At 37.4% G+C, this 72,089-nt stretch overlaps 1 protein-coding gene and 1 pseudogene across 1 annotated transcript; one reads left to right on the top strand and one right to left on the bottom strand.

Annotated features, from left to right (window-relative positions):
• Positions 1-32,996: 32,996 nt before the first annotated feature.
• On the bottom strand, positions 32,997-34,224 carry LOC104863709 (kita-kyushu lung cancer antigen 1 homolog). Its single transcript, XM_010626290.1, has 2 exons — positions 34,027-34,224; positions 32,997-33,312 (listed from the first exon to the last, which is right to left on the bottom strand). Exons 1-2 carry the CDS (start codon positions 34,105-34,107, stop codon positions 33,010-33,012), a joined length of 384 nt encoding a protein of 127 aa, XP_010624592.1. The 5' UTR covers positions 34,108-34,224; the 3' UTR covers positions 32,997-33,009.
• Positions 34,225-37,584: 3,360 nt separating this feature from the next.
• Positions 37,585-39,112, top strand: LOC104863715 (annotated as a pseudogene).
• The last annotated feature ends 32,977 nt before the right edge of the window (positions 39,113-72,089 follow it).

The following is a 72,089-nucleotide window of genomic DNA, read 5'->3' as shown; positions in this document are numbered from 1 at the left end:
ACAAAAGCCCCAAAGAAGACCTAAGTACAGTAATTTTTTAACATTGTGAGTCTCCTATTTTCCAGCTCAAATTATATCCCCCTTTGCTATTCCAGCTGTTTCCAGGTTTAAAGCAAGTGCAGTTTTGTTTCATTTTGTTTTGTTGGTACCACTGAGTGAACTTGAAACCTTGTGCTTGAGAGGCAAGCAGCAGCACCACTGAGCTAAATCCCCGGACAAAGTGTGAAATTTTAAGGCAGTGATTCTTAAACTTCATCATACATTAGAATCTCCTGGAGGTCTTGTTAAACACCTATGCTGGGCCCACCACAGTTTCTAATTCGGTAGGCTTAAAGGGGGCAGGGTGCTGAAAGTTCAACTGTCAGACAAGTTCTCAGGCCACGGTGATGCTGGTGGTCTGGAAACCACACTTTGAGAACCACTGTTGACACAACCAGTATTTGGCTCGGACTTTGACACCAAATTTCAAAATTAGCAAGAGAGAAAGAGAAGATATTTGTTCACATGTGCTCATCTGAGTAAAAGAACTGCACAGCTTCATCCTATTCCTTTCCCAAAAATATGCAAGTTTGCACAGGATAAGGCAACACATACCTGTGGTAAGAAAGAGCAGGGAGGAATATGGAGTTGCATATGCTAGCTTGTTCATGTCTGCTGGACATTGATCTTCACACTGAAAAATAAAGAGCAAAATGAGTTTACCAATTACTCCCCACCCCGCTGCCCCAGGAAACTGAATGCTGCAGGTCTCAAATTTTAATGTGAAAGTTCAGATTATAGGGCTCTCAAGATGTGAATGTTGGGACACTGGCCCAGAAATTTACATTTTAACAAGTGATTCTGTGGCAAGTGATGCAAGGATCACATTTTCAGAAGCATCATTCAAAGGCTAAAAAGGCAAAACACATGGAGAGAGACCAGAATATCGCTTACAAGAAAACCTAGTGGCTAGTGTCACTTCATATAATGCTGGCAACATACTTTGGCCTAGTACACTAATGAAGTGATCACGATGAAATTTGGTCCAACAAATGGCATTTAAGGATTTTTAGAAATGTTGTAGAAAGTACTGAAAGATACTGTATCTGAGTTGTACAATGATTTTATGGAAAGATTTATAGATTTTCTCCAAAGCACTTGTATCAACTATCTGTATACTCAGCAGTAATTTTGTGAACTCACCTGGTCCCCATTTACCAAGTGAATCTATTTAATGTATTAAACGAATCCATAGAAACAAAGACTGCTTTGCCCCAGACCCCCAAGTTAAATGACTAAGCTAAGAATAGAATTCAAGTCTCAGGACCACTCTCCAGAGACCATTCCCTGTGCCAGCTCAAAGTCACAGAGATATTTGAAAAGTACACTGCATAGTCTACCAGGTTGACATCATTTTAGGTGCTGTAGCACATTTTTGTACTGGAAGATCATAAAACATGTTGCTAGTTAACAGGAACAAAAATAAACAAGCAGATTGTTGCCTCTATTTAGGTATGTATTGCCTTCTGGGCTAATTTGCAAAATTCTCCAAGACTACAGTCATAGAGAGGGGTAGGGAAGGGAAAATGGCAAAGGCTCTGCCTGGACCCACTGCTCTTGCTTTTCATTGCTTCAGGAACACAACAGAAGAATTTCCTTTGCTACAAGCTGATTTAAAACAGTTATTTTGTGAAAATTAGCATAACTAGATGTTCCTCCACTATCTGAAAACTGTATTTGCCTGAGCAGCTGTCCCTTATTATTTGACAGCCTCATGTATTTTGTATGGCCTATCTGTCTATATAGTGAACAGCTTTTGCTAAAAGAAAAACCAAGGAGGAAAGCGATCAATCAGGGCCATAATTAAAAAGCCAGGATGGAGTTGTTTGGTTCTGGTTGGAACATGCATCCCTCACTAAATTTAAAGATTGTGACAGAAAACTAAACTCCAAAAACACCCAAGCACAGCAATTAGAGTACCTACTGACTCTCGCTAGAAGAATAGACGTTTAAGTAACAGGTGGAGCCTCTAAATCTAACTGAATCTCCTCTGCCCTTCTGATTAGGACAAAAGCCATGTACGTCATCCTTGCCTACCCTCCTAAATTCTAAACTTCATTAGATATGAACTGAACCTCAATTTTGCCATTACCTCCCTAATTATTGGGAAAATATTGACATTTTAGAGTTTTATTAATGTGCTTTTTCTGTAACCATTAGAATTCCAACTTATCAGATTACTGTTGTTCTGTAGAGTTTGGGGGGGGGAAGCTACAAATAAATAGAGCTGGAGAGTACAGCACACTGTCAGCGTGGCTTGCAAACTATCCCCTCATAACAACACACTCCCGTGTTTGGCTTATTACCACCCATATTTACTAGCTAGAGTCTGCCAAAGTTTAGACTGGAATACCTTAGATGCTTGACATTTCACCTTCAACTCTTTTTTTTTTTTCCTGCTTCTACTGCATAGAGCAGATGAGATGAGCCTCACTTCACAAGATCCAGAGAAAATATCAATGAAAATACAGATGCTAGATGCAAGCAAAAAGAAAAAATTACCCAGCCAGTAAGGAGTGATATTGACACTGAAACCAACTATGTATGACTCCAAAGCTTATGCTTTTAATCGCTGTATTTTACTGCCCCCTATAGCCAAATCAGCTCTGACAAGAAGCTAAAAAACTCATGGAAAAATGACTGAATTTGAAAATTATTTCACTTTTCTCTATTTCTTTTTTAGTATTTCACTTATACCTTATTTTGCTTGAGGCAGCCATTTGTAGAGGAGGTGGGAATAGGAAGCAAAGCACTTAGCATTTATGACAAAAGGAAAAGAAAGGGAAAGAGAGGGAAATATTCACCTTTATATATACTAAAGTGTCATGCAGTAGGGCAATAGCTTTATAAGCCAGGCTACTGCCTAAAGAAAATATAAATACTGAACTAGTAAAAAGATTTGTTACTGCCTAAAATATCTCCATTCTTCCCCATTTCTTCTAAATACAAGATAAAAGACACAAATTAGATCTATTTCTATGTAAAAAGTACATGTATGTATTACACACACGGTATGTATAATTATGGGTCAATTAAAAACTAACAACAAATATATATTTCTATATCTAAATTCTTTGTAAATATACATGGTATCTATTACACTTTGCCCAGAAACACTTGAATATATAATTATGTGTCTGTTACCAAATAATAACAAATATATATAGTGAGAGAACTTTTAAATTGGAAGCGGACAAACTATGTTCTGTGGAACAAATCTGAAAACTGTTTTTGTAAATAAAGTTTTACAAGGACTTTCCACTCCCATTTATATACTGTCTAGGACTTCTGGAGCTCTGAATCAAATACTTGCAATAGAGACTATGTGGCTCCAACAGAGACGTAGTTTTGTACAGAAAAAGTTTTGTTAATCTTTGGTTTCAACTACCAAATCAGGATATTTGCAATTTTAATACAGTTACTTTCCCACTCACTGCCAAGTGAATAGGTTGAGTTCAAGAGAAAAAGCCAGATTAGATACAGACACAATTATAAGAGTTAATTTGCTTCGTGTGCCCAAGATATCTCGTGCATTTTATCTGCAATCCTACTACAATCACCTCAGATAATTACAATAACAACCTTTTTTAATCACATAGAGCTTTAAAGCTTATAAAATACATTCACATCCACTGACTTATCGAATCTACACAAAAATCCTCGTAAGAAATGTGTGCTTAGCCCCATTTCATAGATGAGAGTGTAGCTGAATCCCAGGGAAATTAAATAACTTGCTCAAGGCTACAAATCTAGAGATTAAAAAAGCCAGAATGTGAGTTCAGGTGTTCTGATAACAGTTTAATGTGTTTCCCACCCTACCTTAGGCAAACCCCAGAAGTATAAATTTCAATTCACCGGAAAAAGAATCAGTATTTTCTGAGAAATTTAGGGACTCAGATTTTCAGCATTATCAAAGTAGGATTTCTAAGCCTGAATGTCAAACCAATACCTTCTAAGAAGTTTGCTGTATATTTATTTCCTATATAACATATCGAAAAGCTTGCCATCTGCTTTACTTGGAGCACTTTTCCAAAAAAGTAGGTAGGACAGTATCATTGTTAAGAGTACATACATTTTCTGGAATCAGAACCACATTCACTCAAGTTCCGCTCTGCCATTTCTCAGGTGTATAAGATTAAAACTTATTATTGTACAAACTTTAAAACGTAATTTCTCTGGGTCTCACTTTTTTCATGGTTCAAAAAGAGATTTTTATTTTTGGATTAAATTAGATGATGCATTTGAAGTAATTAAAAGGATCTCAAATATGATTAGAATAAAACAAATAATGTCCGTAGCCAGGGATTTAGCTCAGTTGTGCTGCAACCTTCCTTACAAGAGAAAGGTCCTGATTCTATCCCTGGTACAAAAAATAAAAACAAAAATAAATAAATAAAAACAAATAAATAATGCCACAATAAAAGAATGTTTTAAAGCAGATTTACAGCTACTCTGTAAAAGTGCATGACGAAGTCTTGCAAAATTGGAAGAATTATGATCCAGTGGTGAGCAGCAGCAAAATTCAACCTCTCCAAACTCTGGAATCCAGATATCAAAATATAACAAGTTTAGAAAGAAAAAAGGGAAAGGAAGGAGCTAACAGAAAAATTAAAAGCTACAGAGAAATTTGATAGATCACAACACAGAGAAGAGGAAAAAAGAAAGAAAGAAAAAGAAAAAGAAAGAAAGAGAAAGAGAAAGGAAGGAAGGAAGGGAGAGAGGGAGGGAGGGAGGAAGGAAGGAAGGAAGGGAGGGAGGAAGGGAGGGAGGGAGGAAGGAAGGAAGGAAGGAAGAAAGGACAGTCAGGACTCTCTCCCCAGTTCCTGGCTTGTGGTTCACAGCGAGAGGAGCTTGGTTTTGCAGAAGCAAAATGAGTCTTTGGGGCTCCAAGGAGAAACAAGAAACAGCAGTGGTGGACTGGGCCAGCAGCTTGGGCTTCAGGAGGTGGCTTTGGTTGTTATGGTCTGTAAGTACAGTGGAGGGTTTTACTCTGAGGGGACTCCCTCTACGCAGTAGGCACCAGCCAGATAAGTATCCCAATGCAGGCAGGCACCTGCCATATTGCTGAAGAGTGCTTGAATGGTGCCATTCCAGGAAGGGGTTGATTGTTTGAATCTAGGGCTCAGAATACCTGGAGAACTGAGGCACGAGATTAGGGCATGGCAAACTGGCTTGAGCAAGTGGTGTGGCCTGTCAATGACAGAGATCTAGACAATGCACAGAAAAGCAGTTTTAAAATCCTGCACTTGGGACCAATCAGAGAACACTATCTTCAATTCTTCTTGTGAGAATTCAAGAAGGTTTTGAGGGGACAGCCTACACTTAACATTAGCCTGAGGAGTGGGAGATACTAAAAATAGTCACCATTAACTTTGTGGTCACTATGCTCTCTTTTTTACAGTGGGCCACTCTCACCCTGTACAGTGCACTTCTCTGACTTTTAATTGGCCTGAACTCACTCTGCAGACCATGTTTCTTTTTTTACCTTTAATAAATGTAAAACCTTGATACCTTTTGCACTTGTTTTGTCCAGTTCTTTGTTCAGGACAAGGATCCAGAAAAAATCTCTATAAGGAGTCCCCAGAACCGCAGAACATGTTAACATATTTTGGCAAAGCCAGCAAGGAAAAGGTAGGGAGGTAGGGTCTATTGGGCATAGTTTTGTCTCTACCACTCTCTAAAATCTATGGATGAGAAGGAATGATTTAGGGTTTTTTTTTTCTTTCCTTCTCTCTCTCCCCTAGAGCTCTAACTGCTTTCCTATCCCTTCACTCTCAGGACAAGCTTCCATCTGCGAGAGGGTTTGAATCCATTTTGATTATTGGGGATTAAGCAGAAAACTGTGGGGGCCTGGACAAGACCACTCAACATGAAGATTGGAGCAAAAAGTAGCCTTTAATGTTGGTGGCTCATGTCAGTTTCAAGAGCTCTTCTTCATATACCTCTTTTTACATCTATGAAGCTTAATTCCATTGGCTTTTCTCTGGGAATATAGCAAGAACCTACAAAAAGCAGAGCAGTGGAGGGGGAAAGAGCAAAGAGTTTGGGCAGGACTTTCTGAGTCAATTCGGATCCTTTGGTTACAGATTATAGTTGTCATGGCTATTCATGGTTACATTCTACAAAGAGCATAGTTAATTACTTAACCTATAGTTGCACAGTTAACCGATAGGTGCTGAATTCCATAGGGAGGGGTGGTCTCCTCTCTCAGGGAGAGTCAGGGAATTAGAGGACAGTAAAAATTAAATGAAGCTGAAGAAATCAGGAAGCTTTCTCATGGCTTCAGGAAGTTTCTTAGTGTTTGCCACCATATTGGATGGGGGAGAGTTAGCACTTGGCCTCTGTGTTTTTCCCAGCCAGTAAGAGGCTCATAGGTCTGCCTCAAGTTTTTCTCTCCTTTTCTTTCTTCTCTTTCTAGTTTTTGTTCACTGACTGTGGGTTAGTCACAGAACAAATTGATCAGGATCCATGTGTCCAACCTAGAGTTTAGTATGTCTTTTTGTCCTCATTTTTCTGTTCTGTGCGACTCTTTGTGCAGCTTTTTCATTCTTTTGGGATCCTGCTTGTGCTCAAAAGCTCATCTGCAATTTTCCCTTGGATGGCCTTTTCATCTCTGGATATCCTTAGCAAGTCACCTCAGGGCCTTGTTTCATCCCACTCACATAGTTCCATCCTGTTTGTCGGATATTTTGTTTGGTCATGTTGATAGATAGGTCCTTGCCTTGCCTCCTTGTTTTCCCACACACAGAATATTTTGTTCCAGAAATGTAATAGTTTGTGCTGCTAGGCAAAATGTTTTGTATCAGATGTATCAAAATGTTTTGTAATTGTTTGAACTTCATGCCCTCCCAGGAATGTTCTGTTACTCCGCCCCCTTGCTTTCATGATCATGCTCTCCCATTATGCATTTCAAGAAGGTTCTTTTAACTCCACCTCTCTGCTTCAGTGAGCATGCTCTCCTATCCTGCAGCTCCCTATTTTAGGAGCCTCTCATTTCTGGTGAGGCTCTCAGACTTCAGTACGAACTCCTCTAACCCCTCTGGCATAATAAAGGTTTTCTCCACCTCTTCAAGTGACCATCAAATTCTTAAATCTTCAAATTGCAATAGCTGTACCACTGACTGTAACACTTGGCTATGGCACTGAGCTGTTCCGCTTTGCCATAACATTGTGGGTTAATCTCATGGTTCTGCCATGTCTGCTCCATTTTCCTTTTCTTATCTGACCTCAGGGACACCAGTTAATATCACCCTTATAGATAAGAGCTAAACCTCTCCTTTTAGGAAACATATGGGTCTCCTCCACTCTTCTCTTCTGAATTGGGTTAGTTAGATCCTCTCCTTGCTTTTTTCTAACAAATTCAGCTAATTTAGAAATGTGCCTGAAAGCCTGAGTGAAACAAGGGAAACTGCCAGTAAAGGTCAATGCAAGTAGCTAGGAGGAAAGGTAGTTATCCTTGTACTTAGAACTTCTGCTCTTAAATGCTAAAAAAGAGGTTTCCGTCTCTATTGCCTTTAAAAAAAAGTACCAAAATTTTGGTTACTGGAATAAATGTAAGAGATATTGTTTCTCAGGTGGCTAAGGGAGCCCACCCTGGGGTGAAGGAGGCTCCACTCAGATCTAAGGGAGTCCCTGGGGCCCTTTGCTCAAATCTCTTAAGAATTTACTGTATAAGGAAGCTCCCTCAAGGGGCTCTACCCTAACTTCTTAAGAATTTATTATTTTTTTTCTCATTGAGTTTAGTGGTACTTTTTAGATATACAGTACAGTTACATTCAGCACTGGGATCTTGTACCTTTACATGACAGGTATTATTTAAGAGTTCGATGTACAGGGAATCCCTGGGGTGGGGCTCCACCCTTCTCCCTAAGGAGTCCTTGGGCCACAGGTTATGGAGAGTTCTAAGGAATGGATGACACTTCAGCTAGAGGCATCTGGCTAGTACTACTTGAGTCTCACAGGGGACACCCTGTGAACTCAATGGGTCTGTATCCTTCTGTATGGAACACCATCTGAAGGAACCCAGACTTAGTTTTCTCTGTCCATATTCCCCATTATGAACTATCAGAAACACCCTGAAGATCACAGCCACCTCACACTAGGTTGTATCCTTAAATATTGGAGCCAATGACCAGCCCCAGCGAGGAAGGTGAGATTTGGAAGGCTGCTCTGAGGTCTGCCCTCCCTCCAGCCTGCTTGGGCCCATTTGGCTGGACCAGGTAGACACGCCCTCCCTTGGCTGCTCCACCACCAGCTCCAGCAAGGAAGGTAGAAACGCCCCTCCCCGCTGCTCTCAGACCTCCTGATTGGGCCAGTCCTTGGACTTACTCTTCAGAGGCAGAGGTGGTCATAAAGGGTATTTTTCTGAGCTCCCAACTCTGAACATCTTTAAAGAAAGGGCAGGGAAAACCTGTAATAGAACTGTGTGGAGTTCAACTCTGCAGGTCAGGGAACTCAATCTGGGCCTTGCAGCCTGAGGTCAGTCTGAGTCACGGGGATCTGCCATTGGCTCGCTGAGATTGGGGGACTTGGTTCTGCACATGGCTGTGCAGGTGGTATATTATGACAGCAGAGACATAGTCTGAAAGAGGCGCTTCAAATTTATTTTTTTCTTTCTTTTCTTCATTCCACTCTGCAAATTCTTTCTTTATTCTGTCCTCTTTTTCTAACTCAGTCTCTTGCTCCACCATATTATCCCTCATCTCCCTTTCTGTTCCTGCTCCTGCCTTAACTCAGACTTCTTTATCATTTTTTCCTTTTTCTTTATGTTCTTTTCTTCTGTCATTTTACCTCACTCATGGGTCAATACTTTCAAGGGAAAGTGAGCCCCTTTTATTGTTAAGGGAATATATTCTTGTCCTTATTCTTGCACTCTGTCTATTCCTTTTGAAATTAATAGTTTTGTAAAAATTGTATGGTCATTCTATGTCCTCTGGATTCACTTGAATCCTTTTCCAATTCTTTCACTTATCTACTCCTCTCATCCTAACTCTATCTAAGCCCCCATCCTAAATGGTAAAGTTGCTATACTGAAAAGTGTATTTATTGCAAACATGCCTTGGGCTGATTTCTGATTTTAATTTAATTCACATGGTTTAAAGCTGATAGATTAATGACTACCACAAGTGGTCAATTTGTAAGTTGTACTTAATCCTATTGTGCAGCCGATTGTATCAATTGGGATAAAGGACTTTGACTGATTTCATGAGTTGTTTTTTTCTGATATTATGAAAAAGAGAATGTCTATGAGTCATTAGAGACTCAAAAACTAAAGCACAACGATATCAGGAAGATTTAAGAAATAACACAGAAATTAAATCAAGGACAACCCAACAACAAAAATAAAAATGAGAAAACACTTAAGCAAGACACAAAAACAGACTTCCAGTTCACCAATGGCAAATGGTAGGGCAAAGGAGGATGAAAATTCTGAAGTGAACCAGCAGGGCACCCTGAACCCAGAGTGCAGGAAGTAACAAAACAGATCAATCAGGCTCTAGAAAAATTCAAAACAGAAATAATTTCCCAGATAACCATAGAGATGGCAAAGTGGTGTAAAATTTCTTATGTTCATGTTTTATGGCTCTTTATATCTTGAAAGGTCCAAGTATATCATTGATGATCTTGTTCTCAGAAGCACACGTCTTTAAGGATGATTTGGGTCTCTCCAACCTGTTTCTACCAGAGGATAGCACCCCAGAGAGACTTAATATTTTAAAATATGACTGAATTACTAGATATGCCCCTTTTAATATTCAGCAATCAGGATCTAGATGAGGATTAAACGAGAAGGGCTGAGAAAAAAGTAACCAAAATTCCAGCTGCTTCACTTGGCAATGCTTTAAGAATACCCATGTCTCCCTAGGGAAAATCTGAGGCCAATTAATGGCTGCTTTAAATGCATGAAAACTGGACACTGGGCAAGTGACTGCACCAAGCCACTGTGCAAGCTCTGCTTCATGTGTTAAGTGGCCAATGTGCCTGACTCATGGCACTGGAGGATTGACTGTTCCCACTCGCAGAGAGGGGCTAGGTGAGTCAAAATATTTACTGCCAGCTCTGATGAAGAAGGTTGAAAAGGGCTGGGGCAATCTGCATTGTCCCTGTCCATAAATGTCTTTGTCTTCTAAAAGAAAAGCTGGGTGGCCCTGGATATTATGGGTAAACAATATCAATTATTTTGGCTTCTGTTTTAACTTCCTTCTCTGGAAAACTATCCTCCAGATTTATGGTTATACTTGGGGTCAAGGGGAGCCCTAATCAACACTGCTTTACTCCTGTTTTGACATGTCAATTTGAGAGGCTGATGTTCAACTATGAGTTTTTCACTGTTTCACGATGTCCTGTTCACTTACTAGGAAAATATTTAGTAGCAAAATTAGGGGAGTTTCTCCAATTCTGTCAAAGCAGATTTTGACTGTTTGGATTACACCAGGCCATGCTTCTACACATCCCCTAAGGTTACCACTCTACTCTTCTAGGGGATTTCCAAGACCTATGCAAGCAAGTAGGAAGGACATCGGTGATCTGCCACTCTAAGATCCTGAGGTGGGTGTGGTTCACTGATAGAAGAAGCTTTGTCCAAGAAGGACATCAACATGCAAATTATATGGTTGTCAGTTCACAATAGGTCATTGAGGCCAAACCTCTTCTTTCAGGGACCTGTACTCAAAAAGCAGAGCTCATGGCTCTTACTCAGATATTGACAGGCACATACAGTAATTTGGAGAGAAAGGGCTTTGTTAAGTAATAAAATAAAGCACAATTAGAAAATTCTACAACTCATAACTCCCCAAGAAAGTCACTGTCATTCATTGTAATGAACACTAAAGGGACGTGTCTAAAGTTTTCTTGGGACATCAAAAGTCTGATACAGAGGAATAAAGGGAAGCCTTTCAGCCCCTGAAGACTTTAGCCTTGTTCCGTGCTCTTGAGGAGCCATTTAAACTGTTCCTTCTTCAAGGGATGTATCAGATAGCTATAAAAATCCCACATGGGAAATGTGCACTAAATTTTTCATAGGATTAAGAAAGAATGCAATTCTTGTGAACCTCTGGAAAACCTAAGGCTCCTCTTCAAAAACAAGACTCTAGAACTGCTCTGGATACAGATAAGTATAGTCACCACAGCTTAGAGGAGCACCCATATTGAGACTCCTGGCTTTTGTTTTGTTTTGTTTTGTTTTGGGGGGTACCAGGGATCAAACTTGGAACCTTTTGCTTGTGAGGCAGGCAGCACCAGTACTGAGCTAAATCCCCAGCCCCAATGAGACTCCTGTTTTTATTTAGACCTATAATGTGGGTAATTTTGCTAAAGCTATGACTCTAAGGTTCTTGGTAGTTTATCTAACATCCATCTTTGCCATACATTCTCCTCTTCAGGAAGCATAAAATCCTGACTTGCTCCTTTTCATATTTAGGCTCCATAACCGCAAACTTAATAGTTATTCACCAAGATTTGTCCCATAAAATGGGCAGCCCAACAGTCCTTTACATATAGATACAAACTCTTTCCTCATTGTGTTGTGATAGGTTATTTATTATTTTTTTTCTTTTCAACCCAGCCAGTAAGCCACCATATACCAAGGTAGTTCCAGAGGACATAATCCCTAGTAGGTAAGGTCAACAACTCCTTTCATCAGGAAGTAGCCATATGAAGACAGACTACCAAACCCTAAAAAGTCCATAATGAATTATGGGAATCTATATCTCTCAAGGGGAAATGAGGCAGAAGATGAGTGTGGCAAACTGGCTGAGCAAGAGGGCATGAACTGTCAGTAACAGAGATCCAGGAAATACACAGAAAAACAGTTTCCAAAGTCCTGCTACAGAGACCAATTAGAGAATGCTATCTTCAATTCTCATGAGAACTCAAGCAAATTTTGCCTGATATCAGCATGAGGAATGGGAGAAACCAAAGAAAGCAACCATTAAGTTCATGGCCACTGCGATCTCTCTTTCATGGTTGGCTGCTTTCACTCTGTACAGTGTACTTCTCCAGCTTATAACTGACCTGCCTTTACACTGCACATAATACTTATATTCCAACCTTTTATGAGTACAAAACCTCATTACTTTTTGGACTTATTTTGACCAATTCTGAGTTCAGTACAAGAAGAACTTAGGAGAAAGAATCTCTAGAAAAAGTCCCCAGAACCCCAGAATCCAGTAATAGAATGGTCTTACTTCAAAGTTACCGGAGTAACCCTACCACAGTGACAGGGGGAAAGACAGTTGAAGGAGATAGCTGTGGACAGGGAACAGGCCAAAAAGAGACTCTCTGAAGAGTTGGAGTTTAAGGCAGATTAGTACAAGGAAAGAAATTATAAATATCAGAAAAGAAATCAATGAAATTGAGAATTAGCAAGCAATACAAAGAATCAATTAATTAAAGAGCTGGTTCTTTAAAAGAATAAACCAAACAGTCTGGACTCTACATCATAATCAAGTAGGATTTATACCTAGGATTCAGGGTGGTTCAACATACCCATATCAATTAGTGTAAGTAATACCACACAAACAAAAGCAATGACCAAAAATATGATCATTTTAATTGAGGCAGAAAAAAACTTTCACGAAATCCAACATCAATTCATGATAAAAACACTGAAGAAAATAGGTATAAAGGGTCTTATCTCAATCTGATATAAATCACTTATAACAAACCAATGGCCACCATCATATTAAATGGACAGAAGCTAAAAACTTCTCTCTAAAATCAGAAACAAGACGAGATATTCATTATCACCACTCCTGTTTAATATCCTTCTTGGAAGGTTAGCCAAAGCAATCAGGAAAGAGAAAGTAATGAAAGGAATATGGATAAGAAAGAAGTCAAACTATTATTATTTGTAGATAATATGATTCTCAACGTAGAAGACCCCCCCCCAAAAGTTCACCAAAAGACTGCTAAAATTAATAACCAAATTTAGTAGCATAGCAGGAGACAAAGTCAACATAGAAAAATCAATATAGCATTCCTGTACACCAATAATAATCTCATTGATAAATAAAATATGGAAAAATGTTTTTCATTTTGTATGGTATTTATGCTACTGTATACAGAAAAATTAAATAATTAGGAATTAACCTAACCAAGGAAGTGAAAAAGCTCTACAATGAAAACTACTGTATTCTGACAAAAGAAGATTGCAGAGGATAAAAGAAAATTGAAAGTATCCCTTGTTCCTGGCTAGCCAGAACCAATATAGTTAAAAATGTCCATATCTCCACATCTGCCTCACAAATGCAAAGTCCTGAGCTTGATCCTGGGTACAAAAAAGAGCCGTATCTCCAAAATTGATACTTATAATTAATGCAATCCTGATTAGAATAACAGCAGCATTTCCAAAAGAACTATAGAAATATTCTAAAAGTCATATGAAAAAAGAAGAGAACTAGAGTACCTAAAGCAATTCTGGGCAACAAGAGCAAGGCAGAAGTATCAGAATCCTGGACCTCAAGTTATACTACAAAACTACAGTGATAAAAGCTACAGGGTATTCACGAAAAAAGAGACATGTGGCTCAGTGGAACAGAATAGAGGATGCTGGAACATCTGTAGGCATATTCTGCTATCTGATCACTGAAAATAGGCCAAAAACTTATGCTAATGGTAAGATAGCCTCTTTAATAAATGTTTCAAGGAAACTGGCTATTCACTTGGCATTAGAATGAAACTAGACCCCTATTTCTCACAATGTAGTAAACTAAAATAAAAATGGATGAAATATCCAAATTTTAAGACAGATCAAAGATAAAATAGGTAAGACTCTTGAAGTCATAGACATAGGCAAGAACTTTGAGTAGAAGCCCAATTATACAAGAAATAATACCAAGAATCAACAAATGGGATTACGCCAAATCTAAAATCTGCAAAGGTAGTAGCCAACAGAATGAAGAGCAACCTATAGAATGACAAAAAACATTTTGCAAGCTATTCATTTGAGAAGACTGATATCTACAATATATAAAGAATTATTAAGAGGCCACCCCAAACAAAAGACCCAAACAAAACACATATAACTGAAATGAATAGATACTTTTCAGAAGAAGTACAAATGGCCGATAAATACATGAAAAAAAAAAGTTCAACATTGCAGACCAGTAGAAAAATGTAAACTGAAACATCTTACCCCAGGAAACATGCAATCATCAATCATGATATCATCAAGAAATCAAATAATGGAGCGATTAAATTAACTAAGCCTAACCCTAACACTAACAGCAACTCTTCTTCACTGTTGGTGGTAGGTAAACTAGTATAACTTCTAGTTTGAAAATGATCATTAATATTATTCTGAAATACAAATAGTCCAATATAAACCACTGCTATATATAACAAGTCTACTTCTGCATGTGGTCACCCATTTTTTTTCAATAAACAAAGGAAACTTTTAAAATATTTTCTTGAGACTCTGTATTTAATTGCTTACATTTCATATATCAATTGGGGGAAGAGGTTTACCACCACAAATTTAACATAAGGATCTCTCAAGGAAAGATTATTAACCATTATACCATTCACATATCAGCAAAAATGGCTGCCACAGAATTGGGGGTGCTCAAGCAGTCAGAACTTGATTTGATTTCTTGCTCTGCAATCTCAGTTACTAGCTTGTGATCATAATCAAATCCTTATATCTGGGTAGTTTTTAGTTTGGAATGAAGGCATTGGTGGAAATCCATTGAGCACATTCGGTGGCAAGTGTATTTCTTCTATTATCCCCTTCACACACACTGAGCCCTGAAGCAGTTAACGTTCATACAACTATGGTTTAATCATGTAAATTTGGAAAAGCAAAGAGAACATTATTCAAGACTTTACACTTTTCAAGGGAAATATTTATTTTATTTAAAAATAAATGCTGTGTAAATTTCCTGGTTGTGATATTGTACTAATAGCTGGCCCATATGAAAACACTGGGGAAAACTGAATGAATAGTATATAAAATTTCCCCAGTACATTGGGTTTTTTATAATACTCTGAGAACCTGTAATTATTTCAGAACAAACAAACAAACAAAAATAACAGAACAGAGTCATGATTCTGAGATTCTTAATATTTCACATTTGTAACCTCCTAAAACTAAAAGTTTTATTATTACCCTCTCTATACCAATACCCTGAAATGTTAAAGACTCTCAGAGCTGAATGAGATTTTAGAAGACATCTATATTAGCTGATATATAAACCCCTTTCATAATATTCTTAATGTGTTTTTTACAGTTTAAATATCATCTTTTGGTAGGAAACTCACTCCTTACCAAAGGAACCCTGTCTATGTAAAGGTAAAATTAATGCTTTAAAAACCTTTCCTTATGCTGATCTGAAATCTTTCTCCCTACACAATTTTCACTCATGGTTCATATTTTTCCTAACTCCTCATTCCCAAAGATGTAAGAAATAACTTTTAGTGGGTATATTCAAACAGATCATCCTTTGTCCATGTGGAGTAGGAAATAAGATAGGCAACAGATAATCTTCCTCTTTCATCCCTACAAGCATAAACGAGCCGTAATTTCCTGTAGAACAATAAGACCAATAATCAGTATAATTTAACAAATTAAACCAAATGTAGTAAAAACAGAAAATGCTAAGACAGTACTTTGAATTTACATAACACCTTTTCTCTAAACAGTAGCCAAGAACAAGGCTGGTGCTAGTGCCTTGTCTTAGAAATAAGGAGATTCTTGTAAACACCTTGATTTGTTTTACCTCACATCATTTTGATTTAAAATTTCCAAATCTGTACTTTTTAATGTCTATTACATTATGAAAAGCTAAGTAAGGTAGGGGAAAGGATTGCTCAGAGCACCATCCAGGTGTAAGGAATTAACAGCTCTTTGGATTTTCTTGGAATTTACATGTGAAATCCTCATTAATGCTAATGTAAGTTCTGGAACTGTGTAAACTCTCCATCGGAAGGAAACAAAACACACAATCTGGACCACTTCAACTGACATATTCTATTAACTCTTAGAGCGTCCTAAATAATTGATTTGTCTTTCATTCACTAACATACTGCTTTCTGTCCTGATGCCCCCAAATGGAAAAAAATGTATTTTTCATTATGAAAGTCAAGGCAACTGTATTTCTCCTTGACCAAGATCAGATTGGGAAGTGTAAATTTAACATGACCCTTTAAAATATTTCTCAGTCAAATCCTCTGCTCTCTCCCTCTGGCTCCTATATTACAGCAAGGGTTTCTGGCCCCTGGGGCACTAAGCACTCATAAAAATCACTTCTTAATAATTATTGTTATTATTTCTCATTTGATGAGTGGCAATATTATTCATCTAGGCTAAGAGGCCACATCCTATGTCCTCCCAACAACTCACAGCATGATGCTGATGCTGCTTTAAAATATAATCTTCTGTCCTTGGTTGTTGTTGGCAGTGGCAGGGAGGTGGGGAACGCTCCTAGATTGCCATTTTTGAGGAACAGACATGGCAGTGGGTAGAGAGTACAAAAGTAAAGACCTGACCTGAGTCTGGGATGTGGGAAAAGGAATGAGCAAAAAGGGAGGCAGTCCTAGGGAAGGACGTAGGACCAATAGGCTAGAGCAGCCGGGTGTGGTGGCGCATGCCTGTAATCCCAGCACTTGGGAGGCTGAGGCAGGAGGATCGCTGTGAGTTCGAGACCAGCCCGGGCTACACAGTGAGTTCCAGGTCAGTCTCAACTACAGAGTGAGATCCTGTCTCAAAAAACAAAACAAACAAACACAACAGAAAGAAAAATAGGCTACAGCAGAGGCTGATGGAGCATTCCACAATTGCAGTGAAGGGAGAAGCCAGAAGACAAACACGAGAGACAAGAAATAACTCAGAACCAGCTAATCATGCTAGTGTCCAGGCACAGAGGCAATATACGGCACAGAGGGTTCAAGGAGTAAGAAATTCAGTTAGTAGTTTAGCATAAGGCAGTCATAGCCATCAGTGGGACAATATGGCGGAAAAAATAAAAATTCATACCATTAGGTAGACTCTAAAAGGAATACAGGAAGAGAAAAAGGGGAGCGTGAAAGCAACATCCATGAAAAGGACCTGAATATGGTATATTTCAATGTCCTCAGTGATCAAAAAATGAGAACAAAGCTGACAAATTTTTCAATAGCACAAATTAATAAACAGAATTGTACATTGAAGCATTTTCTTTACTTATTTTCTGCAAATACCACTGAATCAGTAATCTTCAACTCGAATGCATAAAGTCCAATCAGGTTTCCATCACTGAGTGAGTTTAAGAGCAATATCAGAAACATCCAAGAGGCAAAGATATACTAAGTGACTCTTATATCCCAAGTCCCAGGATGAGTACTACAATAGGAAAATGCATTCAAGATGTTCCAATTTCTCAAAGTGCTTTCAAACAATAAAGACAGAAAAGTAAATTAATAATCATCAGCCATTTCTAATAGAGCCAGTCACACAAAAGCCATATGGCAGAAAGTGCCATAATAGGATTCAATACCCAGTCTGCTTTAACCTACACATATCAGTCTCTGTATTTCTGAACACTCTCTACAGAGAGATAAAAACCCTGCCACAGCATTTTTCTGTATAAAATTGGGTTAAAAAAATTGGTAAAACTGAATTTAAACCCATGTGGCTAAGAACTTTTGTACAAGGTGGAGGAAGAAAAGAGACATTACATAAGTAGAATATGAATGTGCTATATCACGTTTCTGTTACATATGATTAAGAAACATTAGTGTGGCTGGGCATGGTGGCGCACGCCTGTAATCCCAGCACTTGGGAGGCTGAGGCTGGAGGATCACTGCAAGTTCGAGACCAGCCTGGGCTACATAGTGCGTTCCAGGTCAGTCTCAACTATATAGTGAGACCCTGTCTCAAAAAAAAAGAAAAAAAGAAAAAGAAACATTTGTGTAAGTTACGTTGCACTCTTCAAAATGATTATCAAATTTGATGGATGCAATTGTTAGAAATTCTTCTCCATTGACATCTTGTTCAGCAAATGACATTTTTCAGTTTATATTTCAATTAAATGTTAATCATTCTCCAGGAAAGGTGAGCTTAAGAGACTTTTCTATTGTTAAGAATAATAAACAAAAGCCTATCGTGGTGGCACACACATGTAATCCCAGTATTGGGGAGACTGAGGCAGCCTAGGCTACATGGTGAATTCAAAGCCAGCCAGAATTTCACAGCAAGAACATGTCTCAAACACCTGAATAACAATAATAACAGATAAAATTCCCAAAGAGTTCAAATTTCCTTTGCTGTAGTTTATATGTAGTTTATTATTAATCTTTTAACTTTTCATTTATTATACACCTAGTCCTGGGAGGAATTTTTCTTAGAGGAAATAATGTTTCACCTTGGATTTTTAGTCAAATTAAGTCAAGAAGAAAAGTCTGCCAATAATTTGCTCTTCAAGCATGGGTAAAAACAGATGTGTAACCTTTCATATTTTAATCCTATTAAATACCCAGTCCTATATTTTATAAATATATAGAAATAGACATAGATATATAGAGAAAGCTGCAACATGGGGTAGTCATAAGATCAAAGGTTTCAGGGGTGCTTATATGTGGGACTGAATTCCAGCTTCATCATTTTTTCATTCACTCAAGAATTAGGAACTGCAAATACCTACTACTATAGGCCTGGGACTGTTCCAAATCCAAACATATACTAATGAATTTTTAAACACCTCTCAGCATTTCCAGAGAAAGAGAACTAATAAAGAAACAAATACGTAAAGAATTTAATCTCAGGTACTTAGTAGCAATGACTGTACGGAGAAAGGAAACAAGGTCAGGGAATAGAAGTTGGTGAGAGGTTCTCTTTGGATGGGAAGCCTCTGAGAAAGTTTGTGGCTAGGGTCAAGTCATTAATCTTGGGTCAAGTCATCTACAAGATGAGAATAATAATTTTTCTGACCTCCCAGGATTGTTGTGAAAGTTAGAAATAGCACCTATAAAGCTTCTAGCACCTCCCCTGTCATATTATGAAGATAAAATGATTGATAAACATTATTAAATGTTTTTGGTATTATTATGAAAATATAATAAACATAGTGGATACCAAATGCTCCAATGAGGTGGAGAACAGTTTTTCCTGAAATGAATATTGAGCTTCTTATTTTAAAAGAAGCACTGGTTTGAGGAGTGGCACCCCACGCACCACAACATGAGAGAACAGAACCAGAGTAGAACCCGCCTAACACTTGAAAAAGTACACCCAGAGTGGTGCCCCCACCCAATATGACAGTGCAGACTTGAAGTGATGGCCAACCTCATGTGCGAGAGAGCATCCCCCGAGCAATGTCACCTGAGAGAGCAGACCCATGCCAGAGAAGCAGGTCTGGATCCCACCTGAAAGACAGGATCCAAGAGGGAGGAGTAGTTCCCAGATCCCAGGGGAACAAGGCATGGTATAGCAGAGGCAAAGATGAACCAACTAACACGATCATGAATGAAGACAACACCCAGGGAGAAAAAGGGACAAACCATACCCCATCAGGTCCAACAGCACATTTGAACCTCCACATTGCTGCCCATAGCCAGCAAAGAACAGAACGTTGATTGGGTTCTGTTAGGTAAAAGAGCTGAAAAACCAGGACCAGACCAGGACTACAACAAGCCTTTATTATGGAGAGGATCTGTAGGGCTGTCTCCTAACAAAGGAAAAGCAGCATGGAGGAACAAGGAGTATCTTTTATAGGAGTAGGGCGGGGTTAACCTGAGCTGGGATGGAGTTGAGTGAGGTAGCATTAAAGGATTGGTGGAGCCTATGACATCACTAAGAGGGGCTTGTGACATTATGGTTACTCAGGTTACTCTTTTGGTGGGAAAAGAGGCATGATGGGAGGAAGCCTGTCCCTTGGTAGAAGAAGCCATATTTAGCATGGAAGCTGCTATTTCATGTGGCAGCCATTTTAAGGTACAGAGCATTATGGGAAGGAGGCTGCTGTTTTATGTAGCAGCCATCTTGAGGCAAGGGAAATCTAACAAGTTCACCATTACCAGCAAGAGCAAGGGCATACAGTGGCTTCAATGATCACCACAGCCATGGGGAGGCGGAATGAACAGAGGGGCTCTAGTGCAAGGAAGACAACTCAAAGACTCGTAGGCCCTAAAGCTAGGTATACAAAATTGCATCTGTTTTGATCCCAAGAATGCAGATTATGGAAATAAACTACTCATTAAATAACACATAAATTTTTTCTTAGACTCAAATTATACTACTTTTCCTATTTTGTATTATTTTTATCTTTCCATCATTAGGTATTTTCAGGATTTGGAGTTTTTCTCCCACTGTAATTTTTCTCTCAGATTTTTTTCCTTTTATCTTTTCCACTTGCAAATTATTTTCTCTCCCTTCTTCTTTTAGCTCCTGTTTTTGCTGTTTATATTTTTTCTTCTTATTCTTAGTTTTTAGTGACTCTGTTTTATCACTATTATTATTATTTTTTTTTTTTTGGTACCAGGGATTGAACTTAGGCCCTTGTGCTTGCGAGTCAAGCAGTGGAACCACTGAGACAAATCCCCAGCCCAGCCCTTCACTATTAATTTTCTTTTACTCAATAATAGGAACCTCACCTTACTTTCCTATCCTCTTTCTCATATATCCCTAATTAATCCTTCAAATTTTGCTATTGTTGTTTTAGCTCTCCAGTTCCCCACCCCTCCACTTTTAATAATATAACTACTAAGCTTTATAAATCTCATGATAAGTAAAGTTACATTATTGCTGTTTAATACTGTGCTAAAATTGTTGCATTTTGTAGACAGTTATTGTATATCAATAGTAGGTTAACATTTGGTTTATCTTAATGTTCAAACTATAATTATATATCTAATTTTTATGGACAAGGATGGTACTTTATGGGTCCTTAGGGTTTTTCAACATTCAGTTTGTGTAGAATGCAGAGTACATCACTGAGAAGTAGACATTAACTAAAAAGGACTCTGTAATAGAAATATAACTTTTCACTACAATAAACTGACAAGCTTTAACACAAAACAAACAAAAATAGAAATATGAGAAGACAGGCTGATAGAATGCCTCCAAAACCACCCAACTCCTCCAAAGCTGATCCATGGAACATTAAAGCCAAGGAAATAAAAACCTCACACCCAAATTATTCAAAATCCATCAGGGGAGATAACAAAACAGTTCTCTAATGCAGTTGCCAAGATTACAGAAGGTCTAAGTAACAAGATGTTGGCCCAATTATACAAAAAATCATCATGGGAGCTAAAGAAGACACTAATAAAAAGATAAAAGATCTGAACAAAATTATGCGAAGTTTGCATGTCCAGCATAGAAGAGAATTAGAGTCAATAAAAGTGCTCCAAATTGAAATTCAAGAGATTAAAAGTTCAATTGAAAGTATGAGGAGCAGAAGTGACCAAAGTGAGGATAGAGGCTCAGAACTAGAAGACAGGGGCATTGTAAGTGACCAACTGAAACACATCTTAAAAATAACAAGAAAATACAAATGAAATCAACAGCTCCTAGATGATGCAAAGAGATGAATCTAAGATTAATTGGAATTTGTGAAAATTCGTAAGATAACACAGATGATATTTTAAAAAAACCTGTTTTCTGAAATGAAAGCTAAAAACTTTCCAAACAAGGTTAACAATTTTTAACATACAGATAAGTGAGGCACATAGAATCCCAAAATAGCCATGAGCAAAAAAGAACTTTCCCATAACACATCATAGTCATAATCCCAGAAGTCCAACACAATAGCAGAATCTTAAAAATGGTAGAAAAAAGCAACAAATCACTTATAAAGCAAAAAACCCAGTAGAATTACTACAGACATCTCAACACAAATCTTAAAGGCCAGAACAGCTAAGAGTGAAATATTTCAAGCCTCAACAGAAAAGAAAATAATTTCTAACCCAGGCTGACATTTCCTACAAAACTATCTTTCATAACTGATGGAGAAACAAGATATTTTCATGATAATAAGCACCTTGAAATTTTTTTGACCACTAAACCAATACTCTAAAAAATTCATAAGGATAGCTTAGAAAGATGGTGACACTAATAATAACAAAAAGTCTAATAGAATGAATATACCAGGTCGGAGCACACTTAAATAGAAGGGAAAGTTAAGGAATCAACAACAACAACAAAACAAGGCAATAACAGAAATAAATTAATACCTGTCAGTAAGAGCTGTAAATATAATCAAAATCCTATTTTAGCAGCATTCTTCACAGAACTGGACAAAAAATTCTAAAATTCACAAGAAATTAGAGTAGACACAAAATAGCAAAAGAAATCTTAGGCAACAAGAGAAAAGTGGGAAACATCATAATCCTGGATTTGAAATTATATTACAAAGCTACTATGACTAAAAAAAACCCCAGCAGGATACTGGCATAAGAACAGACATGAGGTGTGTGGTAGATTGATTAATGGTCAACTTGCAATGCCCAGCTGAACTGAATCAGTAAGGTCTGGGCATGGGATCTACCTGAAGATTGTTACCAACAGCCACAAAAAGAGAACTGGAGGGCACGATTTTGGCCTGTTGATTTTCTAGGAGAAGCTTGCTGCGGATGGTTTTCCTGATGCGAACTAGGCTGTTCTCGTCAGAGGAGGAGCTCGGGACCTCGCTGTCACTGGGAATAGCTGCTGCTTTCATCAGGGGAGCTCTGATCTTTACCATGAGCATCACTTCCTGGCTTCAATGTAGATCCCTTAGCTTGGTGGCACAAATCCTTTATTGCACCACTGTAGATTTTCTGGCTTCCACTACTGGCCTTTGGGCCTTCCAGATGCAGATCCTCAATACTGAAAAGCGTGAGTCATTGTCTTGGGCTCTAGGCTTCTGGCTGGACTCTTGGAGGACATTGCTTTGGACTCTAAGTCATTAGCTGGACTTGTGTGAGAAACTGCTGGGATCTAGGCCCTCAGTTGAATGTTTTGGGCTTCTAGTGTGTGGTTAATCTCTTGCACTCTTTTGTACTGACTCTTTGGGTAATTATCAGAAAATAACCTTATAAGTCATGTGTCCTGTATTTAATATATTCCCTTGCTCAATCATGCTTACTACAACAAAGGTCAGTGGGACAGAACTGAGGATGAAAAAAAATTACAAGTATACTGAACTATTTGATCTTTGACAAAGGGGTAAGAAACACACACTGGAGGAAAGATAGCCTCTTTAATAATTGCTGCTGGAACAAAATGGCTATCCATATGCAGAAGATTGAATCTAGACCCATGTCTCTTGCCATGTACCAAAGTAAAATTTAAATGGATCAAAGAACTAAATGTTAAACTAGAAACATAAAACCTTCTGAAAGACAAGATAGGTAAGAAGTATTCAAACCATAGGGGTAGGCAAGTACTTTAAACAGAACTCTAGTTGCACAGGAAATAGTACTGCTAATCAACACAGATCAAGAGATAGGTGGAGGCAAGGAGGGAAAGTAAAGGGGATTATGAAAAAAGTTAAAATGTGTTATGTGTATGTGCCAACTTCCCACAAGAGATGTAAACATTATGTTCCATATACATGTACTAGTACACTAAAATTCAAATAACACGATTTCAGAACACTGGATATAATGTGATTTTATATAGGACTAAACATCTTTTATGTAGTTCATTCTTTTAATTCCCTGATGGCTCTATGAGGTACTGGGTGACGAGTCCTTTTCTATAGCACAAATACCAGAAGCATTCTCTGAGTAAGAAAATTCTGAACTCAAGGGCTAATTTCATCTTTGTGCACTGTCTTAGAATGGGAACTCCTCTGAACTTCCACAGCTTTCTGAGTGGTGAGTGCTGTGTCCTTTCACAGACTCATGATACACTCTGATTTCCACCTCTATTCCTTCTCATTTCAAAGGCTGTTACTGTGTCAGGAAAAGGCAAACCACCAAGAAGAAAAAGAAAACAGCCAGTTCACTCGCAATCCTGCCCTTTCTTTTTGTTCCTTGAACCCTGACCTGTAAATTTGCTTTCTACTTTAACTCCCCTTGGTTTGTGCAGAGTTCAGCTGCCTTACTTTTTCCATAGACTGCACTTGAATTAATTTTCTCTTTCTTTTAACTTGCAGCTTGTGCTGTGTTTTGCCTCCACTATTGCTTAATATTTGAACTGCTTTAACCCTAAGACAAAGAAATTTCAATAGAAACAGGTTTTAAATGAAAAACTACTTTAAAAAATCTACTTCACATCTTCTTAGCTGTAACTCGGGAAGATGGTTAGGACAAATGTTATTAGTCAATTTCAGATGTAGAAACATAGTCTTGTGAAGTGAAATGAACTGTAAAGATTGCATAGCAAGTCAGTGGTGGAACTCATCACTGGCTCTAAATTCTCTGAAGAAATTCTGAACACAAATTTATTTCTATATAGGTAAAATGATTCTTACTTTCCTCACACCTAGCAAACAGGCAGTAAATGAAGTGGTTAAGACCTTTAACATCCACACCAGATTCCCAAGGTGCAAAATCATAGCACTGCTATTTTACCAGCCATGTGAACATAGCAAATAACTTCACATCTCTATACTTGGGCATTTTCTTCTACAAAGTGGGGGAAATAATAGTCTATCTCAGTGCACTCTGGTGAGAATTACATCAGTAATGTTTACTTGTTTATACAATGCTTGACACATAATGCTATTTATTTTTGTTGTGGGAGGTCTAAGGCCGTACTATTTTCACAGATGATTCAATTCTATCAAGGAAAATTCCACAATGCAGAGGTCACTTGTGGTCCTTGGTTCAGTTCAGCTTAGTTCACAAGTTGGCAACTACAGTTAAGAGTCTTTATTCTTTGGTAACCTCTCCACTGGTGGTTCTGGGCATATCAATAAATGTATATAAAAGAGCTAGCAACTTACAGTGACATCATGTGTGAACAACATAGAAAAACAAAATAAAGAAGAAATGCTAGTGACCTATCAACAACTCCTTAGTGAATGCTGAATTTTGAAGACTCTGAGATGATGGTCACTAAGTCAAATCATGGAGCAGATCTTTTAAGAAATAGTAGGCAGGTGACAACCTACCTACTAGGTGGAAAAACACCCTACATTCTATTGGGCACCAGTACATCTGCTTTGATGCTACATGTATCTTGAACATCGGAAGACTCACAAGAAAGGTAATAAACCTTAGTTTTAAATATATCACAGGTCAAATCATGTTCTCTAAAACATGCCAACTCCACTCAAAACTTCCTATGACCATCTTAGAGTCCAATTAGAATATTGATCCTACCCTTCAACTGCAGTATTATGAAAGTGGCCCCTGCTGAAGTGAAAGGCCAGGACCGTGCAAGTAAAACTTCAGTGCTTCACACTGCTCCAGGAACATACTCTTACACAATAGGAAGGCATTCCATATTCATTTCAGGGGAAATTATTTGCAATATTTTACAATGATGGGAATGTGCCTCCATGGTGCATTTATGCCAGGTGAACTTCCAAAGGGAACTGCAGCTGCTGTACCCAGAAAGACACATCTGCAGGAAATTTACTAGGGAGGATGAAAAAGTCTTCATGGTATTTTCCCCAAAGGAAAATTTCTGTAACCTTTCTCTGACAAGCAAGTAGTAAGTACTCACACAGGAGCATATTGCTTATATTCCCCTGACAGACAAGAACTTTTTTTTTAGCCTGAAAAATAATGTGGAGGATAAACTGCAGGCATAATTCTTGTGCTAATCCAGGTGCAAGATTTCACTGCTTGACTAGAGCCAAAGGCAAAGAGTCAATAAAGTACTCAAAAACTATAATAGAAGAAAGAAAGTATATGGTAAAGTGAAGATAAAAGACAAGTCTTCAGAGATTCTGGCTGCTTCTGTTGGTTTCTTTCTAGAAAAGAGACAAACCTTTTGAGTAATTCTGCTTGTATCTAAATAGGTTAAATGTGTCTATTAAGAATGGCAGTATATTGTATACAGGTAAAAATTCCCTAGATGAATGTGACCATTATGTATATGTAAATAATACCAATAAACTTAATTTTTTTAAAAAAAAAAGCAAAAAAGGGGGGATATCCTAAAGTATAAAAACTTGACACTCTGTAGATCATGGTTACCATCCATCTATGGTAAGCAGTATTATGTTGGCATCCTTTTCTTGTAGTCATATTCTATTTTTACTTAAATGTATTACTGTTATTATTGTTATATTTGTAGTAGTATTAATATTGCTGTTGTATATGTATGGATATGTATATGTCAGTCTTGAGAACTCAGAATGAAACACAACCAGTTTATTTGTGAGGCTCGGTAAACATTAAGGCGAATTTCCAACATTCATTAACATGTTAACAAAAGAAACTCTAGAGAGAAGAGAAATTTCATGCCATATGCCAGGGGATATACTTTTATATTTGACCACATATGATAGTGTCTATAGTCTTAGATAGTTATTAAAGGATGCATTGGATACATCTGAATTACCTATCTAGGCACTGCCATGCCTTGCTTTGTGAAGTTATTGGTATGAACATTACCATTAATGGCAGTCCAGCTAGTTTCATTATGGTTTCTGCAGATTCAACACATATACTAAGAATATAATCGATGACTAGCATTAAATATTAGATGATGTGTGGGTCAAAGAAGAACTGGATTAGTGAGGCTATGAGGACTTGATGGTAAGGAGCAGGAATATGTCTTTATTCTCTGGTGATGTGACTTGGACTATTGTGTTATTCACTCCAGTGATTCACTCCAGGAATATGAATTAAACTGTCCAACATTTCAGTTTTCAAATATTTACTCTTGATCTCCTTTTTAATTTTCTCACTCTTTCCCCAGTCTCTGTTGTTTCCTGTGCCTTTCTTAATTCTATTATTTAATTGCTATGACTCTATCATTTGTGGTTCTCTGTAGCATAGACTCTTTCTAGAACTTCTCAAGGCAAGATACTATGTGCACTTTCCCATGTTGTCAGTAGTTTCACTTTGTTCCAGAGATTCTAAAGAAATTATTTTCCTCTACTAAGAGGTTCCATTTAGATAAATAAGTAATGCTCAATTTACTCCTGTTTTCCAACCCTGAATGCCAGACATCCTGTTGTTTATGCAATGCCAAGAAGCTAATGTAGGGTAATACTTAATGGATTACTCTGACCCTTCTGGTTTATTGTATTTTTACTGAATATAGTGTCTTGGTCCTCAAATAGTTACTCCAATAATAAAAATCATGGGCATCTTGTCAGAACAAGGAGAGCTGTCTCATTAAGGGAAAACTCTTGAGGTTAGACAGTGGCCTCCAGATCACACTTTGTCTGGTATCCGATAATAAGACAGGTCCAGATCACAAGCCTTCTGCACCTTAGCATCAGTAAAATTTGGATGTATCCATTCCTGAAAAGTATGTGACAGAATGCCAGAGGATACTGCCAGACAAGTGAATTATGAAGTATACAAAGCCAGGTGACAATAGTCCCAGTGACAGTGGTCACTCTTTTATACTAAAATGACTAATAAATATTGTTTGTGAAAAATATTCACAAGACACTAATTACCAAGAAAAATTAAGTGATGAAGTAATTATAATAATTCAAATGATTAAACCTTTGCAAGTTTTTAAGTAAATTGCTAATGTCTTTTCAGCTCTCTTTGTGTCTTTCTATGGAATAAGATCAGGAGCATAATTATCTGAAGGCTGTTTTTTTTAACTAAATGTGTGAGGAGGTGCTTGAGTTTAATTTCAGCCAACCAACCTCTTTCCCAGGAGCTATTAGGCAGGTGTGGAGAAGAGGAATGGCAGGATGTGGGCAGGAGTTGAATTAACTTCTTCCTGATGCATGCTAATGTGCGTTCAGCTTTGCATGATTCAAAAAAGCTTAAAAAGGTCCAGAGTAACTAAACTCCTCCACTGCATTGAAATGTCTGCTTTAAGATTCTTTATTCTTGGCAAAGGGATTTATGGGTAAAGGAATGTCCAGCTGGGAGAACTGATCATTAAATATCACATAAAAACATACACAAAGCACCTTCAAAATGTTGATATGATTCATGAAATAACTTACAAGGAATCTTGCATATAGATTGGATACCTGTCCATTAATTCTGGGTTGTGATGAGCTTGAAAAAATTCAAAGATGGACAGTCATGGATTATATCAGAAATTCTGCTTTGGTCAACATAGCCCTCTCAATGTTTAGATTATACTAGAAGCTGTAACATAAAACCCCTGAAATTTCCACATCTTAACACGATAGAAATTCCACTCAAGCAAAAAAGCCCAATATGGATGTTCCTGTGAGTGAGGGGGTGTCACAGTCAATCAGGCAGCACACTGGTAGATGCTCTGTAAGTTTCACCATGCTGATTCCAAGGTCACTCCAAACATCAACATCTAGCCAGCACGCAGATGGGTAAAGAGAAACTATGAACGATCACATGATAGACTATATTAAACAGACCTAAAAATATTCCACTGGCCATCACCCAAATGAGTGTGTTTTACTCTGTGGGATCTAGGACACGCCATTTGTATGTGTAGGAGTAAAATAAAACAGATTTGGCTAATAGCCAGCTTCTGTAGCATATCCCATTCTCCTTCCTATCTCTAGTCACCTCTAAATCTCTTCCAACTATCTCTTCTCCAAATTCTTTTGACCATGCCACTATCCAATCAAATCTCCCCTAGTCAACCCTGTCATTATGTGTCTCCCCATCCTCATCGATATTTTCAGCTTACTAATTTCCAAAATATAGTTTGGGAACCCCCAAGCAGCAGATTCCCTTATCAAGTGTGATAAAAATGTGTATTCCCAGTCACCACTGACAACTTGCAGAATCAGGCTCTTTGAAGCTCAGGAGTTTGTATGTTTAATAGGATTATTCTGAATTGGATTATTCTGAAGCACACTAATGTATAAAATCACTGACTTGGAAGCCTTACTGAGCACACACTTGATTATTATGTCAGGATTTACAACATTTCTATAAATGTTTCCTACTTCAAACCATTTTCTACAAAATCTTAGGCTTTCTGTAGGGTGAAGTAATATTTTTCCCCCATCTCTCATTTCTCCTATAAGGTCTAATGCTACACTGGGCACGTGACAGAAGCTCAAGATGTACTGCTAGTTAATTGTGGATTGAACAATGGAATGGGCAACTGCCAAAATGAAATGTACTAAAAAGGATTTTTCAAGCTGGAAAGACTGAGAAAGGACAGGATGAGAGCCGAGAAATCATAAAAGGAAGAGTTAGAAAGAATTAGAACTAGGCCATTTCTGTCTAGCAAAACTAAAATTGTCTCCCCTCCCTTAGTGATAACAAAACAACCAATCACTCTTTAGGAGACAAAGAGAAGAAGCAAAAGGAAAGACTACTTTGTACCATGATTAATGAACTCAGGGAATTTGTTCCCCTAAAGAAAAGAATGTACAAGTAATTGTCAAAATTGTAGATCCAATACAGGATACAAATATAAATTAGGAAGATGGAGGAAATTTCTAATCTAGGAAGAGTTTCAATATCATCAACAAAAGTCATATATGCCCTTTAAATATTCCATTGTATTCTCTTTAGAAATAAAATCTTTGACCTATAAGAAAACCAGATGTATTTGCAGGAATGGAGTTATGGGAAAATTGAACAAATATTGTGCAACCAAACATTTACATTTATTCCAGGTCACCAATCCAAGTAGTGTGTCACGATGAGCTCATAAAAATAAGCTATAGGTAACATGGTCCCATTTCCATTGTTCACTTCAGCTTCCTCACCTTGCTTCTATTTTTGTTCTGCTTCTCTGCTCCACTTTTTGCCTGGTTTCTAGGCCTTTACTTTCATCCCTTGTTTTTTTCCATTCTCATACTTTGTACACAACATAAGAGTCTTAATCTCTTTGATTTTGATTTTTGGCATCTTAAGCACAAGATTCCTCTTGCTTGTTACTTTGAAAACAAAATCTTATCAAGTGCTATAGATGGGCCTACTTCAGCCCCTTAGAGAGGACTCAATCAATTCCCTTGATACCAGAATATTGGACAGTTTCCATAAATGATCCTTGTTATTTCTTCCTTATCGTAAAGTCCTAGAGTGATGATTGGAAAGAGAAAATATGCCATTGTTCCCCCTGAACTTGTCTGAACTGGGTTCAGGGAACAGCTTTAGAGAGAGTAAAGAATGTTTGGCTCTTTAACATAGTAATGTCTGCTCAATCTCTTAGTCTGCTGGCTAGGGGTCAACAGGATCAGAAGTTGCACAATTACTGTCTGAAACGATTGTAGCTTACTTTCAGGATGTGTTTATGTTAGACACTAAGTTGATCTACATTATTAAGTGTCTATTATATAATTTCAGCGATCCATGAGGTAGGCGATATCATTCTTTAAAAAGACGAGACTGAGGTTCAAAGAAATTAGGTAACTTGCTCAATCACACAGCTAGGAATCCATTAATCCTGATTTGAACGTAGATTTTTTTGACACCAGAGTCCACATAATGACTACACGACACATCATTGATACCGCTAGAGGGCTTTCACATTGAAAAGTTCCAGGGAGTTTATTTTGCCATGATGTTGTCTGTCAACCAACATGAGTTTTCTAAAGGCAGAGACCACATACAATCTTTGCATAGTGAATTAGGGCATTGATATCACAAAGTTCTTGCTGGTGCAAGACACAAAAAGAGATGTTGCTGTCTGAAAAAGAATTCAGTTTCAGGTGCTGTTTAAATAGTGAAGTGGGATGTAGAGTTGGTGCAGAGGGGAGAGGTGAGAGAGAGAAAGACTTGAGTGCTTTACCTTGAATAAATTTGACAGTCCAGAGAATGTAAATTTCTAAGAGAACAGAAATCACATATAGCACTATTTTCTGCAATTTGTCATAGCCTATACTTCTAATATCTGGAAAGGGAGGGCAGATAAGATAATAAGTCTAAAATAACATGAAGGTTCTTAAATTGGAAGGTGTAAAACCTGCATTGTCAAAAATGGGCCAACAGCTTCAAAATTATCCTTAACTTTAGTGAGTCAAGTTCTTAAAATTTCACCAGTTCAACAATGAGTATTACAGTATGTGCTCCTAAAAATGCGTTTTCAAGTGCTTTAAAAACGTCTTTTAATCCTGCAGTGACTACATCACTGCATCTGTATCTTATGACACTGATCAGGACAAGAAATACTCTTAGCCCATAGCAAGGGTAGTTTAAAGATCAGAGCCAGTTTCTGCACAGTGAAATAAAGTGCAATTTAAATGAAATTAACTGGTTAAAAATAAAGGCCTGCAGTAAGCTTATAAATGTATTTTATTTTTTATTAACGCTCCTGGTATTCTAAAAAATTGATAAAGAAGCAGAAACGGAGCAAAGATATTTGTTAATTTCCCGTGAATCCCCAAGCAAACAGCACAAATTTGTATATAAAATCCTCCATATAAATTATCAGTTTACATTTTTCAAATGCTCTTGATCCTAACATCATATAAAGTGTGATTTTACTAGAGGTATCTATTCTACCTTCCTGACACTTAGTAAAATAAAAATGTTAAGATATTCTCATCTTTGAAAATATTTTAAGCCATAATTCCTTATTAAAACAGTATAAGTTAATGAATTAACATTCAAACAACCACTTCAGTGGCAAACAATAGTGAAATTATGATCACAGCAGTTTTCAGCAGAAATCTCAATTGAATTCAAGAAAAAATGCCTCCAGAAAAAAATCTCATAACATTTTCAGCTTTGATCATCATCATCATTGTGTGTGGGGGGCAGACAGAAATAACAAAAAGAGACAGAAAGAGAACATGTTGTATGACAAATAGCGAATGTATATATTCTGTCTTATCAAGGATTTGGGGACTTTTGGACAGATGGTTTTTGATATGTAAGTAAAAAGCAGTGAAGTTAAAGTGATCAAGTATTTAATACAGGAACAAGTTCCCACTCTTTATTCCAGAAAGCCTCATTTAAAATGAAAATACCAAAGGGGCGAGCTACTCATCATTTACTATAAACTCATTTATCAGATTTGCTGTAGTCATCCAGAATGGTAGAAACTAACTAGCAGTCCCTCAAACTCATCTCCTGTACACCATTGTTGCACAGTTAAATTATACTTCCAGATACACTGAAGGAGGCAGGAAGGAAGGAGTTTCTTGTGTCACCCCCTCCTGCAACTCCGAGCAGCACAGAATGGGGAAAGGTAGCCCCAGCTTGAGGTAGAGAAAGGAAATTAAGCCCAGGCTTTAAACTTGAAATCCATGGTGAAATATGGTGCTAAATGAGCCCCACATCCCCTACTTCCAGTCAATATTCACAGACTGAGCCACCGGAACTGCTTTAGCCAAGCAGGGAAAGGAATAGTGCCATTTCCTGTCATCCAGCTAGGATCAAGAGTCCACCCACACTCTGGAGATCAGGGAATGAAAGCTAGCATACCTCCATGTCTGGAAGCCCATTGGCAGGCCAGCTCTGGGTAAAAACTTAAGACTCCCTACCCAGAAGGAATCTCCTTTGGCATTAGGTGTGACCATGGACTGCGAATGCTACACTGCCAGTCTTGGCTCATAAAAACCTCACACAATTCTCCAGGTTCAGAGATCAAGCCTTTCAACCAGTTCCAGCATCAGGAAGAAAGAATCCTGTTCACCAGTGAGGCAGGTCACCTCAGTTCCAACCTTGGAGTGGGCTAGACATCTTCCCCCCAAGACTGTTCAGGTCCCTGCATGAGGTTCAGGTTCATGTCTGGCTGAGTAAGGAGTGCTGCACCCATCTCTAGTGAGAAAACTCCTAGGCCTATTAGGTCTGGAATAATCTGCCCCCTCAGGTGTGTAGAGATTTGACCTTAGACAGATAAACTGTTCCTCTCAAAAACTCCATGTAAAATTTATACTAGCAGTGACATCTAATCAGTTTTTTAGATAAAATGTGAGTATGCAAATCTATACCTGTCTGGATTTGGTGTCTGATTTGTCATCCCCCCTCTCTTTTCAGTAATAATTTATTTGCAATAAACATAGTCAGTTGGTTCCACTCAAAGTGTGTTTATTGATTGCCTGTACTTTCATTGTCCCTTGCGACAGTTTTAGTGGATTTCGGGTTAACCAATTCACCATTTAAGCCCTTGAGGATTAAAAGTTGCTCCAATTCAGTCAGGTGGTGTTGCATGACCCTGAGGTTTACCAATATTCGCTTGCGTAAGGCCATTGATTGTGGAAAACGGTTTAAGATATCCTGAGAAAGGTTGTAGACTGAAGGACTATCTGTACTGCTGCTAGACGAGCTAATAGTAGTTCTTTTTACTAATGCAAGAGCAGTCGAATTTGATGACATTTCACCAGTGTTTCTCTGTAAAGAAAATTACACACATGTAATTTGTTTAGTTTAACAATTTCCAAATACTAGCAAATAACAACTTGTTTACAAAAATTGATATGATTTATGTTCTTGTGCAGTTTAGTACATCTATAGATGGACTCTGTCTCTGACCCTTATCTAAAAGAATTTCACTTCCAACTATAAAAAATACCATGAAACTCACATTTGGACTTGAAATATTTGTGAATATACAGAAAGCTCTCTCAATGATGACAAGAGAACCAAACAGACATGTGGGCAAAATAGAAATGAAAGAAGGTGAGAGCAGATTCTCAGAATAGGATGTGATGGTGGGAAAGGTGAGCTTTTGGCTTCACCTTTTTCTCCAGTTGAATGAAAATCAATCCATATAACTTAGTGACTTGGGACTATTTTACAACAGACCACTGTCAATGGAATCTATGGTCAAAATGAGGACTTAATGGACAAAATGAGGAGGAAAGTAGTTAAAGTCTAGAGCTCTTTCTACAGAAAAAAATGAGTTCATTCATATATATATATATATATATATATTTTTTTTTGTACCGGGGATCAAACTTGCCACTAAGGCAGGCGGCGGCATCACTGATATAAATCCCCGGCCCCTAAGGTCATATTTTTACTTCACTATCTTTCTATCATCGTACAAACTCACTCCCCAATCCAAGTATTCAGACAGTTTCGTGTAATTCCAATCTCTGTTACCTTTATATGAAATCGGTTTTTCCAGAAGAAACATATGAAGGCAAACACCGCTCCACTCAATAGGAACAAAAGGATGCTCATGGTTCCTCTTCAGTCTTGTCTATTTTCTTAGAACAGAGGTTCTGGGCTTGTATTTAGGAAGTAGGTGTCGCTTAGCCGCTCAGAGTGGGAAAGGCGCCGGCCCGTATGTTGGGTGTCCCTCAATTCTTGGTGCAACTGGGTTTGCGCTGAGGAGCCGGGCTTTATATAGCGGAGACAGCGTCAGACCTCATAATTGTGTTCTCACATAGGGGCACTATGACACAATCAGTGATGTAGAACCTGGCTCCCAGGAGGCCAGGCTGCACTTAGAAACTGCGCACCTGGTTAATGTGTCAAATCTTTTGAGAGTTAGGACACTGAAGGAACTTAAGATTTCCAAGAAGCTGAAATATAGTAGAAGTACACATTTTAACCAGCCTGAGAGATTGAGAGCAAAACAATAGCAATAAGTACGAAAATAAAAAGGGGATTAGAGACTGTGAGAGGGAGGCGGATGGGAAGAGGAAGGGAGATAAAAAAGAAACAAGCTGTTTTGTATATGCACTTACTTCCCAAGGAAAATGCAAACTTCAGATCCTGCAAACATGTACTAATAAAATTTTTTAAACTTGCAAATAATCTAAAAAATAAAAAAATGCTCTCACCACCTTTTTTCTTTTAAAAGTATGGCTGCCTTTGCTGCCGCCACTCCATTATCCATTTCTAAAACAAGATAGACATGTACTGTAAAGAGTAGTCACCGACTAATTGTAAGTGTCAGTCATTCTTCACATTCCTGTTACTATTTTAGGATTTATTCCAACCTTAATCACATTGGAATAATTATATATATTTGTTGTCTTGAAGTTGAAAAAATGATTTCAAAAACATATTCTCATATAATTCTCACAACAAATTTGAACTATAGGTATGCTTAATACTGGATCTATTTTTGCAGACATAAAACCAGATTCAGGTGTTAAACTCATCTGAAGTCAGTAGCAAAAGCAGGGCTTAAGTGATGGAATTTGAGCTCTGAGATAAACTGTCCTATTTCTTCATCCACATTTACATCCCCAAAACCTCCTCCTCCACTCTGATTTGTATGTATCAAGTGTTTAATATTTTTCAGCAAAGGAATTAAAGTCTATTAGTGGAAGGTAACACAATAATCACTGTACTAGACAGGAATGTTCATGAAATTTATTTAAATGTGAAAGATGACATTAAACTAAAAATGCGGAACTAAAGTGAATGACCAGGGCAACCTCAAAGTGAATGTCAAACAATAACCTATAACTCTGCTTGAGGAACAACTCTCGTTTCATATAGTGTATTGGTCAGTTTTCCTGTTGCTGGGATAATATACACACACCTCAGAGGAGGCGAGGGTTATTTTGGCTCACAGTTTCAGAGGTTTCAGTCCATGAGTGGCTAGGCTCAAGGCAAGACCATTATGGCAGAAGGGCATGGTGGAGCATGGTAGCTGGAAATAGAAAAATGAATCAGAGAGGAAGCGGCCAGGAGCTAGATATACAATCTAAGTTCATACCTCCTTGACCCATTTCCTCCAACTAAGCTCCAGCTTCTAATAATCTATTCAGCTGTAAACTCTTCAATAGATCAACTCATAATCCAATCTCATGTCTAGGAGTCTTACTCGAGTCAAGCTAGCAAGCAAAATTAACTGGCATAGGGAGGTAAAGTAACTTGCCCTTGATCAAACAGCTGGTAGCTGGCAGTTAAAAACCGCTAAAGTCCCGACTCCATTCACCTCAGCCCCTAAAGCATACAATCCCCAAACTAACATGTTTATAGTGGCACAGTTTGTAATAGCTAAAATGTGGAAACAGCCCAATTGCCTATCATTGGTAACTGGATAAAAAAGATGCGGTTCTTCTATAAAATGGAGTACTACTCATCCTTGAAGAATGATAAACTAGAGTCATTGATAGGAAAATCGATGCATATTGATGCTACACTCAAGTTAAATAAATCTGACACACGTATAAATCTGAATAGTTTCTCTGGTGTGAAAAACTAAAAGCGTAATTAAGATCGAAATTCTATAACTGATAATGTGAAGTGGCTGCAGGCAGATCCCCAGTGAGTGATCTGCCCCCACCCCAGAGGCTCAGGCAAACTTGCCCAAACAAAGCTCACCCAGGAAAGAGCTTCATGGGCACACATGCTTCAGACAGAGGCCCTCCCCATAGCATCAGTGATTTGAATCCTGGAATTTGTGTACTGGTGAGAAGCAGAGAAAAGCCCTCTTAGTAGCTTGCTGAGAATTGAAGACCACTGGGTGAGCAAAAAGTTGTCTCAATAAAGGCACAGCAGGCTGCATCTATTGAAATGAGAAGACATAGAAACAAGTCCTAAAACCAGATGTCCAGATCACCTAAGGCAAACCTAAAGGGAAATGAAATGAAACAATCTGATACTCAACCACCTGGACTCCCTGAATTGGCAACAAAAGAGTATCTGGAAAAAATGAAGTCAAAAATAATTTGTCATATTGTGCCCATAGTGCAAGACAAGATTAATAAATCTAGAGCAGACACAGATTTTTAAAAAGAGGAGCTGAGGAACATGATGGAATCCCAACATAGGAAATGAATGAAATCCATAAAACAGATGCAAACAGATTTCCAGGAAATTAAAAACTCCGTTGAAAGTTTACACAGCAGAATGAGCCAATGAGAAGATAGAATTTCAGATATAGAAGATAGGATTGTAATTAGTAAACAGGAAAAGAAAAATTTCTTAAAAATGGTAAGGGACCATGAGTAATCAATCCAAAAGCTGCTAGATGATGCAAAGAAGAATAATATAAGACTGATTGGAGTCAATGAAGAAACAGGACAGAGAGCAGATTACACACACATTCACAGAAATAAAGGCAGAAAACTTCCCAAGTAGGGGGAAAGAACTTGACATACAAATAAGTGAGGCATATAGAATTCCAGCTAGCTAGCCCTGATAAAAAAAATTTACACATAGGCATATCATAGTTAAGATTCCAGAGACTCAACAGATGAACAAAGTTCTACATGCAGTCAGAGAAAAGAAACAAATCACATACAAAGGAAAGCCCATCAGAATCACAGTAGACTTCTCAACACAAACTCAGAGCTTGGAGTGATATATTTCAAACCCTAAAGGAAAACAGCCTCCCATCCAGACTAATGTAACCTGCAAAACTACCTTTCAAAATTAATGGAGAAATAAGATACTTTCATGACAAAGACCACCTTAGGAACTTTATGAATACCAAACCAGCACTCCAAAAAATTTTAAACAATATCCTAGGAAATGACAATGAGGGTATTCACCCTAGGAAGCCTAGCAGAATGAATCCATCAGGCATAAGAAATTAAATGCCGAGAGCTGGAGAGGCCGGGAGCTGACCCTCAGGTAAAACAGCAACATAGAAAAATTAAAGAAGACTGAGGACCATGAAAGAAGGCATCAGGGAATTTTGCTTGTTAGGGTCATTAGATTGCTGGTCCATTAGTCTAAACCAGGGTAAAGGCCATGTTGCCTCCTGGGATAGTTCCCCTGAAGGAGAACGTGAGACTCCAGTGCAAGTGAGGGTCCTGATCCTTTTTGTGCTTAGCCGTGGAGAAGTTGTGAGCACATACTCAGCACCTGCAGGAAAATCTGCACAGCCTTGGGGAGCAGGAGGGAGAGAAAGATGAGGACAACCCACTTGAGGAAGAATTCTCCATCTTGTGGCAGGAATGTGGCTTTTGCTCTCTGGAAAATTCAGCTGATCTCATCCTCCATGTCTACTTCCACTGATACCACAACAAGTTCAAACAGTAGGGGCTGCAGGCCCTGCAAAGCCAGGCCAACCTCAGCCCCTGCATCCTGGACTTTTAGAGCTGGAATAGCATCTCTGACATCCCTGACCACTTCCTGTGTCTGTGGGAACATTGTGAGAGCTCTTTCAACAATCCTGAGTGGTTCTATTGGCATGTGGATGCACACTGCCTGTGCTGTGACCAGCAAGCAATTGGCAAGAACAGCCACGTGGTGCTGTGTGGCTGCAAAGGTTGTACTTGCACCTGCAAGGACCACTATAAGCTTCGAGATCACCTCTGCAGCCACATCCGAGAAAAGGTGGTAACCTGCCCTACCTGTGAGGAAATGTTCACCAACAACACTAACTTCTTAGAGCACATCTGCTGCCAGACCTCCTTGGATCAACAGTGCTTCCAGTGCTCTCACTGTTCTAACAGATTTGCCACAGAGCAGCTATTGAGGGACCACATGCACAACCATGTGAATCACTGTAAGTACCCTCTGTGACATGACCCTCCCACTGCCTTCCTCCCTCCGCAACCACATGTGTTTTCACCACAGTGAGGAAAGGCCCTTTAAATGTGACTGTTGTGACTACAGCTGCAAGAATATGATTGACCTCCAGAAAAACCTGGACACCCGCAGCAAGGGGCAAGCCTATAGGTGTGACTTTCAGAACTGCAGATTCAGTGCCCTGACCCTTTGCTCTATCAAGTACCATTACCGCAGAAAGCCAAGGTACAAGTGTCATGTTTGAGACAAATGCTTCTCATGCAGCAACAACCTCACCGTGCATCTTCGTAAGAAGTACCAGTTCAGGTGGCCCTCAGGGCACTCCTGTTTTCAATTCAAGGAGCATAAAGATGGCTACATGCAGCTGTTGCTGGCTCGCTATGAGAGTGTGGAGCTGACGCAGCAACTGCTGCAGTAGCCACAACAGGACTCAGAGATGGGAGTGGAGCTAAGTGAGAGGAACCTGCAGAGCATCATTCTAGGAACAGAACTGGGGGAGCCAGGACCTGAAGAGGAGGCAGAAAGGAGTGGGTGCAGTGAAGGGATAATCCTCTCTGACTCTCAGGACAGTTCAAGCCCTGTTATCCATATGGTGAATCAGAACAATACCCAAAGCCAGCAAGAGATCATCTACTATGTGCTTTCTGAAGCCCTAGGAGAACCACTCCCAGTTCCTGAGCCACCCTCAGAGGGCTTGGAAAAGCTTCAAGAAATAGCTGAGGAGCCAGAGGTCCAGATGGCATGAAGGCTACAAAGCCTAACCATTCCTAACCCAGGACTTGAGGTTTGAGCCAGTGAGAATGACTGGAATATTGTCTGGGAAACTTTCAAAACTCCCCAAGGGAGACCAACTCTCAGCTGAGGCTCAGGACCATGGCTCTGGGTATAGAGTGTGCATCCCACATTGTGGAAAGCTGACAAAAAAGAAATGTATTGTTGGTATCAGAAGATGGGGAATGGAGCACTCAGCTGAGGCCAGAGGATTGCTGCAAGGTTGAGGCCAGCACTGGCCTCTAGGTAGCAAGGCTCTTTCTCAAATAAATAAATAAAATAAATAAATAAAATAGGGAAAGTAAGGGGAAATAAAAATTAGTAAGCTGTGATACATAAAAAAGAAATTAAATGCAAAGGGGGATAATCTAAAAAAGGAAAATGTCATGACAAGGATAAGTCAATACATATCAATTATAACCATTAATGTTAATGGTCTCAATTTACCAATGAAAAGAAATAGACTGGCAGAATGGGTCAAGAAGCAAAATTCAACAATATGCTGCATATAAGGAAAACATTTAATTCTAAAAGAAATTCATAAATTGAAACATAATGGATAGAAAACAATACTCCATGTGACAGGAACCAAAAAAAAAAAAAAAAGCAGGAGTAGCTAGCCCTTTTGCAGTTCACATGCATTTCAAACTGACACTGATTAAGGGAGACAAAGAAGGACGCTACATCCTTGTAAAGGGAACAATCTAAGAGGAAGAAACGACAATCATAAATGTATATGCACCAAACACTAGTGAGCCCAAATATAAAACACTAATGTACATGAAAAATCAAATAAGCACTAACACAATAGCAATGAGGGATCTCAATACCCCACTGTCACAAACAGATAACTAGACAGAAAATAAACAACAAAATACTATAACTCAATCAAACTCTTGAACAAATGAATTTAACAGATGTTTACAAAGTGTTTCACCCCACGTAATCAGAATGCACTTTCTTTTTAGCTGCACATGGGTTATTCTCCAAAATAGACCATATACTCATTAATAGCACATGTCTAAATAACTGCAAAGGAATCGAACTGATCCCCTGTATATTACCAGATCATAGTGTGATGAAATTGGAGATCAATAGCAAAAGAAACTGCAAGAATTTCACAAACACATGGAAATTGAACAACACACTCCTGAATAACCAATCGGTCACAGAGGATATTAAAGAAGTAATCAGATAGTAACAATGACAATAAAACACATCAGAATCTATGGGATACAATGAAAGTAGTCTTGTGAGGGAAATTCATAGCACTGAATACGCATATTAGGAAAACAGAATGAGCACAATTAAAAAACCTGATGCTGAACATCAAGCCTCTAGAAGAAGAAGAGCAGGACAATCCCAACACTCATGCAAGGGAGGAAATTATAAAGATCAGAGCAGAAATCAATGCAATGGAGACTAAAATAACAATACAAAAAATCAATGAAGCCAATAATTGGTTCTTCAAAAGAATAAACAAAATTGACAAACCCTAGCTACTGTTATCAAAAAAAAAAAAAAAAAAAAAAGGAAAGAAAAGGCCCAAATCCAAGCAATTAGGAATGAAAAGGGTGAAATTATAATGGACCAAACAAAAATCCAGAGGACCATCAGTAACTACTTTGAGAACCTTTATGCCAATAAGAAATTAACAGATTCCTAGATTTGAATGAATTATCAATGTTGAACAAAGATGACTAAAAAATTCTAAATGACCCAATATCACTCAATGAATTGAAAAAAAGCCTGGGCCCTGAGGGTTTCACTGATGATTTCTATAAGACATTTAGAGAGGAACTACTGCAACTAATGTTTAAACTCTACAATGAAATTGAAAAGGAAACAGTACTCCCAAATTCACTCCTGGAAGCATCACCTTGATCCCCAAGCACAGAAAGATCCAACTAAAAAAAGAGAAGTATAGGCCAATCTTACTAATGAACATAGGTGCAAAAATCCTTAATGAGATAATGGCAAATAGAATGTAGAAGATCATCAAGAAGATCATACACCCTGACAAGTGGGATTCAGGGATGCAGGGATGGTTCAACACATGCAAATCAACAAATGTAGTACACTATAGTAATAGAGGCAAGGACAAAACCGTATCATCATCTCAATAGATACACAAAAGGTGTTTGACAAAATCCAACACCCATTCATGATAAAAGCCCTACAAAAACTGGTCTTTATTTTAAGCTGATAAAAGCTATCTATGAAAAAACAACAGCCAATGTCATACCAAATGGTCAAAAACTGAAATCCTTCAGTCCACTATCACCACTCCTGCTCAATATAGTTTTGAAAACATTAGCCACAGCAATTAGACAAAAGAAAGAAATAAAAGGAATAAAGATAGGAAATGAAGTCATATTGTCATTATTTGCAGATGACATGATACTCTATATAGAGGACACCAAGAACACCACCGCAAGTCTTCTAGACTTAATAACCAAATTCAGTAAACTAGCTGGATACAAGGTTAACATACAAAAGTCAATAGCTTTTTGGTACAGGGAGAAGAGATTCTTTAAGAAAGAAATGGAGTAATCAATTACTTTCACAATAGCATCCAAAAAAAATTGAAATGCCTAGGAATAAACCTAACAAAAGACATCAAAGACCTCTACTCTGAAAATTACAGCATTCTGACAAAAGAGACTGAAGAGAATATCAGAAAATGGAAAGACATCCCTTGCTCCTGGGTAGGAAGAATCAACACAGTGAAAATGGTCATTCCTCCAAAACTGCTATATACATTCAATGCAACCCCAAATGAAATCACAGCAGCATATTTCACAGACCTTGAGAAAACAATTAAAAAATTCATTTGGAACAAGAAGAGAACTAGAGTAGCAAAAACAATTTTAGGCAATAAAGAGAAGTTAGGGGGTATCACAATCCCCATCTTGAAACTATAATACAAAGTTACTGTGATAAAAACAGCACGGTACTGGCAAAGAAACAGACCTGAGGATCAGTGGAATAGACTGGAAGACACAAAAACAAAACCAGATGTACTCAGCTACCTCATCTTTGACAAAGGAGCTGACAAATAAGATTATACTAACTGGAAAATCTCCTGCACTGCTAACGAAATAATCTAAGAGACAAAATTCAGAACAGAACAGTAGAGAAATATTTGCAAATCATATACCTGACAAAGGTTTAATAGTCAGAATTTATAAGGAACTCAATTATTTAACAAAACTCCTAAAAAAATCCAATAGAATAATGGACTAAAGTACTAAGCAGACATTTCTCAAATGTAGATATAAAATGGCTAAAAATTATCTTTAAAATGTTCAATATTATTAATCATCAAGTCAGTGCAAATCAGAAACTACAATGAGATGGCAGTCTATCCCAGTTAGAATACATACTATCAAAAAATAAAATAAAATTAACAAGTTCTGGTGAGATTGTTGATAAGGGAGAATTCACACACAGCTGGTGGGAATGTAAATTAGTATGAACATTATGAAGATTCCTCAGAAAAACAATAATAAAAACACAGTGTGATGAATTAATTCCACGACTGGATATTTATCCAAAGGAGATGAAATCAGTGTGTCAACAGACATCTGAACTCCCATGTTCATTGCAGCAACATTGGTAACAAAAGCTAAGAAATTAAAACAAAATGGAGGACTTGTGGAGCTGCTTGGAGGTAGGCTATACCGCATGTCCACGGCCCCAGGCCTCCAAGCAGCATGGACTGGTGAGGAGTGGAACCACACAGGCATCCCTGCAGCACCACCCCAGTGCTCTCCCCCAGCCTCTGGCCTTTTGGTTGTGCCAGTACCTGGATCTGAGGCACAGGGGGTCATAAAGGCCACTGTTCTGAGCTCCGGAAGAGAGAGTATAAGTGAACAACAAAAAGATGGCCTCTCTCAAGCTCCTTGATGAAAACTGAAGCCCACTGGAAAATTGAAGAGAATCTCTGCAACCAAGGCACACCAGACTACCATAGTTGGTAAGCTGGAGAGATCACCACCTCCCATTGGAACCTGGACTATCCTCAAGGGAAAGGCAGCTGGAACCTTCATTAGAACCTTGCAGAGTTCAACCCAGCAAGAGGTAAGAGAGATCAACTTGGGCCTTGCAGCCAGAAATCAGCCTGAATCTCAGGGAACTACTGCTGGCTTGCTGAGACTAACTGACTTAGACCTACACACAGATGCACACTTTGTCTATTGTGACAGCAGAGACATAGCCTGAAGGAGGCCCTTCATTTTTACTTTTATTTTTAAAATTATTTTTTGTTTGCCTCTTTTTTTAATATTTCTTTTTTCTACTATTTTCCAATTTTCCTTCATTCTTTCTTCTTTTTCTTTTTTCTCTTTTCTTGCTCTCCCCACTCACTCTCTGCTCTCCCACAATGTTCTTCATCTTCATTTTTATTCCTCTTCCTGCCCTAATTTGGATTTCTTCTCTTTTTCTTTTTTCCTTGCTCGACTGCCATTAGTTTCAAAGGAAAGTGAGTATAGTTGCTAGTTGCTAGCTTCCCTATTGCTGTTAGGTTGTTTTATACTTGTCTTTGTTCTTTAATTCTCTCTTTCCCTCTTGTCTTCAGTAGTTTCCTAGAGTTTGCGTGATCTTCCTGGGTCCTAGTTCTTCCTGGATCTTAGTGCTTCACTTGAAACCATCTCCTATCCTTCAACCTATATATCACTCTCTCCCAACACCTTCTAAGTTACCATTATGAAGGGTAAACTTACTATAAAGAAGAGTTTATTCACTATAAACATATTTTGGGCTGATCTTCAATTTTTATTTAATTCACATGGTTAAAGGTGATAGATTAATAACTACTAAAAATTGTCAATTTTTAAGCTGTGCTTGATGCAAATGTGTTGCTGATTGTATCACATGGGCTAAGGTGTTGTAATCGATCTAATCAGTTGTCCTTCCTGGCATTATGAAAAAGAGAGTGTCTCTAAAGACACAAAACCTAAAGACCAGCTATATCTTGAAGATCAAAGTATTAACCCAGGAATTAAACCAAGGACAGTACGAGCAACAAAAATAGAAATGAGAAGACATTTAAGCAAGGCCCAAATGCAGACTTCCAGCTCACCTAAGGAAAATTATGCAGCAAATGATGTGGAAAAGTCTGAAAATCAACCACCAGAATACCCTGAACTGGTAGCACAGGAAGTAACAAAACAGATGAATGAGGCTCGAGAAAAATTCAAGACAGAAATAATTTCTGAGATAACTACAAAGATGGTGGGCAGAATGAAAGACATGATTAGAGATTCTAGAACAGAAACAGATAAAAATTAGATGAACTCAGGACCATGATAGAAGCCATTAATGTCAAACATAGGAAAGAAATGGAAACCATGAATGCCCAACAAAAGAAAGAAATGGAATCCTTGAAACAGATTCAAACAGATATCCCAGAGACACAAAACTCTATTGAAAGTTTACACAATAGACTGTGACAATCTGAAGACAGAATTTCAGATATAGAACACAGAATGGCAGTCAGTGACCATGAAAAGAGAGATCTCTTAAAGAATAGTAAGGGACCATGAGAAGTCAATTCAACAGCTCCTAGATGATGCAAAAAAGAACAATATAAGACTGGTAGGAGTCCATGAAAAAGCAGGAGAAAGTACAAATCACATATTAAAAAGCTGTTCACAGAATTAATGACAGAAAACTTCCCAAACAGCAATAAATTTTGACAGACAGATAAGTGAGGCATATAGGACTCCAACTAGCCATGATCAAAAAACATCTATACCTAGACATATAATAATCAAGATCCCAGAAACAAAACAGAAAAACAAAATACTGCAAGCAGTTAGAGAAAAGAAACAAATCACATGCAAAGAAAAGCCCATTAGAATCACAGCAGACTTTTCAACACAAACCCTCAAGTCAAGGAGAGCCTGGACTAAGGCACTTCAAGGCCTAAAAGAAAAAACAACCTCCAACCTAGACTGATATATCCTGCAAAACTATCTTTCAAAATTGATGGAGAAATAAGATACCTCCATGACAAGGAACACCTGGGAAATTTCATGAATACAAAACCAGCACTCCAAACAATTCTAAACAATATCCTAGGAAAAGACAATGAAGGTCACAACTCCATGAGGCCCAACAGAGCAAATCCATTAGGCAAAGGAAGAAATTAAAGGGAGAGGGAGAAAATTAAAAGAACCAAGAATGGGACAATAACATGATAATGACAAGTCAATACATATCAGTTATAACCATCAATGGTAATGGTTTCAATTCACCAATCAAAAGAAATAGCCTGGCAGAATGTATTAAGAAGCAAAAGCCAAGACTAATATGTATACAAGAAATGCACCTAATTCAAAAATAAACTCACAGACTGAAAGCGAAAGGGTAGAAAACAGTTCTCCACATGACAGGAACCCAGAAAAAAAGCAGGGGTAGCTATTTTCTTTGCAAGCAAAGTAAACACAGGGAAATCGAATATCTCTCCTGAACAACCAATGGGTCACAGAGGAAATTAAAGAAGAAATTAGGCAGCTTTTATAAATGACTGAGAATGGTAATACAAAAATACAGCAATCTATAGGACACAATGAAAGCAGTACTAAGAGGGAAATTCAAAACAGTGGATTCTACACCAGGAAAACAGGGAGCTCAATAAACTAAGTAATGCTGAATCTTAAGCTCCTAGAAAAAGAAGAGCAAGACAAATTCAAAGCTCATACAAGGGAGGAAATTATAAATATCAGAGCAGAAATCAATGCAATGGAGACTAAGAGAAAGATACATAAAAATCAATGAATCCAAGAGTTCATTTTTCAAAAGAATAAATTAAATTGATGAACCCTTAGCCAACATTAGCAAAAAAAGAAATTAAAGCCTCAAACCCATGCAATTAGAAACAAAAAGGTGAAGTCACAACAGATCCAGCAGAAATCCAGAGGAAGGTTCATCAATATCTACTTCAAGAACCTGTACTCTAATAATATGGAAAATACAGAAGAAATGGACAGATTCCTAGATACATATGAATTACCAAAGTTGAATGAAGAAGATAAAATATTCTAAACACAACAATTACAATCTCTGAAATTGAAAATGTAACTTACCAACATAGAAAAGACTAGGTCCTGATGGCTACTGCTGAATTCTACAAGACATTTAAAGAAGAACTATTGCCACTACTCTTTAAATTTTTCAACGAAATTGAAAGGGAAGCAATACTTCCAAATTCATACATAGAAGCAAGTGTTACTTTGATTCTAAAATCAGGGAAAGAGGCAACCAAAAAAGAGAGAATTACATGCCAATCTCCCTAATGAACAGATATGCAAAAATCCTCAATAAGATACAAGCAAACAGAATACAAAGGATTATCAAGATCATACACCCTGACCAAATCAGATTTATTGCAAGGATGTGAGGATGGTTCAACAGACATAAATCAATAAATGTAATACACTATATTAACAGAGTCAAGGAGAAAAACCGTGCGATCACTTCAGCAGATGCAGAAAAATAATTCAACAAAACTCAGCACCCATTCATGCTAAACACTCTGCATGAAGTTGGAATAGATGGTCTTTATCTCAACTTGATAAATGCTATCTATGGTAAACCAACAGCCATCATATAACAAATGGTCAAAAGCTGAAAACCTTCATGCTAAAAACAAGAACAAGAAAAGTATGTCCAGTATCACAACTCCTGTTGAAGACAGTTCTGGAAACATTATACATAGCAATTAGACATGATAGAGAAATAAAAGCAATAAAGATAGGAAAGGAAAAAAATAAACTGTTATTATTTGCTGATTATATGATATTCTACATAGAAAACCAAAAAACTCTGCCAAAAGACTTCTACACTTAATTGACAGATTGAGTATAGTAGCTGGACACAAGGTCAACACTTACAAAGCAATAGCTTTCTTTTACACAAATAACAGCCTCACTAAGAGAGAAATTAGGGAAACAATTCCTTTCACAAGAACATCCAAAAAAATGAAACATCTCGGAACCAATCTAAAGAAGGAAGCAAAAGACCTCTACAATGAAAACTACACCATTCTCAGAAAAGAGATGAGGATATAAGAAAATGGAAAGACATCCTTGCTCTTTGGTAGATAAAAGCAACCTAGTGAAAATGGCCATACTTACAAAATTGCTGCTATATAGATTCAAAACAATCCTAATTGAAATCTCAAGAGTATATTTCACAGAACCAGAGAAAAAGACTCCAAAAATTCACTTGGAGCCAGAAAAGACCTAGAATACCAAAAGCTATTATAGGCAACAGATCCATGACAGGGGCTATCACAATCCCCAAGTTGAAACTATACTACAAAGCTACTATGTTAAAAAGAGCATGGTACTACCAAAGAAACAGACCCAAGGATTAGTGCAATTGATTAGAAGATGCAAAAACAAGTCCACATATACTCATCTACCTCATCTTTCACAAAGAATGCAAACATCCCCACTGGAGGAAAGAGACTCTTCAATAAATTGTGTTTGAAAAACTTGATTTTAACCTGACAAAGATTAAAACTAGACCCTTATCTTTGACCATGCACTAAACTAAAACTGAAGTGGATTAAAGATCTAAATACTAAAAGAGAAACACCAAACTTGCTGGAAGATAAGTTAGGTTGAACACTTAAAGACACTGCAATGAATAGGGAAAGACTTTATGAACAAATTCTATGTAGCATGGGAACTAGCAGAAAGAATCAACAACTGGGATCTCGTCTTATTAAAATGCTTCTGCATTGCAAGAGAAACCACCAACAGCACTAAGAGACAACTTACAATGTAGGTAAAAAAATTTACCAGCTGTTCCTCAGACAAAGGTCTACTATCTAGAATATATAGAGGACTCAAAAAAATTAGACCCTCCAAATAAAAAGATCCAATTCAAAATGGGCATTTGAAATGAACAGACATTTCTCAGACAAACAAATAAAAGCAGCAAATAAATATATAAAAAAATGTTCAACATCACTGATCATTTGAGAGATGCAGATAAAAACAACACTGAGGTTCCATCTCACACCAGGAAGAGTGGCTGCTATCAAGAAATCAACCAATAACAAATTCTGGTAGGGTTGTTGGGAGAAAGGAGCCCTTCTCCATTGATGGTGGGATTGCAGACTGTGCATCCACTGTGGAAATCAATATGGAGATACTGAAAGAACTAAGACTACAGGTCCCACTTGACCTAGCTAGCCCTTTGATAGGTAATTTTCCAAAAGAATTAATAGCATCACACCATAGCAATATATGCACAACCAAGTTTACAGCAGCACAGTTTGTAATAGCCAAAACTTGAAAGAGACGTATTGCCTTTCAACTGGAGAGTGCATAAAGAAGATATGGTTTTTCTATAAAATGGAGTACTATTCAGCAATAAAAATTGAGAAATGAGACATTTATAGCTAATTGGATGCATATTGAGGTCATATTCAAGTGAAATAAATAGGACACATTTAAATACTGAGTAGTTTCTCTGGTGTGAAAAGCAAAGTGTTAATACAGTTGAAATTGTATAACTGATAATGTGAAATAGGAATAAAAGGGCTGAAGGGGTAGGGGAAATATGTAGAGTAGGGCAAATGAAAGAAGGGAAAATATAAAATATGAGAAAAGCAAAAAGTAGAAACAAAGTCTTTGTAAATAGTGTAAGTTGGAGGAGCGAAGAAAGGGCAGGGATATAAGGAAAAAATAAGAACCAAGATACATTATGTAAAGGCACAAGATCCCAATGATGAATGTGAATGTACTTTATACCTAAAACTACCAATGAAGTTAATGGAAAAAAAGAAATCGAAACAAACTAAGTGTCTGTCAACTGATGAATGGATAAAGAAATCATGGTATACAGATATGGTAAAACACCATTCAGCCACAAAACGCATGAAATCCTGTTATTTGAAATAACATGGATAGACCTGGAGGACATTAAATGAAATAAGGCAGATTAGAAGAATAAGTACTCCATGATCACACCATATGTGAATTTATGAAATTTGACTCAATGAAACTTGAGAGTAAGAATAGTGATTAACAAAATCTGGCTGAATAGAGCAATGTGGGTATAAAATTTATCGGTCCATAGGTACAGTTTTACAGTTAGAGGAATAACATCTAATGTTCTATGGCATGATAAAGTGTATATATTTAATGATAATGCATCATGCATCTCAAAATACTTTGGAGAGAGGATTTGGTTATGTTTTAGTGTTTTATAATGTCATTTATTTATTTTTATTAGTACATTTATAGTACATAATGGTTATATTCATAATGAGAAGATGGATACATGTGTACAATGTATTTTAGTTCTTTTTACTTCCCATTCCCATTTTCTCCTTCCCCTCCATCTCTAAACACTGTTCTCATTTGCAAAACATGTTTTTCTGTTTCCTCTTCTGCATCCTTTATTTTTCTCTTTAAATTATGTATACTTTCAGTTTCTTAAATCAGAGAAACCACTCAAAATTTAAATTTTTATGTGTGATTTGTTTCATTTAACATTATAGTCCTTAAGTGCATCCATTTTCCTGAAAATGACTCAAGTTGTATATAAATATCATGTATTCTTTATCCACTGGATGGGTAAAGATGGATATGTAGACTGATGCTGTATATGTAGACTGCTTCCAAGATTTAGCTGTTATGAGGTGTGCTGCTTTAAACATGTGTAGGCATATATCACTATATGTTTTTAATACCTTTGGGAAGATACCTACAAGGGGAATATCTGGATCAAATGGAATTTGTACTTTCAATTTTTTGAAAATTTCTTTACTGATTTCCATACTGGCTATACTAGTTTATATTCCCACCAAAAATGTAGAAAGGTTTCCTTTTCCCTACAGCCTTACCAACATTTATATTTGACTTCTTGATGGCAGCCATTTTGCAAAGCAAGATGAAATCTCAATGTTGTTTCTATTTGCATTTCTCAAATGGTAAGAGATGAACATTTTTTTCATGTATTTATTGGCCATTTGTACTTCTTCTGAAAAGATCTATTCATTTCAATGGCTCATTTTTTGTTTTTGTTTTTGTTTTGTTTTGTTTTGAGACAGGGTCTGTGTAGTTGAGACTCACCTGGAACTCACTATGTAGCCCAGGCTGGTCTCGAACTCACAGCAATACCCCTGCCTCAGCCACCTGAGTGCTGGGATTACAGGCGTGTGCCACCATGCCCAGCAACAATGGCTCATTTTTTATTCAGTCATTTATTGGGTCTCACTTTTTTAGTTCTTTAGTTTAAATATTAATCCTCTTCATTGTACCTCTAAAAAATGTTCCCAATTCTGTAGATTATCTCTTCATTCTTTTGGTTGTTTCCTTTGCTTTGCAGAAGCTTTTTAATTTGATATAGTCCCATTTGTTGACTCCTCATGTTGTTTCCTGTGCAACTGGAATTTTGTTTAATCTATACTTATGCCTTTGTCTTTAAGACTTATACATATTTTATCTTCCAGCATATTGTTTCTGTTTTGATATCAATATCTTTGATCCATTTTTATTTTTGTTCATGATGACAGATATGGGCCTAGCTTCAGTCTTCCACATACGAATAGTTTTCCCAACACTATTTGATAAAGGGCTATATTTTAATCAATGTAAGTTTTGGACCCCTTTCTCAAAGAACAGTAGCTGACTGCCCTTGGGGTTGTTTCTGCTTCCTCTATTTTATTCCGTTGATCCCCATGCCTTTTTTTTTTCTTCACTGCTGTGCTGCTTTTATCACTGTAGCTTATGTAGCATAACTTGAAGTCCAGTATTGTGACGCCTCCTGCTTTGCTTTTGTTGCTTAGGGTTGCTTTTGCAATTCTAGGTCACTAGTATCAAGTAAATTTTAGGAATTTTTTCTACTTCTGTAAGGAATGCTGCTTATATTTGACTAGGATTACATTAAATCTATATATCAATGTTAGTAATATGGCCATTTTGACTATACTGGTTTGGTCTATCCCAAAACAAAGAATCTTTCCAGTATTTTATTTCTTAGAATTGAATATTTTGAATAAAATGATAATAATTTAAGGTGAAGGATATGCTAATTTCTATAATTTGATATTATACAATGTGTACATGATGGAACGATCAAATCCTAAATATATACAAATATTATATGTTATTCAATAAATAAATAACAAAACAGATGATGAGTTTTAGGGCTTTTTATTTTTGTGACCATAGCTTCCATTTCTTTTGTCCCAACTATGTGCCAGGCACCATAAATATGATTTAAATCATAGTTTCACTTTAATGTTTAGGACAGCTCTCATACCAGTGCTTATAGAAAAACATTATGGTCTTAATTTTCTCTACAATAAAATTGTACCTCAGGGAAATATAATGTCTTAAGCAAGTCTTCATGACTAAGAAGTAGTATTAAGGGACTTTGTGACCCAGAAGTCCCCTGTTTCCACTAATAAACACATGGTGGTTCTAAGCACTTTGATTCAAAGAAGGTTCCACCTGAAGAATGGGGAAGAGCTCAACTATAGCACTCTTCCAGACTGGAGATTTGCAAAGAGGTATAGACTTGCATAGGGTGTAGTAGGTCAGGGCAGAACAGAAACAGGGTCAGGAAACCACATAGACTACTTACACTGAATTTCCAAGACTAAGTACTTTCTTTCAGTGAATTGATTTATTCTCATATATATAGGGAACTGATTCACAAATTGTGGAGATGAATTTCCATGATACGCTTACTGGAACAAAAAGAACCACAAAAATCATTACTGTAATTCCATCTGAGTTCAAAGGCCTGAGAGCTAAAGGACCCAGTCCTGTAAATCCTACTTCAATGGCAGGAAAAGACTGATATCCCAGCTTATGCAAGAAAGCAGGAAGCAAAAAGGGGTAAATTCTTCTCTGCTTTGTTGTATTAAATCCCCCAATAGGTTGGGTGATGTCCACTCTTAGTGAGAGGAGCAATCTAATTACTGAGCCCACCAATGTAAATGTTAATTTTATTTGGAAACACCATCAAAGCCACAGCCAGAAATAATATTTAATCTAGGGATCTTGGTCAAGCTGATGCAAAAAAAAATCACCACCATACTGAGTTTGACTATTTAGAGCTGGTATATCGGGCAGAACTGTATTGTTCAAACATATAAGATGTCATGCCAATTATTACACAACCTTTAAGATTAATAGTACTCAGAGTCTGGTCCTGGACCAGTAGGGTCACCAAATTATCCTTCTTTTCCCAGAATTCTTTCATTTAACCACTAAAAGTATCAAATTTTAGTAAATTACTAGGTCTTGAGCAAGCTAGGACTGTCGATCACTCTATAACCAACAGCATCAACATCCACTGGGAAGCTACTAGAAATGCAAGTCTTCAGCAAAATCCCAGACCAAGTGATTCAGAAACACTGAGCTCAGCAATCTATGTTTGAAGAAGCCCTCTCAGTGACTATAATACATGCTTAAGTGTAAGAAAAAGCTATCCAGAAATAAACAAATTATTTTGATGCTTAGATAAGTGTTTGATTGTCAGGATCATTCTGATCTGTCTTTTTCTCTGAACCTTGAAATTAAACATGCTATTAAGAGGAATCTCATTGCTTTTGCCTCGTTTTGTTTTATATTTCCAATTTGGTATGTAATTACTATGTCAGAGCTTCACATGCAATGAATTCATTCACTACTCAGTTATTGTTTACCTATTTGCATTCACTATTCTTCCCCTGTTGATATTAATGTTCTATCATGTGCATTTTGGCACTTTCGTTATCCATAATATTGGACAGTAACTTGTAGTTAATATTAATAAAGTATATATAACTTTGAGTGAGTTTTTTTTTTGTACCAGGGATCGAACTTGGGTCCTTGCACTTGCGAGGCAGGAAGCAGAACCACTGAACTTAATCCGCAGCCCACTTTGGGTGAGATTTTTATAGATTTTAAATAACTAAAAATAATCTTCTATGTTACTAAGATAAGCATAGTGTATCTCTCTAAGGGATTAAGAATTTATAAGAGAGAGGAAAACTTTTGCATGTATGTTTCTTGTGTGTCTACATACGTGTGGGTGTTGAAAGTTTCATAATACAAGTTAGACAACAGTACCTTGCTGGTCTCAGCTTTAAGCAGATGAAAAATCTGCCATGACTATTATAACAGGGTACATTGTCATAAATTAAGAGGAACCATGAGATCAGATTTTTAGAGCTGAAGACCTAACAGCAAATATGGGGCCCATGAACAGATGACATCAAAAGATGTCAGCTAATGAAACCATATAACAAAATTAAGAACCATATGCAGAAATCAACTGAGATGCTACACAAAGCCCAGATGGCAAACAGTTCATCTTCAGGCCTCTACTTGGAATACAGAATACTTCAGAAACATTTCCGTTCCACCCAAAAAAGGTCACATTAAATCTGATTAAGGAAAGCTGCCAGTGTTTTGTTTCTACATCTGAGTGTAAGGCCCAAATATTTTAAGATGTTTTTAAATCAAGTGTTGCAAACAAAGAATTATAATCAGCCAACAGTAGTGATGTGTGCTAAGAAATCTCTGGGTGAAATTTTCTATGTAGCTGTTCCAATAGGTATACATTGTTACTCAGTCTGACGAGAAAAAGAGTAAAGCAGTAAGTAAATGCTTTCAACTCCTGCTGAATGAAGATGAACACTGAATAGAAATGATTAAAATGCAACCTGTTTGATCATATTCAATATTTGCACTTGTGTCTATTAAATTATGTTGTAATCTGTGCTGCTCAGCAATGCATTAACTCATTAACATGGAGAGTCTAACCACCTTGTGCTCTCTGATGACAGCCTCTGAGTGCCCTCATTTACTTGATTCACTCACACAGGCTTTCATGGGGAAAAATAAACACATAATGTAAAAAAAATACGCTAAAATAAAAATACAACAGTAATTCTGAGGAACAATATGACAATTTGCTTTAAAATTCAGAGAGCGTAAATTTAAGCCTACTTCATGCAGGAACTTGTACAAATAACAGACAGATGGCATGGTGGAAATTCATACAGCTTTAGAGTAATGCAATAATAATGTGCTTTGTGTTGCCAGAGCTCTTTCTTTGAAAGGAGCTCTAATCTCCAAAGTACGCTCTGTCACCATAGTGCAGCCTACTTGCTGAGTTACCTGTGAGTATGGGTGCAAACAGGCATGCTGTGAAACAGCTGGCATAATCACCCTCTGCACATCCTCTGGGACCTGAGAAACAGTATTTTAGATGAAATTGATACTTCCTGCTCTGTTCCATATACACCATGAGTGTCTGTGCTTCTCAACCAGGCAACAGAAGCAAGGCTAACCTCCATCTGCCATCCATTTATTGATTCATTCAATTAGAGCTTACTTAGAATATAATAATTCAGTCACTTAGTGAAGAGCTTCTTAGCCATGGCTGCTGATTAATAACAATTGGGGAATTTTAAAAAACTACTTGAAGCTCAGACCTAATTCTCTGCACTTCTGATTTCCCTTATAGGAAAAACAACAATAATATCACGTACTAAGTATATATTTTGGGGTTTGCCTGCTAACATTTATTGAGATAAAATTCACATAGAATGTATTCATATAGAGCATATAATTCAATAGCTTTAATGCATTCATAGGGTTGGGAAACCATCACTGCAATCAATTTTAGAGCTTTTTCATCATCGTTAATATAAATGCTCATTTGAGACAATCCAAGCCCTAGTTCATACTCTGTAACATTGGGCAAGTCATATAAACTTCAGTATTTCAATTTCGTAACTGTAGGATGTGAGTAATAATAATATTTGTTTATGCTTTGAGCATTAAATAAAACAGTGGAAGTAAAATTCTAAAGAGGAACCCTTCACACTTGAGTTGTTACACATACTTTAGCCTCAAGAAAATGCTAATCTATTTCCTGTTTGTATATACTTGCATTTTCTTGAATTTCATATAAATTGAATCTTATAGTAGTATTTTGTGTCTGGCTTCTTTTACTTACAATGTTTTTGAGGCTCAGCAACATTGCAGTAAAAATCTCTAACCGATTTGTTTTTATGGCTAAACAATGTTCTACTGTATGTATACAGTGATTTGTTTATCTGTTCACCAGCTGGATATTTGTATTGTTCATACCTTTGGGTATTATCAATGATGCTGATATAAATATTCATATACAAGTTTTTCTAGGGATGTATATTTTCAATTTTCTTGGATATATACTGAGGAGTGGAACTCAGTGTTTTACTCTGTTACTTTTTTGAAGCTACAGATTGTTTTCCAAAGTTTGGTGCCAGTATAATTCCCATTAGTAATATATGAAGGTTCCAATTTATTCACTCTGCACTAGTTATTGTTTGATTTTTTAAAATAGCCGTCATAATGGGTGTGAAGTGGCATGTCATTTTGCATTTTCTCTAGCATTCCTTTTATTATTAATGATATCGATCATCATTTTATGAGCTTCCTGGCCATTTATATATTTTCTTTAGAAGAATATCTTTCAAATCCTTTGGTTATTTTTAATTAGGTTATCTTTTATCATTGAATTTTAAATGTCCTTTTTATATTCTAGATACATGTCTTTATCAGATATATGACTTGCAAAATTTTCCTCCTGTTTTGTCGATTCTCTTTTGTTTTGCTGTGTCAAAATTTTTGATTTGATGAAGTCAAATTTATCTATTTTTTCATGCTCATGACTTCAATGTAATATCAGAGGATATACTGACAAACTTGTAAATACTTATCTCTAGTTTCTTCTAAAAATTTTATACTTTTAGTTTTTAGACTTATGTCTTTTACTCATTTTGAGTTACCTTATGTGTATGCTGTAAGTTGAACTTCTAAATTTCCTTTTGTATGTGGATATGTGGTTTTCTCAACATCATATTTTAGAAAGAATACTGCATCTTCACTAGAAGGACTTGGAAGACAGATAGTTGTCTAGCAAGGGTAAGTCACTGAAAAGCAAACTCTGATATGGAAGGAAAAATGAAAAGAAAATACATCTTTTCATTATGAAAAGGAAATAAAGTGTTTGTAGATGGGGAGGGGAGGAGGGGGTGAAGGGAGGGCAGGGGTAAGGGGAAAAAATGAGAATCAAGATTTGTCATGCAGAGGTACAAGATCCCAACAATGAATGTAACTGTACTGTATCCCTAAAATGTACCAATAAACTCAATTAAAGCTGAAAAAAAAAAAAAACCAAGTGGGACTAAAATCTTTTTTAGAGAATATGTGAGGGGAAACCAGACTACAACTGTATTGTGGTTCTGAACTCCTGACCCCAGACATTGTGTACTGCCATCTTGAGAGAGGATTGTATGGACAGAGGGAGCCAGTCCCTCAGGGAAGGCCTACCTTATCAAATAAAATCACAATCACTATATCCTCCCTACAGGGAATTACGAAGTAGGATAGATCAAATCTGGGGATTCACAACAGCTAAAAACATAATGGGGCATCCAGCAGATTAAAATTAGATCCTTATATTTCGCCATGCACTAAATTAAAATCCAAATGGATTAAAGATCTAAATATTAAAACAGAAACATTAAACTTGCTGGAAGGTAAGTTAGGCAGAACTCTGGAAGACATTGGTATAGGAAAAGACTTTGTGAACAAATCCTCAGTAGCACGGGAACTAGCAGAAAGAATCAACAACTGGGATCTCATATTACTAAAAAGCTTCTGTACTTCAAAAGAAACCATTAGCAGAACTAAGAGACAATCTACAATGTGGGAAAAAATTTTTACCAGCTGTACCTCAGACAAAGGACTATTATCAAGGATATATAAAGAACTCAAAACAATCAGTCCCCCCAAATATAAAGCCCCGATTCAAAAATGGGCATCCGAAATGAACAGACATTTCTCAGACAAAGAAGTAAAAGCAGCAAGAAAACATATGAAAAAAATGTTCCACATCACTGGTCATTCGAGAGATGCAGATGAAAACAACACTGAGATTCCACCTTACCCCACAAAGAATGGCTGCTATCAAGAAATCACACAATAACAAATGTTGGCGGGGTTGTGGGGAGAAAGGAACCCTCCTCCATTGTTGGTGGGAGTGCAGACTAGTGCAACCACTATGGAAATCAATATGGAGATACCTCAAAGAGCTTGGACTGGAGGTTCCATTTGACCCAGCCATCCCTCCGCTGGGTATCCTTCCAAGAGAACTAAAAGAATCATATCACAGAGGAGTATGTGCACCCATGTTTATAGCGGCACAGTTTGTAATAGCTAAATCTTGGAAACAGCCTATTTGCCCATCCGTTGGAAACTGGATAAAGAAGTTGTGGTTTTTCTATAAAATGGAATATTACTCAGCCATAAAGAGCGAGAGAATAGATTCATTCATAGGCAAATGGATACATATTGAAGATATACTCCTAAGTGAAATAAATAAGTCACACATGTGTAAATACCAAATAGTTTCCCTGGTGTGAATATTCTGCAACAATGCATAAGATTCTAATAAGATTACTGACATTTAGAAATTTGAAGAAAGGAGCTAAAGGTGTAGGGAAGGTGTGATACGTAGGGGAAGAACAAAAAGGGAAAAGAAAAAAATGTGAGAGAATGAAAAGATGAAAATAAAGTGTTTGTAGATGGGGAGGGGAGGAGGGGGTGAAGGGAGGGCAGAGGTAAGGGGAAAAAATGAGAATCAAGACTTGCCATGTAAAGGTACATGATCCCAACAATGAATGTAACTGTACTGTATCCCTAAAATGTACCAATAAACTCAATAAAATTAAAAAAAAAACATAATGGGGCAGAACAAATTCTTATGTTCCCGCTTACTATAAAAAAGCAGATGTAGCTATATCTTACAAAAAAATAGTGTGCTAATGCCGATTGGTGGAAATACTAACAGGGAAAGAGATTTAATGGACACAGAAGAAAGTAAAAGGAGAGAGGAAGGAAGGAAGGAAGGAAGGAAGGAAGGAAGGAAGGAAGGAAGGAAGGAAGGAAGGAAGGAAGGAAGGAAGGAAAGAAAGAAAGAAAGAAAGAAAGAAAGAAAGAAAGAAAGAAAGAAAGAAAGACAGAGAATGCTGTACATGGGCATTCAGCATGCTACCCATGACTGTCAGGTGATTCCCACTTGGCGGGGTGGGGGAAGCCGTGACTCCCAATGGAGGAGAACTGCACAAAGCAGGGAAAATGGGTTCTGAGGTAAATATGTGGAATAAATCAGACCTACCTGGCAGAGTCAGAAAACTGCGTACTCTCTTACTGTTTCTCCAAAAGCAGGATAGGCCTGACATGGCATGAGACCCAACTCACCACCCCACCCTGACAAAGAAGGGCTCTCAGCCCTGCCTGAGAACAACACTAGATTCTGCAAGAGGGATTAAGACAAATAGACATCTACAGCGAGATGATGAACAGTGAATGAGCTGGTGTCTTTCAGGCTGTATATAAGGCAGGGAAAGTGCATGGAGGGAAGACACAAAGATATTCAAGATATTTACCACTACCAAAAAATAAGGCAAGTAGATCTACATGGGTCCACAGGGGATCATGCCAGGAGCACAGCTTACACCCAGGACACACATTTATAGGGAGCAACAGACCTTGAGGCTACAAGCAGGCAATTAGTTGGCCCAGACAGGAAAAGTGGTTGGCTGTTCTGACAGTGATACCAGTGTAGAGGGAGCCAAATGGAAGCTCTGAGTTAATGCTATAACAATTGTGTTAAGTGACAAGGTCCATGACAATGAAATTTAATAGGTTTAAGCGATAATACTGGATCAAGACAAGGATGCCCACTATGACCATTCCTGCAGTTCTGGAAACATTAGCCACAAGAGAAAGAAATTAAAGCAATAAAGATAGGAAAGGAAGTAGGTAAACTGTCATTATTTGCTGATGATATGATGTTCTACAGAGAAGACCCAAAAAACTCTGCCAAAACACTTCTAGACTTAATTGACACTTTCAGCAGAGTAGCTGGATACAAGGTCAACACTCAAAAATCAGTAGCCTTCGTGTACACAGCAGACTCATTGAGAGAGAAATTAGGGAAACAATTCCTTTCATAATGCCATCCAAAAAAATGAAATATCTAGGAATCAATCTAACAAAAGAAACAAAAGACCTCTACACTGAAAACTACTGCACTCTGAAAAAAGAGATTGAAGAGGATATAAGAAAATGGGAAGATATTACCAGCTCCTTGGTAGGAAGAATCAACACAGTGAAAATGGCCATACTACCAAAACAGCTATACAGATTCAAAGTAATTCCAAATAAAATTCCAACAGTATATTTCACAGAACAAGAGAAAATAATCTATAAATTCATTTGGAACCAGAAGAGACTTAGAATAGCAAAAGCCATTCAGGGCAACAGAGATAAGGTCGGGGGTATCACAATCCCCAATTTGAAACTATATTAAAGTACTATACAATGTGATAAAAAGAGCATGGTACTGGCAAAGAAATAGACCGAAGGATCAGTGGAATAGATTGGAAGATACAGAAATAACTCCAGATGTACTCAACTACCTCATCATTGACAAAGAAGCCAACCATCCTCAGTGGAGGAAAGACAGCCTCTTTAATAAAAAACTGGTTTTCGACCTACCAAAGATTGAAACTGGACCTTTATCTTTCACCATGCACTAAATTAAAATCCAAGTGGATTAAAGATCTAAATATTAAAACAGAAACACTAAACTTGCTGGAAGATAAGTTAGGCAGAACTCTCAAAGATATTGGCATGGGAAATGACTTTATGAACAAATCTTCGATAGCACGGGAACTAGCACAAAGAATCAACAACCAGGATCTCAATTTATTAAAAAGCTTCAGCACTGCAAAAGAAACCATAAACAGAACTAAGAGAAAACCTACAATTTGGGAAAAAATTTTTACCAGCTGCTCCTCAGACAAAGGACTATTATCTAGAATATATAAAGAACTCAAAAATAATTAGCCCCTCCAAATATAAAGACCCGATTCAAAAATGGGCATCTGAAATGATCAAACATTTCTCAGACAAAGAAGTAAAAGCAGTAAATAAATATATGAAAAAAATGTTCAACATCACTGATCGTTCAAGAGATGCAGATGAAAACAACACTGAGATTCCACCTCACCCCACAAAGAATGGCTGCTATCAAGAAATCAACCGATAACAAATGTTGGCGGGGTTGTGGGGGGAGAGGAACCCTTCTCCATTGTTGGTGGGAGTGCAGACTGGTGCAACCACTATGGAAATCAATATGGACATACCTCTAACAACTAGGACTAGAGGTACCATTTGACCTAGCTATCCCTATGCTGGGTATCTTTCCAAAAGAATTAAAAGAATCATACCACAGTGATATATATGCACCCATGTTTATAGCGGCACAGTTTGTGATAGCTAAATCTTGGAAACAGCCCAGTTGCCCATCAGTTGGAGAATGGATAAAGAAGATGTGGTTTTTCTATAAAACGGAGTACTATTCAGCCATAAAGAGTGAGAAGCTAGTCATTCATAGGAAAATGGATTATATTGAGGCCATACTCATAACTGAAATAAATAAGACACACATGTATAAATACTGAATAGTTTGTATGGTGTGAAAAACTAAAAGTGTAAGTAAGATCCAAATGGTATAATTGAGAATATGAAATAAGAAGAAAAGGGCTAAAGGTGTAGGGGAAGTGGGCAGGGTAGAGGAAAGGAAATAAGGGAAAAGAAAAAAATGAAAAAACGGAAACAAAGTCTTTGTAAATGAGGAAGGGAGGAGGAGGTGAAGGGAGGGCAGGGATATGGGCAAAAAATGAGAACCAAGACCTGTCCTGTAAAGGTACAAGATCCCAATGATAAATGTAACTGTACTGTATACTTAAAAAATATCAATAAACTCAATGAGGAAAAAAAGTGATAATACCTCTGGAGGAACAAAACTCAGAACACATCACATCACAAGAAAACAGAAACTAACTAAACAGATCTTCATAGCAACAACAAACTCTTCTCTGTATTTGCCCTCAATCTCAGCTCAAAGAAAAATAGGAACATGAAGAAACAAGGAAACAAATTGCCCCCCGAAGCTCAAAACTGGAAAAGTTGACCAAAGTGGTTCAAAACATGAATGTCAAATTTACCAAACAAATACACTTCACAAAAAGGTGCTAAGCATAAAATCTGGAGACAAAGACATTTTTACAACTTATAAAGAGCTGAAATGACCAATGTGAAGAAAGTGTATCTGAAACTAAGGACAAAATGGAAATACATGATGATTTACTCAGGGAAACCTTACAAAAGGTTAATAAAGCAAGATAAATTTATCCAACAGCGACTAAATGACTAGATGTAAGACTGGAGTTAGGGAGATAGTAGAAGACAGTACACAAGGGATAAAAAGTTTATCTACAGAAATCACAGTAGAAAACTTTCCAAGTTTCTTCCAATTGCAGAAGAATTGAACATACAGGTAAGGGATACTTACAGAACACCAAATAACTAAAGTGAAAAAAGAAGTTCCTTACAATATATCATAGTCAAAATCCCAGAAGTCCAACAAAAATACTGAATCTTAAAAGATGCTTGGAAAAAAAGCGAATAAATCACTTATGGAGATAAACACATTAACATCACAACAGAACTTTCAATGCAAACCTTAAAGGCCAGGCAGGCCAGGAGTGAAGTGTTTCAAGCCCTAGAAGAAAACAGCTTACAATCTAGACTCATATATCTTGCAAAACTATCTTTAAAAACTGATGGAGAAATACAGACATACCATGAAATGGACATGATAAGAGATACAATAGAAACAAAAGAGGACTCCAAAAATACTCTAGAATATCTTAGACTCAGTAAAGCCAACAAAATTAAATAGAGTGTAATTAACAAATCAAGCAAGGAATCACTAAAACCAGAAATCAATCACAAAAGAAACCTCAGGAATTTTATAGACACCTGGACATTAACACGTTCTTGAACACTCAATGGGCCACAGAAGTAATTGAAGAAGAAATTAAACAATTCCAGAATCAAATTACAATGCCACCATAACATACTAGAACTTATGAAACACAACAAAAGCACTCCAAAGAGGAAAACTTATTGCTGTGAATGCTCACATTAAAATGAAGTGATCTCAAAAAACTAACCCAATTTTGCACCTCAAGACCCTAGAAGAACAGTAACAGTCCAATCTCTTATCAAGTACAAGGAGTGCAATCATAAAGATCAGAATAAAAAAACAATAAAATTGAAAATAGAAAACAATACAAAAAAATCAATGAATTAAAAAGTTGGTTCTTTAAAATAAGCAAAATAGGCAAACCCATAGCTAAACTTATCAAAGGAAAGAAAGAAAAAACTCACATCAACAAAATAAAAAATGAAAATTAAAAGTTTAATGGACACCATCAAAACCACAAAATCATTAGTAACTAATATAATATTCCAACAAATTGGACAATCTTGAAGAAATGGACAGATGACTAAACATATATGAATTATCTCTACTGAACAAAAACGATTGAAAAAATCTGAGTAATGAAATAACAGACAGTAAAACAGAGGTAGTAATAAAATACCTACTGTGTTATTACTTTTCTTGTTGCTCAGACAAAATACCTGACGTCCAAAGTTAAAGTGGGATGATTTATTTAGCTAACAGTTTATAGAGGTTTCAGTCCATGATTGGCTGGCTCCAAGGCAGGATGGCACATGGCAGAGTAGCAATAGTTCATAGAGGCTGATAGGAGGTAGCAAAACAACAAAGGAAACCTACCAGCACCTTTCTTTCCCTTTGATCTCTTCCAGCCTACCAGGATTAGGATGGGGCCAAACCAATTAGTGTATTGGTTTAGTAATCACATGCTCTTAATGCCAGCATCACACTCTCTAGATTCAGTCACCTATGAAAAAGCTACCCATGACTTCATGAAGATTTGCAGGGACATACAGGTCCAAACCATAACATCTACCAATTAGAAAAGCCAAGAATCTGCTGAATTCATGTTCAAATCTGCAATATTTCCAAGGAGAATATAATACCAATTTTCCTCAAACGCTTCAAAGAAATTTATAGGGAAAGAGTATTTCCGGACTCTTTCATAGCTGCTAGCATTACTCTGATTCCAAGATCAGACAAGGACCCAACTAAAAAAGAAAACTACAGGTCAATTTCTTTAATGAGCACAGATACAAATATTCTCAACGAAATACTGGCAAATGGAATGCAACAAATCATCAAAAAGATTATACACCATTATCAAGTAGGTTTGATCTTAGGAATGCAAAGATGGTTCAACATATGCAAATCATTAAATATAATCTACCTTATAACAAGAAGCAAGAAAAAAATTACATAATCACATCACAGATGCAGAAAAATCTGACAAAATCCACCATCTATTCATGATTAGACACAACCCTATATAAAATAAGTATAGAAGGATCTTATTACAATCTGATAAAATCATTTCTGAGAAACTAACAACTGATACCATATTAAAATGGGCAAATGCTGACAGCCTTACCACTAAAATCAGGAAAAGACAAGGATGCCCACCATCCCCATTCCTGATCAATATAGTACTCAAAACATTAGCAAGAAGCAATCAGGCCAGAGAAAGAAATAAAATGGATAGGTATAGGAAAAGTAAAAGTTAAATTACCATTATTTGCAGGTAATACGATCCTTTTCATTAAAGACACAAAAATGCCGTGAATACACTCCTAAAATTAATAACCAAATTCAACCATGTGGCAGGATAAAAAATCAATACATAAAAAGCAATGTTTTTCCTATACACCAAGAAAGAAATTAGGATAATAGTACCATTCATAACAGCATTGTTTTGGCTTGTATCTAGATGTACCCGCAAAGCTTCATTCTCTCACAGGTGGGGCTTTTTGTAGGTGGTCAGGTCTAGGGCTGTGATACTGGGATTAAGGGTTTGTGATAACCAAATGAATTTAGTAAAGTTCTCAGTGTAGATGAAGGAAGCCCCATCCTAAATGTGGGTGGCACCGATCAATGAGCTTATAGCCTGGATGGATTATAAAGAAAGACAGAAAAGATAGGCTTGCTGCTTGCTGTTTCCTTCCTGCCTTGCTGTGAATGGTTTCTCTTTTGCTATGTCCCTGTGCCGTGTCACCCTACCTTGGAGCCAGTCAACTATGGAATGAAACTCCTACAAAGTATCCTGAAATAAACTTTTTCTCCTTTAACTTTGCGTGTTGAGCATTTTGTCTTAGCAATGAGAAAAGTAAATAAGACAAGCATCAAAAATATTAAATATTTAGGAATTTACCTAACCAAGGAAGTAAAAGGCGTCTAGATGAAAACTACAGTACTCCAAAGTAGGGGATTGTAGAGGACATTAGAAAATTGAAAGACATACCTTGTTCCTGCATAAGCAGAATCAACATTGTTAAAATGGCCATACTTCCAAAATTGATATACAGATGTAATGTAATCCTCTGAAAATACTAGCAGTAATCCTCATAAAACTAGGGAAAATGATCTTAAAATTCATATGTAATAAGAAGAGACTCAGAGCAGTAAAAGCAATACTGGATAAAAGAGCAAACATGTGTAAATATCAAAAAGTTTCTGTGGTGTGAGAAACTGAAAGTGTAAATGAGGATCAAAATGTATAACAGATCATGTGAAATAGGAAAAAAATGTCCAAAGGGGAAGGGGAAGGGGAAGAGGGAGGGATAGGAGGAAAGGAAAGCAGGGAAAGGAATAAATATGAGAAAAATAAAAAACAGAAACAAGTCTTTGTAAACAGGGAGGGTTGGAGGGGTTGAAGGGAGGGCAGGGAATGGTGAAAAAAAACAAGATATTTCATGTAAAAGTACAAATTCCCAATGATAAATATCATCATATTGTATACCTAAAATCTGCCAGTAAACTTAATGAATTTTTTAAAAGAGCAAAAAAGGGAGGCATAACAATCTTGAATTTCAAGTTAACTTCCAAATTTAATGTTATAAAAAACAAGTAACATTAACCATCTATTATGAAATTATATGCAACTGTTTAGTCCAGGCTCTAAGTATAAGAATCCAAGGAAGAGAAAAATCGGTAACACTAGAATGTGGGGAAAGGGCACTGGGCCACTTTCTTTGGCTCTTGAATTCATGTTTAATACATTATAGGCTTTCATTTGTCAGAGGAGTGTGACTTCCAGAAAGCAGATTGTCAGGATACAGCATGAGCATCAATAGCTACCACTAACTAAGAACTACATCAAACTACATTTTCTAAGTTAACCTTTATAAGAAATAAAGGCAGTGATATTTTTTATTGCATCTACTTTATAATTCAATTGTTTCATGACTTGGTCTGGGTCTACTTATTCTACCCCTTAAAAATCTCAACTATCAATCTGTTTTGTCTCCCAAAGTAACAACCAAGTTGTAAGGCTCTCTTTTAAATCTACCAGTTAATCACTTGGCAGAGAAAACACTAAGAATCACAGCCCACATTTTCTAAAAGCTCAAGTTACACTAATGTCTATGACTGCTGACAAGACTGATTAGTAAACCACTGGGAAAAATTCTCATGAACCTGTATTTTGGTGAAGTATTTTAACAGGACAAACTCTGGAGTCAGCACAACTTAGTTTGAATCCTAGTTTAACATTAGCTGCGTGACTGTTAGTGTATTGTATTACTTCTCATTTCATTTCATGGAAAACTTAATGTGTTATTTAAAAATTAAATGTGCTCATGAGTACAAGGTTCCTAACATATAGAAAACACTATGTCAGTGTTACTTAGCATTATCACTGAATGGATTTTGCATGTTAACCTACTGATAAATGTTGGCAGCTACTGCAGAGTGACAATCACTCACTAATGTAGAAGTTCAAAAATGTTCTTGTTCACCTACAATGCTACAAACCAAACTAAAGTGAAAGAGTTCAGGCGAGATAAACAATTAATACTCACCTAATCAAGGAAGTAAAAGACCTCTACAATGAAAACCATAGAAATATAATCAATTCTCAAACAAAATGGATGGGTTACTCTTCTCAGCTTAAATCATAAGTAGATCCAGCCTGTCCATGCTTTGCTTGAATGGGATCTAGGAGTTGTGACTCACACTTTATCCCCAAATATTACTGAGTTGGTACTCGAAGAAAACCATTTCTATATTAAACTGTAGCTTATTTTTCAAAATAGTATTTTCTTTGTTAAACAAAGAATACATGTTTTATACTTAAGATAACAAAGAACATTTATCTTGCATCTTTCTGGTATTCATCTTTCGCTCATATATTTCCTTCTACCCGTTTGAACTGCATGTTTCAGCAACAATAAGAGCTTTCAAATTGTACGGTTTTTAATTAAAATTAATCCTATGTGTGTGTGAGAGAGAAAGTGTGTGTGTGTACACACTTAGCTGCAGAAATGGATAAACTGTGGCTGGAGGTAAAGTCCAGTGGTAGAGTACTTGCCTCGTATGTGCAAAGCTATAGGTTCAATCCCTAGAACTGTAAATTTTTAAAAAGAAAAAAGATTCTATATATTCTCAATGTGTTCCTGTTTGGGGAGAAATCTTTGAAATGAGATACAGATTTTTTAAAGGTTCTCTAGACATCAAGTTTCTAAGCAGAGGTAATATTAGTAACTCTTGGTATTAGCCAGCAGTTCTTGAGCACTTACTATATGCCTGGCTCAGAGCTACATGCATATTTCCTCACAAATGCTCCATGAGATAGATACCATTATATATTCTCCACCCGACTCATCACTGTGCAGAGATGCAAGTCTTAAACTCCCACCATTTCCAATAGACAAGGGCAAAACGTCAACTCCTGGGATACCTCCTTCCACCAATAACTGCATTTCCATAGTGGCAAAGCTTTTATAGTGTGATTCCAGTACGCTCTCAGGCATGAGCCTCTGAAAACTAAAGCTATGGGGAGCTAGTTTTGCCTCACTGCACTTAAACTGCTTATTCCTAGGTAATTACAGTATCTACATTGTGGGGTGAACAGCCATTGGCTGTAGAGTCTAGTCCTGATGACTCCCATAGTGCTCAGTTGCACAGAAATTGCCACATACTAACCAGCAGGAGTAGATGGTCATCATCACAGCTGGTTGTTGGTATCCATTCCCTTTCAGCTCCTTGAAGTTATTTTTTACAACACTCTATCACTGTTTCATAGAGTTTCTGACCAAAAAGAGTTGCCCAGTGTTCTGCCACATTTTTTTATGGAGTTTACCAGGATCAGGTTAATGCAGGCAAGAGGCTGTTTGCTAAGACCCACACTTTAGAGGGTATCACTCTGGCTATCCTCAGGCTGCACCTTTCCTCACAAAATTGCCTTGGGTGTCAAGGAATTGTGCCCACTTAGAGTCTACATCCTCAGCTTCTAGTTTGAGTTCAGGTAGATGGACTTCGGAATTGTCTTCTCAAATAGTAGAAGGCTGCTGAGAGTGGGGGTGATTGTGCAAACCTCATATCTGGAGCTATTGTTCCAGGGAAAGACATTACTGCAGGTGTATAACCCCTAGCCTGTGGAGGGATCAAAGGCCAAAGAGAGCTTGGCTATAAAGGGTGCCATGTCCATGGGCACATATGTGAGGCCTCATGTGCAGAAAGAGAGTCTAGGGTGAGAGAAAAAAGCCTGGCATAGAAAGCTAAGGCAGAAGTGGTGAACAGACTAAAAGCCACATGCCTCCATTTGTGCCTTTCTCTGTGCTCTGCAAATATTAGGTAGAAAATTGTGCATCTACTTTGCTTTCTTCTTATGAATAACACGGAACCAGCACAAGGGTGGTAGCCTTATCCTTTACATTCACAAAAGAATGGAACAGGTGGTTTCCTAAGTGGAATTTCTTTTCATTAGAAGAAAATAATCCATGGCCAAATCTACCACAATGCTGTGAATTTCCAGAATATGCCTGTTTTCAAACAGTTTATCTTATGTCAGATTTATTCCAATTCGATCCTTGGTAAACATTCTTCATCTACAGTGAGGTCACTCAGTAAGCTGCCTTCCCAATACTTTTGTTCTGTGATAATCACTAGCAGATGGGCTTTAAAGATGAACAGTAAGCCCCTTCACAATAGGAAAGCATGAAGTGTTGCTGAGTGTCCTCATGAGTGCCTTAAAGACACGAAACATTCCTTTCTTTCCTAACAGAGTCCAAGCATTTCCCTGTCCTTCATTCAACACTTGGTTCCCAAGAGGAGGACACCATCATTCACTAGCTCCAGGTTCCAATGATACTCCTCCTCTCACCTTGGGGAATGTGATTAGTACTCTGCATTGACTATTCATTTTCACTGTGGAGTTACGGATCTCTTCTAGGGTAAATCTTGAAAGCATAAAACATCTTTTTTTTCCAGCTTTAATTGAGTTTATTGGTACATTTTAGGGATACAGGACAGTTACATTCATTGTTGGGATCTTGTACCTCTACATGACAAGTCTTGATTCTCATTTTTTTCCCCGTACCCCTGCCCTCCCTTCACCCCCTCCTCTCCTCCCCATCTACAAACACTTTATTTTCATCTTTTCATTATCAATTCCAAACACTTAAACTAGATCACAGAAACTTTGAACCACTAAAAACTTATAGTCTCTTTTAAGACAAGACACCATCCTAGAGTTTGAGCACTGCTAATGTTCACAGCAGGTTATTCAGGTATAAGTGCATTTGAAATGACAATTATTTCACTGTAAGTAGCTGCTATATGTCTCATGCATCAACACTTCCAAATAATAAGAAAATCACCTGTGTCTGTGCTGTAAAAGCTGACCTGTCTAAGCAGTCTGGCTGGTTGAAGCTTCAGCGATCTCAGAGATAAGTTGTAGTTGTCTTACTGGCATTTCATCTAATTACTAAGGACATTCACTAAAGACAAGATGCTAGATTTTATCTCCACTGGCAGGTTAACAAAAACTTTTTCTCAAGGTTGAACCTTATACAGATCTGTCCCCTGCCCTCTTCTTCCACTTAGCTTATGAATCACCAAAGTTGGCCCTTTGGAATACAGTCTTTGTTTTTCTTCTGCAGGGCTACCCTCCCCCAGATACATCCATTATACACAGCTAAGAATAAAGGAAGAAAGTTATCTCTTTTGTAGGCAGTCATGACCCCAAGTGCAGTTTCCAAGCCCATTTCCAGTCTCATTCTGCACTCTTCAATCTGCATGAGTCTTAAAAAGCATGATAAATTAGGAGAAACTTGCTTCTACTTTTTCCATCTCTCTTTTACCATCTAACATTAGGCTTCCAAACTGTCTTAGCAGTGGTACTCTCTTGTTTGTCTTGTTAGTTCTATAAACCTGAATTCCCTTTTCCTTAAAAAACACTACTACCGCCAGAAACAGTACCTCACACCTGTAATCCCAGTTCCTCCAAAGGCTGAGGGAAGAAGATTGAAAGGTCAGGGCTAGGCAACATAACAAGACCCTGACTCAAAATAAATTTTTCTTAAAAAGGACTAAGGATGTAGCTTAGTGGTACAATATAACTGGGTTTGTTCCCCAAAAAAATACACACCACAGAACACTCATTTCCTTCACTTCTCAATAATTCATATCTATCACACACTGAGCCCTCATATATATTAAGAACAAATTAGAGTGTATATAACAATGAATGACAAACAAAATAAATTAATACCCTTCCCTCAAGTGTCATACTTGGAATTTAATATAGACCTTCAATAACTTTAGAAAAGCAAACATTTACTTAAAGCTTGGAGGATGATGCTAATGGTTGGGACAATCAGGTCTTGTGGCAGGGCATTAAGGCTGACAGGAAAGATGGAGGGGACCACTATGAATACTTTCTAAGGTACCTTTTGTTTGTGCTCGCTGTTGGTACTACCCAAAGAGACTAAGACTGCCAAAAAGCAATTTGTCCCACCCAAGTGACACACGGGCTCCTGAAACTTGCTTTTAGAAATAGCAAACTTCAATTGATTTCCTATTTTAAGGCCATAAATATCCTAATGCCATTAACCTATTCCTGTACTGTAGGTTACTAAAACTATGAAAAGCACTAAGACTTCAACTGAGTTCCTATTTTGGAGATATGAAAAATCATAAAGCCATTAATTTAGTCTTATACTGTAGGTTACTAAAGCTATGAAATGTAGTTCTTTGCAAAGTCGAAACAGAAAACCAAAATCCCCAGTATCGTACTGACATGAGGGGGTCTACCATATCACTGTAGTCACAGAATAGCTAATGCTTCACCTTGGCCTTAGAGGATACTTCGGCTGTGCCGCAGACTTGGGACAATCACTATACCTTATTACTAAAGCACAAAGTTGGCTATAGACAATTCATAAAGATTTCCAATCAAAAGGACTGAAGTCAATAGGTTGTTCTAGTTAAGTTTCAGTTAATTAAATAGAAAATGAAGCTCAGCAGAATATTTCAGATTAGATAATCAAGGTTTTGCTGTAAGCAGAGTGTAGCCAAAAGGTTAACATCACCTCAAATTTCAACCATTTCTATTAACTGATTTAGGAACCTCCTACAAATCTACAAAATAATGTTGTTTCCATTAGTTCTGGTGAAAGAGCAAATCACGGTAATGGTTACTGCTAAAATGTATGCATACCACAGTATGTTCCAGACAGTATTCTAAGAACTTAGACTACTGTTTCTACTGTCTACTGTTCCCAGTTTTCTCCTCCCTCTGGGCTCTTGTCCTGAAGACAATGAAGAATGAAGTCCAGAGACGCAGTACTTAGGAATAAACTGGATGTAGTTTATTAGAATGAACAAAGAAAAGCTCCAGCTAGCCATCAGGGCTCCAATGCAGGACAACACAGAGATGTCTCAGTCTAGGGGTCTACACACAGACCTTGACAGGCAATTTTGGTGGACACAGAAGACAAGGTAGTTTCTCACTGGCAGGTGTTGTTTTTAAAACTTCGTGTTGACTCTGGTGTAGGGCAATTCTGGTGATACCACACACAAAAAGCTATGTGGCTGCCACTGTGGCTAGGTCTCTGACATCAAAGGAGTACATTTCATTAGACCTTTGTCCCTTCAGTCCAGTTTGCTAGGCCTTATTTCAGTTCATTCAGTCCCTTCTCCTGTCTATTTTCTCTCTATCTCCTGGTCTCACTATCAATTTTTTTAATCTATACAATAATCCAATGAAATCTGCACTATTATATAGGTAATAGTTTTATAGATGAGGAAAATTAAGTACACAGAGACTAGGTAATTTGTCTAAAATCACACAAACAGGAAATGATGAAATTCAGATTCAGCCTAGATGACCTGACCTGACGTCAGAGCCTTGCTCTATGGTACTGACTTAAACTGTAGTAACAGTGCATGAGTCACAGAAGCTCCTTGAGGGCTGAGTATATTTCTAGCTAGAACAGTGCATAACAAAGAGTAAATTCTCACTAAGTGTTTGGTGAATGGATAATAGCTGGGTTCTACAGAACATTTCCTATCTCATTTAATCACCGAATGTATATTAACATTGTTATATTACTATTATCATCTCCAGTTTTTATGGTTGGGGAAACTGAGACACAGAGGATAAGTCACACAAGACCACAAAGCTAGAGAATTATGGAGAAAGGATTTGAACCCAAAGAAACATCTACTTTTGAGTCAATTAATGAATTAACTCTTATAGAATATAATTTTCCCTATAGCACTCTTAATTACTTGCTTTATAAGTGTAAATTATAACTTACTCTTCATAACTCTTATCAAGGCATGTGAGCACCTTGAAGCAGGAGCCACACTTGACTATGCACCCCCCAGATCTTATCCCAGTGCTGAGCATGAAATCAGTGTTCAATAAGTATTTGCTAAGTGATTCCATACCCTACTGAGTAGGGGTTTTCCAGGGTAAAGCCTACTGACTGGTTTTCTGTCTTCATTTTTGGCCTTATGTTGCATCTCTAGATATATTTGAAGATAATATTAAGACAGGCTGGAAAACAGCACTACACATCCCAAAAAATAGCAGTGGGAATTGTTCAACCTGCAGA

The sequence above is a fragment of the Fukomys damarensis genome, unplaced genomic scaffold (genome assembly GCF_012274545.1).
Source record: "Fukomys damarensis isolate Sample0158 unplaced genomic scaffold, DMR_v1.0_HiC HiC_scaffold_39, whole genome shotgun sequence".
NCBI classification, from domain to species: Eukaryota; Metazoa; Chordata; class Mammalia; order Rodentia; family Bathyergidae; genus Fukomys; species Fukomys damarensis.
Note: the sequence above shows the minus strand (reverse complement) of the source record. Positions and strands in the feature narration are given on the sequence as shown.

Excerpts from the sequence above, each read along its gene's own strand:
- LOC104863709 (XM_010626290.1), bottom strand. The coding sequence starts at position 34,107 with ATGAGCATCCTTTTGTTCCTATTGAGTGGAGCGGTGTTTGCCTTCATA. Across the intron at positions 33,313-34,026 it reads AAAACCGATTTCATATAAAG|AGAAACACTGGTGAAATGTC; the intron begins GTAACAGAGATT and ends TTTTCTTTACAG.